Here is a 56,409-nt window from a genome sequence, read left to right on the forward strand (position 1 = left end):
AACTTTGCTATCTCCGCCGCAGTTAATTTCGTAGATTTCCGCGAGGCAGGTGCTTCGTAAGAGACGGCTTCGCAAGGAGTAACGCACTGTATACCCCCCATTACATGAAAAGTATTGTGGCCATCAATTGTATTAACATTGAAATCGGAATTATCGAAGACAAACTGGGAAAAACCATATACCCCGATTTTTGGAGAATGATTCTGGATACAGCATGATTCAAATAATAACACTTCATTGTAGGAAGAGCAAAATCCAAAAGCTGACAGTATGTCGATGAGATGTTTTGACGCAAATTTCCTGTACAGAAATGTTGCAACTCCCAATTGCAGGGGAGAATGAAATCGGCGAGGTCGAACTGCAGTCATGATGGCATGTGCGATGGTAGTGCAGATAGTTTCCCACTTATTGGTCGTTGAACACTTGTATTTCATTATTAAAGTGCGAAGAAAAACTTTGAGCGATTGTGGAATTGTCGACTCAATATTTTTCATGAAATCGTCGATCGGAGGAAATTCGTCTTGCAGCAAAAGGCCTCGAATATCTTCTAGTATTATTCCTGCTGCTTCTTCGACAACACGTGATCTCTCTTCTGCTGGATTTCCTTTTTTCGCCTTATAAAACGAATCGCTCAAAATTTTCGCACCTGCATTCGTTAAGCAAATAAATGTGCCAAGACGTGGTCGTTCGAATATCACGATATTATCGCGGTACTTGTTTATTAAGTACTTTTTTATGGTACGGAAGTCTACTTCTTCAGCACCCTCGATTTGGTGGGTTATGTCGGAAAGTTTAAATTGACAATCATCATCATTCGATAGCATGTAATTGTATATTGCGTCGACAATGTCTTCGATATTTTCACAACTGCGTCTTCTTTTTACTCCCCTTTTCGGTTTAACTTTTAAATCGAGCCAGCATTTGTGATGGTATCTTGCGCCAGCACCAACATCATCAGAAACTTCTCGTATACGCGCACTCACCGACTGTGACACTTGATCATTTCGGCCCTCCAATATCGACAATATGGATTTTTTCACCGCTGAAAATGATTTTACCGAACTTATACGAATTCGTTGTTTGAGGCGAACGCGTTGGTTCGTTTCTTGAACGTTTTCCGGAATCTTTTCGGTGCAAATAAAGCACGAGTTTTTGAAATCGAATTCCTCTTCATGTGGCACGGGTAAAGGTGTCGGTGTCCGCGATGACGACGAAGAGTCTGACGACAGACTTCGCCGTACAACAGCCGCCGCAGCTCTCTCGTCTCCATAATGTCTTTGACACGAAGAATGCACCCTAATAAATAATTAATACCAGGAGTAAATACTGGAAAATTTTGTGATGATGAAAAGTAATTTTTATAACGGTCAAAAAATAATGAATATTACCTTATACTCGATAGAGAGGTTAACATGCGCTCATGTTCCTTATTTCCCCTTATCACGCTGGCTTTTATAAGTGTTTGTATCCGTTTTTTTTGCACCGTTATAACTTCTCCTTCACTCAACGTTTTGCTGCATATAAAGCAATGTTCCATTTTTATTTTTTACAGCAGCACAACATTCTAAAACCGAAAATACACGATTTTTGATCCTCACTGCGTAGAAGCCAAGAAAACACTGAACAACTGAACGGTTATGCTCACTTCCACTCCCCTTTACCCCGACCCTTTCTTAGGCTAAAAATAGATTTCATGGGACGAGGGTTACCCCAGGTATAAAAATCGAGGACAGATGTTCCTTACTTGCACTAATACACGCAACAGTGTGTCTGTGGATACACGTTGCGACAATGGCGCGGAATTCGCTCGGTAAAATGATATATAACTACGAAAGTATTGGCACTACAGAAAAAAGTTTAAGAACAAAATTGTTCATAATTAAAAGATCTTTACGTTGATGATCGGTAAAATTCAATAAAATCCAATGGTTGGGGAGAAAACGACGAAAAATAGGAAAAAAAATGAAATTTTTGCCTTGCGGGAGTCATAAGTTGAAAAATATTAATGTTAGAAAAAAAAGTTTTAAATAAAAAAGTTGGTAAATTTAATTTGGAAAAGAAAAGGTCTCTATAATTTTTTGGCTAACAGTGATCATTCTCGAGATATCGAATTAAACGCGTTTCGGTCGAAATGACCTTGAGCTGACCTCACTACAGCCCCTCAAATTGGAATTTAAGCTCAGGGTGCACCCCCCTTTCAATCCTCAAAATGCCCAAACTGTGTTCGCTCATGTTTATTTAACCCGTTTTTAGCCGTAATTTGACTGGACTATTTATCGTCTAAAGTTTGTCGTGCTTGGGCAATTAACGCTATGAGACCATGAGAAGTGGTTAAGGGCTAACATAATAGCGACACTTAACACGGGGTATTCTCACACCCCAAGTTAAGCTATTGCAACTCTCGGCGAGCTATGGAGGTAAAAATATTTAAGATCAAATGTAATAAATAATACAGATTTTTATCGTAAAGTTTCGCTTAGAATAGCTTAGAATGTTTTTTCTGCTTTTGATTAGATAGGGGTTGATCCTTGAGACACCTCTGTAACTGCTAAGGTGCTTTTTATTTTTACTTAATTTTAATCAAGCGGAGCACGACTTACATTTATAATTACCCCTGTGGTTGTTGTATGTGTACCAACTTTTGACTTTAGAAAGTAAAAAAAATCTAAACAAAATTTTCATTTTGACTTTTTTTTCATGATGCTTTTCTTAGTCGTTAATAAAAAGCAAACATAAAAACGTATAATTTAATGTACTTAGTTAAAGATTTTCTTCCAGAAAATTAAAATGCTTGGATTTGAAATAATATTGTCCAATAATTTTTTAGGTAGCTTTAGTTTCCACTATTTTTGCAGTAATCGTTGTACTTATTAATTATTATAATTATATTATAAGCTACTCTTTGTAATGTCGAATATTTTACACTTACAATTTTTCACAAAAAAAAATACACATAGTACAATTATATTATTATAATTAAACAGTATTAAACAGATTCAAAATATGCCAAAAGGTGCCATAAATAAAATTATCAACAATTCGATTTATCATATACTTAATACGTAATAATAAAGGTCTGTTTTGACAGTTAATTTTATTAATTGAATGTATTCTGAAGTCATGTCATTACTTAACTATTTGTAGGATGTTGAAGTTATATTAAAATACTTTTGATGATGAAGATGGAATTGAGACTGAAAAACATTTTTTTTTAATTTAATCGTTTCATATTTGCAAAATATATTTTGTCAAGCAATGTATTAAGAAAAATACTAGTAAAAGACTATAAAGCTTATTGAAGAATATTTATGTGTGGTGCTCATAAAATAAAAACACATATCGCATTCCAACCGTCCAATGTTTCATATTAGATTGTATAAGATTATTTTAAAGTATTTATCGTGATATTGTACTTAGTCTTAAGATTTCAATTGAAACTGATTTACACGCCAATATTATATGTTAGACGTTTTTAATAATAATAATTAACGAAATTACGTGCTCACTATACTGTAGAAAATGAAAATAATTAAATTGATGACCTAAAATGTATTGAAATTTAATCTCGATTATATCTATGTTTAAAAAAATGGATTATTGTTTTATTTTAATGTGACAATAGCGAATACATTTAGAAATAGTTTAAGGAATAATATATTGTAATAGTCTTAATAAATATTAAGATAATGATATGTTGTCGTTGATTGTGCTCGACATCATGTATTTTATTTCTGTTTACGTTCTAATAGATTAAACATGTTAAGATATATTTATCTTCATCTATAGATATTTTACTGTGACACTATAATCTTTTAAGTTAAGATACGCCTTTTCTCTTTTATATTACAGCTAGAGAAATATATATTTGACAAAATACGAAAATTTGTTTTATTCAATACACTATTACAGAGATTATTCTCTGTGCTGTTCGATAACCAGCTAAGAAAACTTATTGTTCGTACTGATTTACGGGAAAGATCAAAGATTCGCTATGTTCTTTAAAAGGCTTAGACATATATTATATATTATTGATTTGTAGCTATGGAATGGAAGAGAAAAACAATGTTCTATGTTTTTAATAACATAATCTACAATAATATTTAACGACTCGTTAGTTTGTATCTCGATATTGTTACACTGTACGACGATTTAAATAGTTAACAAGATAAGTATTAATAAAACGCAAGGGCGTAAAGTACGTACGAATATAATAACGTATGTGAAAATTATACTTACTCTTTTATAGGTGACGTTTTCTATTTCAATAATTATAAAAAATAAACATGTCATGATTGTTGTCAAACAAAATTTGATCCTTGAATTTATTGTCGTGTTAAAAGTAAAAACTTGTAAATAGTCCACGGAAAAAATGTCCTCCGAGAAATCGTTATCTAATATACTGCAACTATTCTCATATAAACGATATTTTATTAATAATTTGGACTCATATCATGGGGAATATTTTTTAAAAGAAATATCTAAAGTATTAGAGCAAAATGCGACCGCTTCGAATAAACAATCTTCTCAACTTATTCTTGGTGAGGATGTCGAGTCGATAAGCCAAGCTCCTCCTGAAGATCCATACGAAATCATAGGTTAAACTATATACCATTATAGACAACATCAACATCACATACATTACTCTGATCCCAATGTAAGTAGCTAAAGCACTTGTGTTATGGAAAATCAGAAGTAACGACGGCACCACAAACACCCAGACCCAAGACAACATAGAAAACTAATGATAATCTACATTGACTCGGCCGGGAATCGAACCCGGGACCTCGGAGTGGCGTACCCATGAAAACCGGTGTACACACCACTCGACCAAGGAGGTCGTCGAATTTGAATGCAATTTCATCTACCATTTTACTCAATATCATAAAGACTAATTATGATTTTAATACTTATATATTTTCATTTTATTTAAATTAAAAAGCAGTTTGAAACAGCAACTAGAATTTTAATAGCCGTTGAACTTATCAAAATGTGATCCCAATTTATGGTAATGTTGCATATAACCGGCTTTTTCTCAGGAACCGTTACAGACCCCAAGGTCAAGTCTTTGGATAATGTCGCCCGTATAGTTTCTAAAGCCGAATGTCTGTCCCAAATGCTCGCTTGTGGAACGGTTATCTTTGATATAAGCTATGATAGAGATGAACTGAAATTAGCCATGGATTACGTTAAATGTTAGTATATTAAAAAAATCTTTAAAATGTTTAGGTAATGGAAACGGAAAGCCCTAACTGCCAGACAATAAATTTTTATCCGTTTTCCTTTAGATACTTACCCATTTGTGTTTCTTGTAAACAGTAACGATTTTTTCGGTACTATTCCTTTATATCCACCATAACTTAATAAAGTCTTAAGTGAAAAAATAATACCATACCCACAAGAAGAAACAATAAAGTCATTAGCGTTATAGTAATATTTGAGAAGATAGAACAATAATTTTTATACAATAATGTTACAGTATTAAAAGATCTGTTAGATAAGCAAGCCCCACTTCGTTCGCCTGATTTAGACGATGACGAACCTCAAACCGCGTACAAAAAGCGTTACCTGATTCTGGTATCAACAGTAATGACATGGGCCGTTACTAAACCATTAGACCCGGTAAGTATTTTTTACTGGCGATTACAAATTTTACATTGTATATTTCGTTTTGTGTAAAATGTTTTGTTAGAAAAATACTACAGATAAATATCATATCTATCATTTATGCATCATGGCATCCTACTTAACTAGATTAAAGAGCTATCCTGAAAAATAGATAACACATTAATATTTATTTTAAATAGGTTTTTTAATTTGAATAAAAATCGGTATTTTTTTTCCATGGCTAGTAATAAATTTACATTCAAATTAGGTAAATTCCAATGTCCATCTAATGTAAGAAAAAAGTACCATGTTCACCTTTAGTCATCTAGGATTGTAAAATAAGTGAAATAATGATATGATCATTTCTAAGTGAAATAATGATATGATCATTTCTAAGTGAAATAATGATATGATAGATTTTATTTTTGAAATATTAAAAAAAAAAATAACGCGAAATTTTCGAATGTAGGTAATAACGCGAGTAACAGGATGTGTAAACATATATTTTTTTCTTGTACAATAATGTTCGATATCTTTTAAAGGACACGCCAGATATGCCATTTATAGAGTCTGATTTTCGTAAAAGAAAACCACATCCAAATTACAAAATGCATTACGATTTGGAGAATGAGGTTATTGGCATTGCAAGAAAATATAAATCACAAATCGGGTTAGTGATATTAATTTCATCGCTTTCTTAGTATAAAATACTTACTGTTGCATCCGGTTTATTTTTATAATTAATATTTAATATATGCTAAAAGGTTTTTATATTCTCCCAACGTAATTTATGAAAATTCACAAATAAATCAAATGTTTAAATATTGCATATAGGTACATGCATGGGCATTTTGTTTCGATTTTGTCTTTTTAACTTTTAAATTCAGTATATAAATCAGTTAACCTAGTTTATTTTTGTATTTATAATTTCAAAAATCTAATCGCGCCTAGTTGAGCAAGTAGACCAAGCCAGCAAAGCTATAACGCTATACAATACTAAACGAGTAATGTTTAAAAATGATTAACTTCTGTTAGAGCTATGGTCATCGCAACAGGAGTGACATACGGTGGCCGAGAAGATGTATTGTTTTACTGGTTTCAAAAAGCTTGGGAATGCGAGCGTCTACTGCCGATACTGGGCCGCGGTGGAAACGTTATTCCTCTTATAAATGTGAAGGATTTAGCGCAGTTAGTATAAATGAAATGAAATATCACACGAATTATTTACGAAACAATACTAAGTATAACTTATTTTTCAGGATTATTTACAATTTAATATCTGATTTTCCGAAGAAACTTTATATTCTTGCTGTTGAGCAAAACGTTACTAAACAAAGAGAGGTTGTAACGAAAATCTTTATTTAAAATCTCATATTCATACCTTGTTAAAGAAATATAATGGAAAAATTTGAATATTTACAGATAATAAAGCCTTTGGGTAAAATTGTAGGCTCGGGAATGTTTAAAAGTATTCCTCCTGAAGATGGTTTCCTTATACCTGAAATTGACGTTAGTTATAAACTTTAAATGCATTAATTGTAAATGCATACTTACACGTGTACACACTTTAAATACATTTTTAATTTTTATTCAAACTGCTTACATCCTCCAAAACTTGAGTACGTTAATTTGCCAAAGATGTGTATTATTTGTATTCCAAATTAATATTTACTTTTTTACAGCAAAGAATTTTTGATTCTATGACTTTAAATCTCAATATGGAGCCTACATTTATAGTTGAAACAATGGGATTGCAATGGACGTCAGAATTGTCTTTTGAAGAGAACGTTCCCACTCTTATGAAACAATTTAAAAGAGAAAGGGGGTTAAAAAGTTTCAAGGTCATAATTGAAATTATTGATATTTTAAATTTAGTCGTTTACGTGGCTTACGCTGACTAAAAAATATTCTTTGATAAAATAAATGTATTATATTTCCTATAATGTATTCAAATTGCATGTTATATTCACAAAAGATGAAATTGATCCAATATTCTATTTTGTTTATATAATAATTTTGCAGGTGATAGTTCATGGGCCACCCATTGTAGGTAAAACTACCTTATCTAAGCTAATTTGTGAGGCTTATGGGCTTCTTTACGTGTCGCCAGACACCATCGCTGAAGATATATTAGATGATTTGGTGAGCCGTCACTATGTAACTATATTTATTTTGAATAATTTTGAAAGTAGAAGTGAAATTCATAAAAAAATATTAGTCATGGCGCATCAAACACTGGGAAGTCGGTGAGACGGCTGCTCTTGCCCAACTTAATACGGAAGAAGTTGAGGTTGGTGCGGGTGATGATGCTGACGAAGAGGGTGATGATACAGCTCAAGAAGTAGCCAAACAAACATATGCTATGTTGAGCGTAGGACGATCTTTGAGCGATGAGGAGATATTGACGTTAGTCAGATTCTTTTGTATGTTGTTTAAAACTAATTTGAGGCATTTGATAAATTATTGTTTTAAGATTGTATAGTTCCTAATTATATACGTATGAATTCATGAATATCTCATTCTAATGTCAAATAAGATAATAATTGTTTTTCATAGAAATATATAACATTAACTTTGTGCGGTGCTTATATTCCAAGTTGTCATACGATGTGAAAACTTTTCCAACGCGTTTACAACATAGACAAGAGTACTTATTTCGAACGGCAGAATCGTGCCAATCAAGAGTGCTCTCATAGCATGGAAACGGCTGAGTCACTGAATTACTTGAATAACTCTGCGGGCTGAATGGGAGTCTGAGAATGACTACATTTCCATTTAATACGTTTATTTCTTGTGAATTGATACCTTACCTTACCTCGTGCATTCAAATAGGACATTTATATATATATATATATACATTATTTTTTTATAGATATCTACGTCAAAGACTTATAAGTCACGAGGGCTTGAACAAAGGATGGGTGCTCGATGGTTTTCCAACCAATCTAACACAATGTTCCTTATGTAAGCCAAAGTAATGTTTATTTAGGTAAAACTTTGGATTGTTAGTTAAAAGAAAAGGTACCTGCTATAATTATATAGGACAATGAGGTATTACCTTTTCTTCATATATTATTAGTTAAATGTGAAATATAATACATGGCTTAGATTAGTTATTTAGTAACAATAAAAGTTACATACGTATGTATGACAAAATACTTATAAACACCAATTTAAACTGTAACATATTCGTTTAGTATTCGAAAAGGGGGATGAGCAAGATTCTGATGGAGATGAAGACAATGTGGAGGATCCATTTGATGAAGACGTTGATTTGTATAGCAATGTCCTAAAAAAAATGTTACCAGGTTCGTTACTTACTACATTAATTGGTCAAAACTTAAGTGTCGTAGTTTACATTGTAAAATTTAATATAAAACCATTCGCAAAGTCCAAGCTTATAAGTTCAACATAATTTCAGATGTTGTTGTATCTTTAGAAGCAACTGATGATTTTATATGTGAAAAAGCAATGCGTCAACCAGAAGATGATTCTCGGTTAGATGAAGAAGCTGTTCTAAAACATCTCAGTGAATTTAGAGCTGGTGACGCTCGTGATATAACTGTACTCAACTTTTTTGATGAGCTCGATATTCATCCTTTAGTAATACACGTGAAAGATCATGCTGATTATGGAATGAAGAATACTTATACTGCAGTTGCGCTACGTATGGGCCGTCCGTGTCGTTACGGAAAACTTATGGGTAAAAGATATATGATATTATACATCGAAAAAAGCTAAAACCAATGTTAAAGTAACAATTTTACAAACGTTTTATAGCACAAATCGAAGCGGCCGAGAAAAAAGAAAAGCGTGAAATGGAGACCCTTCGTGCTAAAGAAGAAAAAGCAATGAAAGACTTAGAAAAGAAAATGAAGGAAGATCTCGAGGAAAAAATGGAATATTGGGTATCATAATTTATTTACTTTTTTACTCTGTGAAACATTAAAAATAAGATTAATAATATTATAATATGCATTAATAATATTGTGTGATATACTGGTTACCTTTTAGATTATGAATAAATAATTATTTTAATCTGTATTTTTGCCATTAGTCTGAATTGTATTCAATAATGCGAGAAGAAGAGGAGGCAGCTTTAGCGGCGGCGGGCGAACCCATGAGAAACTATCTCGTAAACAATATATTTCCGACACTTACGAGTGCGCTACTAGAAGTTGCAAAGTTACGTCCAGATAATCCTATTGATTTTCTTGTACGTTTACTTATTTATTATTTCAAATTTTCAATAAATTAATGATTATATTATTAACGAAAAAAAAACGGTATTTCTCGCACAGGCCGAATATTTGTTCAAGATGAATCCAACGGGTAAAATGCTAGAGCCAGGTTTCAATCTTCAGGCTGAAAAAATACTGGGGAAAATAAAAATACTTGATGATGCATTGAAAGACTTGGACATAAAAATAGAACCGTTATTAACACCTGACGTAGATTTTGAATTTAACTCAAAGAAAAATATTAATATTATGAGTGCCTTGTAGTTTACTAATAAAGTTAATTCTCATTGATTTTATTTAGATGTATTACAATATTTTCCTCGTCTTTGTTTATTATTCTTCCACTAAATAATTTTATTTTCTTATATTATCTAGTCGTAAGCGTTATGCCTTAAATTTTAAACATGTAATTCATAGGTTTTTTAAAAAAAAGTACCATGTATAATACGACTATACATTGAAACCAACAACAACAATAGCCTGCAAATTATTCCATTGCTGGGTTAAGGCCTCCTCTTCCTTTCTGGAGAAGGTTTGGAACATATTACACCACGTTGTCCCAATGCGAATTGGTGGAATACACATGTGGCATTTCTAAGAAAAAGATACACGCATGTTTTCACCGCCGTGCACGAGATGAATTATAAACATAAATTAAGCACATGAATATTCAGTGGTGCTTACCTGGGTTTGAACCCGAATCATCGTTTAAGATGCACCCGTTCTAATAACTGGGCCATCTCGGCACTTACACTGAAACCATTAAAAATATTAAGGGATCAATAATTTCGATGCTATCTCAGCTTGCGTGATTTAGTATGGAAGGTCGTCAATCGATCATTTATATTCAAACGTTACACATACTATGTTGGCTAAGAACAAAGACATGAAGATTTATCCTCAAAATATAGCTAAAAACGACCCTCGGGACCTGAGAAATCGTAAGAATTGGTTACCAAAATCAATTCCCAAGTCCAAATCATCAGACGATGGACCTTTGTCTCTACTAGCAGACAGTTTGCGTCATCAAACTACTGAATTCTTTAACAATTCTACTTTACATGGTGTAAGATATATTGCGGAAAAAGAACGTCCATTTTGTGAAAAGTTAGTGATGTTTAATACGTTTAAATTTAATTTAATTTTAGTATTTGTAATTTTTGGCTATATAATGTATTTTTAATGACAGGTTCATGTGGTTTAGCTTTACTTCTATAGGAGCAGTCGCTACTTGTATCATTATCGTAAGTTTGTGGGAGAAGTTCCAAACAAATCCAACAATTACAGGTAAGTCCATTAAGTTTTTACTGACATATTTTTCTAACACAACCCTGCAACTAAAACAAAACGTTTCATTAGGATTAGATACAGATTTTCACAATTGGGATGTACCTTTCCCAGCAGTCACCATTTGCGATCTAAATCCAGTAGATGAACAATTAATGCAAGATTACATAGAGAAGTAAGTAATTAGTAAAGTTTGAACAAATTGCAATGTATAATAAGCAACAATTCTATTTAACTTAATTTTATATAGCATTTGGGGTTCTGATCCTCCGGCTGGCGCTGAAAACATGCTGCGATGGTTGGCAACTTTAAATTATCGATCTATAGCTGAAAGAACATCTGAATTCGTAACTTATCCAGAACTCGTTGGAAGGGGACCAAACGATGGTCCCGAGCCAGCTTTAAAACCAAAAGATGCTGTTTTCAATGTAGGTACTAACTTTATACATTTATTATAATATGTATATATTTTAAGTAATTGTTTAATGCACTTTCATTAATAAAAAAATATGTTATTGAGCAGTTTTTTAATATATAATTTTTTTTTCAAGATTGTTAGACGCTGTGAATCTTTATTCTATGATTGCGAATGGAAAGGAGATTCTGAGGAATGTTGTGACTTGTTAGTGCCCGTGTTTACAGAGATGGGCTTTTGTTATGCGTATAACTCACGACATGCAGAGAAGTCTTGGCCCTGGTAATCATACATATATACATCATATTTATAAATAAGTAACTTTAAGGTACGATTTCATTGATGCTTTATTTCAGGCAAAGTCAGACGGAGCAATTTGCAGAGGCTTTCATTCATGAAACCGATGCAAAATGGTCATTTATGTTCAATTCATTTCGTAACGACACGACAATAGATGTACGTTTTTAAATCATATTTTTGGGTAAACTAGAATAAATTTATTACGTGTTCTCTATTTTGGTATAAGAAAAAATCAAAACAAATTACAAAATTATAGATTTACATACACTCAACCGAAGAAATGGCTGGTTTGGAACAAATCGCTCAGCATTCTTGGGATCGTCGTGTTGAGAAAGTTTCTTTTTCTGTAAAACATACATACACCACAGAGGATGCGAGGCAATTATCTATCCGCCAAAGACGCTGTATATTCGCTGATGAACAAATTTTAGAAACATCTAATATTTATACATACTCGGCATGCATGCGACAATGTCGTATGCAGCAATGTCGATCCTTATGCAAATGTGTCCCACATTTTTATCCTCGCATCAGTAAGTACTCATCCGGGTTTAATCATTAACTATTTCTGCAAAAACCTTATCTACATTATTTAATCATATTCAAAATCTTAACATACATGCCTTAGGCACAATAAGCGCCCTAGAGCTATCAAGCAATGTTCGGGAGATCACGAAATATATTTTTTAAGAGACCTCATTCTCAAACTCTATCTATCTTTTAGTCACAATAATATGATTGTTGTATATAAAGACGTCTTGTATACGTATGCGGTCTGTATGCTAGAAAAATGTAAAATAATAATTAAAAGATAGTAATATTTTCTATCTTTATCTTTGATGTAGTTGTTCCTGATCATGAAATGTTAACTTTTCGTTTGAGTTATAACTTTAAAATATTTCCATAGTTATATTAGGGAAAAGAAACTAATATATACTTGATAAAATTGACAGAAGGCTACAGACATTGCACAGTTAAGGAACTGGAATGTATTGCCAAATATGTTGCCGTTATTACTGACGTGACTCGTTGCTCTTGTGAACTAGGATGTACTCATACAGTCTACGAAGTTGAAAAACTAACAGAAATTGAGTAAGATTCTTCTTTTCTAAAGCCTCTCATAAGGAAGTAGCTCAATTTAAGTTGAGTTTTGATATAATATAAATAAAATGTATTTTTATTTTTAGTACAAGCAAAGGTCCAGTCGCTACTAATTCCTTGGAAACTGAATTTGTGTCTTGGCCGATGGTGAGGTACAAGCGTGAAGTACTTTTTGGATGGGTGGATCTTTTAGGTATCTATACAAAAAAAAACTAACTTCTAAGAAATTATTAAAAATTAAAACAGTTACTTATTATTATTTTTTATTAATAATAAAAACAATCTTATCACTGTCGCCTGAGGTGTCAGATGATCTTTTCGCGTGTTATATACTTATACTAAATCATTTTACAGTATGTGTAACATTTTGTTTATTTATGTAAACCCTGTTCATCAATATTCTAGTATTCCCATCAGTATTGATTCGAGGGTAGGTAACTCGTCTGTAAAAAAGTATCCGAAACGACGATTCTCTTAACCGTTCAACCGTTGACATTAATATAGAAATATTTAAAAAATTTCCATACTAATATTATGGGAGAATAAGTATATTTGTCTGTCACTCTTTAACAGCCAAACCAAATTCTAAGTTGATGAAATGTGGTATTTAATTTGCTTTAACTCGAATAAGCTAACTGGATCGATTAATAATGTACATTCAAGCCGCTGTTTTGGATCCCTTAAAATTTGTTGAACTTATAGTTTCATAAATCAGCTATAGTAGGGTATTATGTATACCATTCATCAGTATTTGGCATTCAGGAATTCCAAATAGGTTGATAGTATATAAACATCTTGGATCTTGTCTTAAATCAATACAATAATTTCACGACATAATTTAGAATTATTTTACAGTGTCTTTCGGCGGAATAGCTGGTTTGTTTCTTGGCTTTTCTCTCCTGTCAGGGGTAGAGCTAATCTACTACTTCACTTTGCGCGCGTGTTGCGCTCTCGTGAGGGACAAGGACATGTTGAGACGCGAACGCGCTGAACGTCTCGCTAGACCCAAACCGCCATATGATTTGAGTTTGGTGCCGTGGTAATTATATTTATTTTGTCTCAGACATAGTCCATATTTTAATTTTAATATTACATGGCAACCTTATCACTAATAATAGTAAAAATAAAGAATAAAAAACAAACAGAAACAAACACAAAAACGCCATTCTTAGACAGCGTGTAGCCGTATCTAGTGGCGCAGTATTTCCGAGTCCTGCGGTCAGCCAGTGCACACAGAATGCCGTTCGAGCTACATCGTAACATCTGAAGCGCAGATGCACACCTCTTGCGAATAATAGCATAATCCGAACAGCACTCTGAATGCATTGTTGTACTGAACTCTCAGAGCGCTATAAGCGCGCTGCGTATTCTTAACCCAAGGGCTGCAGGTGTTAAAGGATTGGCAATATGCCTTGAACAAGGTTATCTTTACACGTTCAGTACACCGTGCAAACCTTCGGGCCAGCATGCTATAGCGCACGGCCAGCACCCTGCGCTCTCGCTCCAAGTCCTCGTCATCGCTAAGGTTGTCTGAAACCCTCAATGGGTTAGTTGGTTACTCAGATACTTTACCGTTACCTTAACCGTTCTACTCTTCTTAAAGCAGCGCCACCAAGATTTGAAGGTGGAACATTAGTATAAACTTTCTTACCGGCTTTAACTCACTGGAGTTTTTTCACGTTCTATCTCAGTCCATGGGCATCAGCATACCTCTCACATGTACTAAATAATTTTCGTAACGCGCCGATTGAGGGACTTAGCAATACCATATCGTCAGCGTAACTGATGTTATTTACGCAGACGCCCCCCACTTGACAACCGATACTGCTATTATCCAGCTCACCAAGCAGCCCATAATGTACAGGTTAAATAGACGAGGCGAGGTAAGGCCGCCTTGTCTCACACCGCACTCTAACCCATACATTTCCGAGTGCTCGCCTGCCCATTGCGTTGGTTGTGGTACCAATATTGCAAAAAAGGTGTAACTTCGAAGGACACATCCGTCTCCTTCCTGAATTTATTCCAAAGTACATCATAGTCTATAATATCAAAAGCCCTAGATAGATCCAAAAAACAGGCATATACAGGAGTTTTTCTAGCTGTATAGTACTGTACATTCTGCTGCTATATGTTTATAATTTAGATTAATAATGGGTAATTCACAATTCTCAATTTCATTAACTAATAAAATTCACATCTTTCGATGACAAACAAATCATATTTAAAATTATATAATGTTGGTTATGAAAAAAAAAAAACCGAATACCAAATCGTACAATTTGAAATTTCATTTCAGGTGGAAACAAGCGCCAATTCCTCCCGGGGAGAAACCTATCAAACTGCGGGTAAAAGAAATCCAGCCACCACAATATTCCCCACCGCCGATCTATACTGAATATTTGCCGTAATTTAATAACTTTGGTAAATTACGTATGAAATAAATTATAATTATATTAGCAATTTTCGTAAATATTAAATTAAGTATACTTACGTCATAATTCAGCAATTCTTAATGAAATAATAAAAGATTTTTTTCGAATCATTACTTTTATTTAATATTTTGGTCACATCCATCTAAGTTGTCTTATTTATAGTAAACATCGAATCGAACTACATTACCATGACAAAGTCAACAAGTTCAAATATTCGAGAAGTATAAACTGACACAATAACAAAAGTCGAATACAATCACAATAATGCAGTTCAATAAATTATAATTAACAAGTTGTAGAAGAACTATTCTCTGCATCTTCAACGAATTGAGTTAAGTATCGTTCATGCTTATGCCATAGAGGAAAATAAATGCTATTAAAAACTAAGTACTATTTTAAGGAATAATGCATAGCCTTTAAATAATTCTACAGCTAGTTAATTTCAAAAGTAGATTAGGTTTTAATTATAATAAAAAATAAATTATACTTTCGTTTTGCATAACAAAACAATCAATCTAATGAAGTTGTAGAACTGCAAGATTTTGGACGTTTTACATGATGATTGTCATGATTGAGATTTTGCTTACATTACTTAATTTGGCACAGCTAAATTTATTGCGAAAACAATAATTTAAATTAAGTACGCATTCTATTTGAATTTAGTAACAGCCCTAAAACTTTTGTTACATGAAATAGCTATTAAATAGTTGTCTAAATTAATCAATAAAATTATGAAAGGTTTATTGGATTAGAAAATATTAAGTACAATAACATATGTTTGAATCGCAAAATGTCAAAATGTGACTTTATTTTCCATTTTTTTTTTATTTAATACAATGAAACAAAATATAATTTAAGTCACAGGGTATGTGCTACAGGTGTTAACATGTAGACTTAAGTATCGTTGATCACTTACGGCCTATGTTACAAAATAATGTTCGTTTGGTTGTATTTATTTCAGATAGAATATTTATTGATAGATCTGCTATTGTTAAAAAATACATACAAAAAGGTGTGTTCAAAAAAATGCATTGATTTTTTTTTGTTAAAAGTAATATTAACATTTGTTAACATAGCTTCAGAATGTATTTGTTGATTCTATGTTACTTTTAAGACCTACTTTGCATAATCCAATTAATTGTGTTAAATATGTGTAATCAATTAAAAATAACTATAGCCATGTAGAATAGTTCAAATACAAGAAAAAAATCTTAGAATATATATATACACATTAATGACTTTGATTGAAGTTATGTTAAAAATAACATTGACAATGAAAAAGGTCGAAAAGCATACAAAAAAGGTCATTAATTGAATATTAAAAAGCAATAATGCGAAAAATATCCACATAACAAATAAATATTCAACAAAATTTAAAAAGGACTTCATACATAAAAGTAACAAATTAAATTTGCTAATAAAATACTAATTATAAGTAGTTATAAAAAAAAAAAAAAAAACAATACTAGATAGGGTAACATGGTTTTCATCAAAAAATTAAATTAAATATGTTGATTTATAAGGTAAGAACTTTGAAACTTATTTTAAATTTTACAAGTATATTTTGTTGACATATTAGAGGATGCTCTCTGAACCATTTCTAAATTAAACTTGCTATCTGTTTAAATATATATATAGTGATGATATCTTGAGCAGTTTCGGTTATGAAGGCCACTCCAGCAAATACTAGCTCAGAAAAACAGATAGCAATCTCAATTTATCGCTAGTGGCACAATCGGCTCTTCTTGCTTTCTGAGGTACATGTATGGAAACACTGACAAGTCCAAACTGCTACTGAAAATTTATTAATAAAAAAAAACCCCAAACATCATGTGTTGAACCAACTTGCGATTTCATCGCAGGACTTCGGGATCTGCAGCCTTATAAGCTACTACCAGACTGACGAGTCTGTTAAACCGCTCACATGAGAAAGAGATAGCAATGTTTTTCTTTTTTAATTTGATGGTTTTATATTTTAGTGTGGCACATCTTTGCGTGCGATAGATTTTTCACTATTATTATTAAGATTTATTTTGTGTAGTTTTAATCTTTATGTATATAAATGTATGGTTTATTGGATACAATAGTGTTTCCAACTGATTTTTTTTTATTTAATTTTTGTTTGTACTTAAATAGATAGAAATATAAGATGATGAGTGAGAAGAGAAACAACACAGCCTTAGATCATCTCACTCCAATTAAATTTAATTTCTATAAGATCACATAAATAAAATTATACTGATTACTTGTATTCAAAGGACAGAATTGTTTATCAGACAAATTTGTCTTTTAATATTTTTGGTATAATTTGAATAATTTATTTGAATAAATTACACCTAAGTTGTTATGCTAAAACTATAATAGTAATTACTATTTTATCTAAGTTTACGATTTATTTCTAAAGATTAACCTTAAAAACTTTATATTATCCAATGTAAATACCTCAAAAACTTTTATGCTATTGACATTAAAAGAAAGCTTCAATGTTGATTACAAGAATAAGTTTTTAAAAAATTAATCTTTAAAATTTCTAGTCATTTCAATGGTAAGAGTGGAGGTAAATTAACAACTTTGATTATAAATTGACAAGATATCATTGGTCGAAATCTGCAACAATCTTCATTATAAATAAACGGGAGCTTTGATTGTCCGTAAAGTTGCTAACTGATTATAAAAATTTAAGTGGATATAAGTAGTAAAGTGAAATAGTTTTGTATTATAATTTAAGGTATATTAATCAATAACTGTTTGTAGGGTACAATATAGCCATTCTATTAGCAAATCACATTGAATATGTTAATCTAAGGTTTTTTATCTTTCCTTCTTTCTACTAATGAAATATAGTGTCGTTTTCCTTAATGTACTGCAGTGTTAACAATTAATATTGTTTTTTTCGCATGTAAAACTAACATAGATGTTTTAAGGAACTATGTTTGACATTTTTCTATTTAATAGATATTTTAAACAAATTAAAACTAGGTTAGAATATGGTTTGCCGAACATAATATGTAATATTAAAAACACTCAAAATCAACTAAAGATCAAAACAAGTAAATACACAAAGTTATAAATCTCAATCTTAAGTAGGAGTTTATTTTACTTCCAACATCATGTTTTATGGAAATTGAAGTGTTACTTTTTGTATAACTTAAAGTACAAAAGTAGATGAAACTACACATAATTTTACATTATCATATAATTAATTACAGTACATAGATTTCATAAATATTTATATTTGGGTAAGATATGATCAGTGGTAAGTATGAAAAGGATACACTCAGCTAAAACAACTCCAAATACTATTCGCAGATATGCAGCATAACCTATCTGTATATTATTAATTAAACATATGGAATTTTGAATCTATTCTATGATTATAAAACTGTACAGTTCGTATGTATGAATAAGTCTGTGGATTCGATTTAAAAAACATAACGGCTATAACATAACATAGGATCGGAACAGTAACCGTAAACGTCAACCAATCCGACAAAACGTGCTAGTATTTTGTTAATGAGATGCACTTCGTTACTTACACATTTGCTGAGCTGAGATGGCCCAGTGGTTAGAACGCTTGCATCTTAACCGATGATTGCGGGTTCAAACCCAGGCAAGCACCACTATATATATGTGCTTAATTGTGTTTATAATTCATCTCGTGCTCGGCGGTGAAGGAAAACATCGTGAGGAAACCTGCATGTGTCTAATTTCATCGAAATTCTGCCACATGTGCATTCCACCAACCCGCATTGGAACAGCGTGGTGGAATATGTTCCAAACCCTCTCCTTAATGGAAGAGCCTTATCTCAGCAGTGGGAAATGTACAGGCTGTTACTTTACTTTACTTACACATTGAGTGCACGAAACAGACGTGTATAATCTATATTGAACGCGAGTGCGATCGCGGTCACATGCGAGTCTATACGTCCGGTGGCGCGATAGCGTGGGGGCGTCGCCTCCCGCGCGCCGCGTCAGCACGCGAGTGCGGGCGAGGCGGGCGCCCACAGCGGACACGCCGCGTCACCCGCTGCTTCGTCCTTGTCGGAGCACCGGCGACGCAGCACGCGCAACAGGGCCGAGAATCGATCTTGATCTGACAGAGTCGCCTGTAAATGTCAAAATTACGAGCGTGACGTCACAGAGAAAAATAAATTTAAGCGTAAGTGCTTTGACATCAATTTTCATTAGGAAGAATGTGTATAGAAAGTAATAAATTTGCTAACAATTAAAAAGGAATAGTATGTTAATAGGCAAAATTCGTAAAACCGATCACATCCGAATTGAGTATGCTATCCCAAATTATCATTATTTATTTCTCCTGTGAATATGACCTTTACCCAAACGTAATAACTTGTAATATCATACGACTTAATATATGCGTCAATTTGACACGTCAACTGACATTCAGTTGCTTTCTCGGGTCGAACTGACGCGAGAATCTTTAGCGACAAATAGCGTCGAATTGCGCGATAGAGAGCTATTTCTATTGTTTGTGTAAATCGGCAGTAATCGGTTTTATTTTCATTCCATTTCATTTTCCGATGCTACATCTAATTTGTGTCGTACTATAATAAAATTAATATGCTACAAAAGCAGATGAATATAAAAGTAAGGTAGAGTTGCAATACATTTCAACATGGTGGGCAATAAATGTCTTTGTCCTAATATCTACATAGCTCTGATGATACTTGTAAGTTTTTATTGTGTAAGATTTTGCTTTGCAAAAAAATTCTAGAATACCAACCTCAGTGGCTATTGCTAGCAGAAGATGCAGAACTGGTACAATCAGCAAATAAACTCTAAACCTATAAGTTTCAGGATCTGACATGTTCACAGCCTCAACTTCCATGTAATCTGTCAATGCTTTCCATGGACACAACAGTAGCACCGTCACAAACACAGCCTGAGTCACTAATGTAATCACCAAGTAATCTGAAATAAGTGTTTATAATTACAAACAAATAAATCAATTTTAGATGTGTTTTAATAATTTTGTTTGATATTGTTTAAATATGAGTGAAAATTATACTCACAATTGGTGCAAAATGGTTGACGGAAAGGCCACCCTTTAGCATAAACACAGGCCATAATTAAGTACTGGAATGATGTAATAATAAATATAACTGTATTTTCCCAACACACCACTTGTTCAACATTTGCTCCACCTTCTACGGGTTTAAACCTTGAAATAAAATATAAAAGCATTGTAGTCATTCAATACTATTATAGATGTGTAATTAGGTATAGTACGACACAAATTAGATGTAGCATCGGAAAATGCACTGGAATGAAATTAAAACCGATTACTGCCGATTTACACAACCAATAGAAATAGCTCCCTATCGCGCCATACGACGCTATTCGTCGCTATAGATTCACGCGTCAGAGAAAGCAAGTGCATGTAAATCCACCCGTCAAATTGACGAATATATTAGGTCATGTGATATTACAATTTATTATGTTTATGCAAAGATAATATTCGCATGAGAAATAAATATTGATAATTTGGTATAGCGTACTCAATTCGGATGTGATCGGTTTTACGAATTTTGCCGATGCGACATCTAAGTTGTGTCGTACTATATGTTTGTGATCAATCAAACTCAGGACTAGACAAATTGTAGTACATTTTAGCATAGAAGTAATATAATACAATTAATATTAAATGATGTGGTGCAATTATAGTTGTACAAAAAAATGAAATACGCCCAGGAAGGCAGTAGTAGGGTGTCAGTTAGTTTTGTATCATACAATCTACATGTTAGCATTAGATAAGTATTCCAAAGGCCATTGGATATTCCACATAGAAACTGACAACCGTCATTTCAGTCTATCAATTTCGCAAGTCATATGGGCAATATCGATTCTTCTCTGGATAATCTAATTACTAGTAGTCTTTCTCAGTATGTCATGGCCGGTAAAACGCAGCAGTTGAAATATTTCCGTTTCATTACGTTATAAGCAAATTATTGTCTTGTAAAAAGATTTTTATTCATAGACATTTCATTCATCTTTAATTTTCTAATTTTAGTTGTACTAATAGATGCAAGAAAAAGATCTTGTAGTACAAAAAATTACAAGCATAAAATAAATTCAAATCATCGAAAACTTACCATTCCTGAGACTCCAAAAGGTAAATAGCAGATAGTTGCATGATCAAAACAAGTAAAACTTGCATTATCAACGGCAATATGCTTGTGATGGCCACAAGGGAAACTGGCGGTGATTGCTTTGTAAGTACAGGGCCGGGCGCCGCTCGTCCCAACGAGAGTGCCAGTAGAGTAGTCAGAACAAGGTCAATATACAGGAACTGATTGTTACCGAGAATAGAGTAGAACTAAAAATAAAATGTTTTAAATTTAATTAACTGCTTGTTGAAAACAAAATCATTTTATACATATGTAAAATCACCAAAGCAAAATTTCATAGGAACCGATGATGTTCTAGTAAACAGATATGTTATTAACGCGCAAAAAGTGAAGACTAGAAAACGTCCTAATTGGGACCTTTTGTTTTGTTTTGTTTTGTTTGCCTTTAGTTGTTTTCATCATAATTATGCTAGTAATATGTTATAATACATCATAATTATGTAGTAATACGTTTTGCGTAATTAATAGTTATCCCTTTTAGTTATTGTTTTTATCAAGCTATCCTTTTTACTTAACGAAACGGCGCGGCACACTTTTTTCTGTTGTTTAGTATGGGTATAACATATCTGTTTATTGGAATATCATTGATAGGAACACTGTTGTAATTATTGATAATAACTATTGTAACAAAAATAAGTAATAATTGGTTTCAAATGTTGAACTTACATTGTAGAGGATGAGTATGGAGAAGAACTGAATAAGTGAATAGAGAGCCATGTACTTGAAGATGGCAAAGGACGTGCTGAGCGCGCATCGTCCCTCCAAAGCTAGCAATTTTACGCATCTTATATTTTGTTCTTGAGATGTAAATGGCGCAGCCACTAAAAATAAACATTTTTAAATCATTTATTCAATTTGAAGGAATTAATTAATAGAATAGGCTGTTTGACTGGTTTTTAAAATCAATTTTATATTAGTAGAAGTTAAGGAACCCAGTAAAAGTTGTGTTTTTTATTTCTAGTACATTTTTGCCGAAAAATATGATATTAAAAATTCCATATTCAAATAGTGCTCAAAAACGCTACTTGGACAATATGGCGCTGCAATGGGGTCGGTGACGTCACTTTCCTGTATTTGAATCTGTGGTACATATAGTCGAAAAGCAAAGTTTACAAGAAAGTGACTGCATCATAAGCCCGGCCAATCAGGAGCGTTTTGTGTCACGTGACAAACGTTTGAAAAAGTGCATTTTTATTTATAGATTTTTTGAATAAATTAAGTATTATTTTCAATTTTCGTTATTAAATAAACATTTTTAAACTTATAATATACACTGATTACAATAATTCACAATTTATTTTTCGCATTGTCAAATAACCTATTATGCTCAACCAGAGTTCACTCCAGAGAGCGTTCTTATATTTTATATAATGAAATGTGAATTTGAAATGCTCTCAGTGCTGTAAGACAAAGTTTATCAATAGTATTACCTGAGATGAGATGGCCCAGTGAGCTGAGATGGCCCAGTGGTTAGAACGCGTGCATCTTAACCGATGATTGCGGGTTCAAACCCAGGTAAGCACCACTATATATATGTGCTTAATTTGTGTTTATAATTCATCTCGCGCTCGGCGGTGAAGGAAAACATCGTGAGGAAACCTGCATGTGTCTCATTTCACCGAAATTCTGCCACATGTGCATTCCACCAACCCGCATTGGAACAGCGTGGTGGAATATGTTCCAAACCCTCTCCATAATGGAAGAGGCCTTATCCCAGCAGTGGGAAATTTACAGGCTGTTACTTTACTTTACTTTACTTTAGTATTACCTGAGGCGTCGGCCTCCGAAAGCGAGATCCCGACATGCGCGGCCTTAAGCGCTCCGCAGTCGTTGGCGCCGTCGCCGCACATGCCCACAACCAGCCCCGCGCCCTGCAGCGCCGTCACCAGTTGCGTCTTCTGGTCCGGCCCGAAGCGGCCGAATATCATGCCTGGAAAAAAAAAACTTCTAAGTAAGTTCAATCAAGTTTATCAGCACGCAGCATGGCATAGAAGCTCACAATTTATTTTATAATTATTTTTCATATACATAATACATTTTTTTAAGCCGCATCAATGTGTTTAGATTTTAACAAATAAGTACAACATATAGTACGACACAGCTTAGATGTCGCATCGGGTAAAATTCGTAAAACCGATCACATCCGAATTAAGTACGCTATCCCAAATTATCAATATTTATTTCTCACGCGAATATGATCTTTGCACAAACGTAATAACTTGTAACATCATATGACCTAATATATCCGTCAATTTGACGCTTCGATTTACATGCATTTGCTTTCTCTGACGCGTGAATCTATAGCGACGAATAGCGTCGAATGGCGCGATAGGGAGCTATTTCTATTGGTCGTGTAAATCGGCAGTAATCGGTTTTATTTTCTTTCCATTGCATTTTCCGATGCTACATCTAATTTGTGTCTTACTATAATACTATTATGATATAATTTGTACTTCATATGTATATAATTGAATAATCAATCTAAATGACAAGCTCTCAAAAAGTGAATTTTTTGGTCCATATCCGATTTTTGAACTACTATATGAATGAAACATATCTGTCCATTTTTTGTGCATTAGAATTTTGCAAACGCTTATATTAAAACAAAATTTAGATATGTATATGTTCTACCTTTATTAACAATGGTAGGAATCATCTCTGGGTAATATGTACGCATGACAGCCCAAGTTTTGCCCTCCATTGCTATGACATATGCGTCCATTGCTAATTTAGGTGGACCACCCTCGCCTACCACCTGCAATTATAAAATATTCTTAACCTTTCCTTCAAACTTTAATACTATTATAATAAAAATTACAATTGTTTTCTGTCAATAAATATGTAAAAAAATAATATTATTTATATATAAATACTAACTTCCATAATAAGAGCTGGTCTCTCATCACTATTCAGTTGTTGGGATGCAGTTATGAGCACCACTTTTTGATGAGGCTGAACCATTGAACAGCCTCGAGCTACCGACATGGCAGTCATTATGTTATCCCCTAAAATATAAGACCTTTTTTAATAATATAAGAATAATTTCCACTTTCAAAGGCATGCCTTTTCAATTTAAAGAAAAAGTTAATATATATATAGTGGATTTACGAACAAATGATTTGAATAACATAGAGAAGTGTTTTTTTTTAATTAATCAGTTTCAATTTATCTGAGTATATAATCGTTCAGTTACTTACCAGTGACCATGACCTGTCTCATATTAGCATCGTGTAATTCTTTTATAACTTGCGTTGTCTCCGGTTTTAGGCTATTTTGCATGACTAGAAAGCCCAAAAACATCATATCGCATTCTATCGTCTCTCGCTTTAGTCTTTGTGCATCAACCCACTTCATCTTACGATCTAATTTCTTGTAAGCGAGACCAATCACTCGGAAACCATTTGATGTATACTCGTTCAGAACGGTGCTAAAGTTATCTGGTAGTGAATCTGGATCACACATGCCTGCAACCTTGGAGTTTTATTTAAAGTTTTTTTTAAATACCTAACATTAATTTGTGACTAAATTCATGTAGTATTTATTTTATTTTTATATCTCAATATATAAAAATGAAAAATTAATATTAACATAATATCATTCAAAAAGTCTGGCCAGCTTTATTATAAAGATTTCAGTTACCTTTTCAGGAGCTCCTTTCACATAGTAAACCATTTGGGGCTGACCAAGAACTCGAGCAATAACTCCCATAGATTGCTGAGATGACGAAAAATGAAATCTTCGGAGCAATCCTATCTGAAATATCGAAAAATATATCGGTTTACTTTAGTATATTTAAAAAATGTTTTATACAATTCCAACTAAATTTCCAACCTTTCAAGCTATTTATTAAATACATTTAAAAGAAGATACAAAGAAGCATTATTTGACGTAAATAATAGTGCATTAAAGCTACGAAACTTTAAAGAAACATACCTCATAAGGCATCTCCATTGTAAATGGGTCATAATTGTCCAAGTTCTGTAAGTCCTCATTGTGAACAGTAGCTGGCTTTACAATAGCTGGGGTCAAGTTATCATACCTGGTGTTTTCAGGACCTGGCTCTTCCAACACCTAAATTTTAAGATTAACATATGTGTTATAAATTTAACGAAAACAATATGTTTTATGATATAGTGTCGTTTGCCTAAGTATTTTGAATATATCTTATAATTTTAAATAAATATATTCACCCATTGCGTGAATTCAAACATCTTCAAGTCCAGTGGATCTCCTTTCAATTGCCCTTGAATGCTTGTAAGGGAATGGCAAGACGCTAGGGCTTGAACAAGAGGGCTTTTATTGGGTAGATCAACGATTTCATTGCAACGGCGACCGAATTTCTCATTAGGATTAAATGGTATCACTGAGTAAAAGTCTAGTCCATCCTCTGTTAGTGTTCCCGTCTGAAATGTTAAATTAAAATTATTAGAAAAATATTAATTTAAGATTACAAGCAGAATAAAAACAAATATAATTTACCTTGTCGAAGCACATCACTTGCAGTTTTCCGCACATGATTATACGCGGTGGTGACACACAAAATATTTTGTTGCGCTTGAGGCGCTGCTGGCTGTAAACGATGCCAGCCGTCATAGCGGCGGGCAGCGCTGGAGGCACCACAATGGTGATTATGTCCAGTGTGCGTAACACAATCGTACCCAAGAGGCTCTGAAATGTCCAGGAACAAGAATACAATGTAAGTTTTATGTGTAATTGATTTTGAAGTATAGATTTGCAACTAATATTTAGTTTTCTATTTTTTACTTCTAAGTCTAATTTATAACAGAATAGAATTTTGTTTCTACGGAAAAATTAATAGTTTAAAAAGGAGAACAACTAATTATTTTTATTTTTTAACATAAATAATTAATATTAATACTCTATTTGTATGAATGAATGGATTTGGCAGGAAATAGTAATGATCACTTACGCCTCTTCGTACGTAAAGCCAAATTGAGTATCCCATTCCGATAGCGGCAATGCAGAACATAAATATGACGAACTTAACGGCGTCTTTGTAAAATTGGAAATCAAATTTTTTTGGAAATAAAATACTTTTTATCAACTCTCCTTTGGCGGTGTAAAAGCCAGTGCGCACGACTTTCGCCAAGACCTGAAAAGAAGGTCACATATAATTAACCAAATAAACTAATAAGTTTATAGTATAGTTTTAATAATAAATAAGATTGACATAAAAATAAAAAATTTTAACGTTTTATACAATACCTGATTGTTTCCATAGAATCTTGTTTGAATAACGTGTGTGCCAGCAAACAGCGTATGTCTCTTATGCGTATCAGTTGAGTAAACTTCTTGAGAAATGCACGGGGGACCCTTCATGACAGGCACACTTTCACCTATAAATATTATATGACATTATTTTATCAGCTGACCTCAACTCAATATACTACCAATTCTATTTTATACTAGTGTCGAGAAGATTACTAGTTACAACATGTTTCCGTTTATTATTAATAGCTTATTTTGAAATTTGCTAGTCATTTAACTTAACAGAAGCAAGAATTTTCAAATAAGTCCCTTCAAGAAACCAGTGTAAAATATATATTATGGAAAACTGTATAAAAGAAGGATGTATTATATATAAAGAACATACGAACTTCACTTTTACTCGAGTAGTTCGTCTAAGAGGGACTAATTAATTTTCAGTATATAACGTCGTTAATTTTTAAAAGATTTTTTTTTCAAGCAAAGTACTTTTTTCAGTTAAATCATATTATTATGTAAGCAGCGAATTGCAGGTCAAATCTTACTAATTACTTGAACGCGACTATTTACATAAAAAGCTAAAATATAGTCTAAAATATAGTCGAGCTTAAATATAAAAATTTAATAGAACCCGTGCGACAACTGGACCGAAAGTTTATGATGCTTAACTCAACAATTAATTCCCCCAATAAACTTTACAAACGATTCATTGACGTATTTTATGAAAGACTTACACATCACAAGCCCTTAATTAATCTTAAATTCGTCCGCTATACGATCAATTGACAGACGCGGTGTCCTACATATACCGTAAGACATGAACGCTTTATATGATATACATACATATATCTAATAATTTGTGATTCTATTGATTTGAATCATCCTATTTAGAACAATAAATTCAAAAGTATAGTATTTACTTGTTTTTTTGTTACGTTACAATTATTCAACGAATCATCACTAAATTTCAATCTAATTTAAGATACTAATACTAGAATTCGAATGTCAGCAATCCCTATAATGTACTATTTTGAAACTTAATATGTTACTCAATAAAACGTTTTGTAACCTCCGAACATTCTAAATTAATCATTTTGAGTAATATAAAGTAAAGTAACAGCCTGTAAATTTCCCACTGCTGGGATAAGGCCTCTTCCATTATGGAGAGGGTTTGGAACATATACCACCACGCTGTTCCAATGTGGGTTGGTGGAATGCACATGTGGCAGAATTTCGGTGAAATGAGACACATGCAGGTTTCCTCACGATGTTTTCCTTCACCGCCGAGCGCGAGATGAATTATAAACACAAATTAAGCACATATATATAGTGGTGCTTGCCTGGGTTTGAACCCGCAATCATCGGTTAAGATGCACGCGTTCTAACCACTGGACCATCTCAGCTCTAATATGAGTAATATGTACGAGATGAACTACTCATACAATATCTACACTATTTGTTCGTCGTAAACTTCCGCTAGAGTGAGTCACTGCGCGTCTGACCGGTGAGCATGGACTCGTTGACGATGCAGGTGCCGGTGAGAAGCATGGCGTCGCACGGCATGACACAGCCGTCGGGCGGCAGCACCAGCACGTCGCCGGGCACGAGGCGGCTCGCGTTGACGACGCACTCCTCGCGGCCAGCGCGCGTCGGCCGCAGCACCGTCACCGTGAACGTGCTGGTCGAGCCCGCCATCTTGTGCAGGTTTATGCTCATCTGGAAACATTCGTCATTGATTCACTTCCACATATACCACTATGGTTTGTCTGATAAATACAAATTCAAAGGTTACGCACATGATTTTTTAGGATCACATGATTTTAATGTTGTCTTAAATTTTCGCGATTATTACACATTTAAATAAAACTGATTATAACGGATGAATCGCGTATATTAATTATTTTTAAACATTAAGTCTACCCGTGACCACGAACACTGCAAAGTGCTCGAAACGTCGGGATGTTTAAAAATAATTAATATACGCGGTTATAATTAGTCACATGATTTTAGTTGCGATGACCATACTATGCTTTATTTAGAGAAATAAAAGTTAATTTGCATTTGAAAATAATAATATAAATAAAAAAAGAAATAATACTAAACAAACATTGTTTTATTAAAACTTCTAACATAAGTAATCATTGTATATTGTAGTTCATCATCACTTAATGATAAAATCAACATACATTTTTTGTTTTGAATAATTTTAAGAATGTACCCTGAGACATGTTCATGCTATCGAGATAAATTAGCAACAAATTTTTCCTTTGATTGTTGTCTTGTTGGGTAAAACCAATGTAAAATTTTCCATTTAATTTACCTGTTTAGTTTGATAAAGTGCCATCATACACGACGCTGCAGAAAGGAGGAAAACACAAGTGGCATACTGGTAATATTCATCCAATGACCATAGGATTATAGAGAAAACTTGAAATAAATAAAATGGATTGAATACTTCATTCACAAATATCGTCCAGTAACATTTTACTTCGACTTCTACAGAATTGCCTCCATATAATTTAATCCTATAAACAAAAAAAAACATATTTGGAAAAACATTCATACAAAATAAAAAAATTGCATAGGAACTAGTACTTACGTCATTAAAAACATCAAACTCAAAAAATTTAATTGTGATTGAATCTACATGGAGTTATAGTAAACCCAATTCAAACAAATGAAACAAATTTGCTTCAATTAAACTAATGGGTATGTTATATTCGAGCATTCATAAATTAGCAGAAATTAACAGCTACTTACAATTAATAAAATAAAATCAAGTATAAGTTACTTACAGTTCATTTTGTTGCCTTTTATTGATGCCACACATATTTTCCATTAATAGGCTTATTGTTAATTTTTCATTGAGTGCCAATACATTGATGAAGGTTCCATTATCATTAAGCCATATGTAGCGGCTGTGTTGATAAATGAAATAGCGTAGCCTATTTCCTCTATGGCTGGAGAGGCTCAAATCTACTTCATTTACCTTTTCGATCTGGAAGGAATCTTCGCCATCCGTTACTAAAACAAAAAATTAATTATTGAATCTCTGTCCTATAAATAGTAATATAATTTTTTGGCTAAAAATAAAATAAAAATTCTTACCACATAATTCATCAGCCGTTTTCAAACTGCATTTTATATATTTGAATCGATTTAATGTTGGGTAATATGAAAATGCAAAATATGGTAAACCGCATAGTGACATACAAACTGTATGAAATATAACTGCACGTATTTTTGAGTACTTGTAGCCGTAGATTTTAATAACTTGCTCATCGGCGTTTGTTTCCAAGATCTGCCATTGGGCCTCCCCGATAACTTCATATTCATCTGTAACATAAAAGAACACGGTCTGTACACCTCACTGGGGATAACTGTTGGGTGTGGCAATAGCATACTTATGTTTGCCTATATTATATTTACCTCTCAAATATTCTACAAATCTTAAACAAACGTTTAAGTCAAATATTGTTTTTTTGCAAATATTTCTACATAAAAACTTAGCTCAGCTAAAGTTACTATAATTCGCAAGTTGCTTACATTTAAGTAAAATTCAACATAAATATTAATGACACATAATCAAATCTATATTTGCATAACATTTTTAAAGACAGCCTAACACTAATTTCTCCTAAGTTATTGTTTATTTTTAATTATTGAAATTTTGGTGAGACTGAGACTTATTTATTTTTATTCAGTCTACTTCTATTCTACTATAAATATGCAATGTAAGTTACTACATATCATCATACATATCATGAAAGGTAATCTAAATTTTTCAAAGACTTCTTCTGCCAAAGGTTGTTGATAGTCTATATGGATAGAATTATAATGATGTTGAGTTATTATAACTAAAAAAAAATGGTCTTTCATTTATTATATTCATAACTTAATATTTTACTAATATATCTACAAAAGTTTTTTCAAAGACAATAAACTTACACAATCAACCTGTTTTAAGTTATTATGATTTCATATTATAGTGAGGACTAATTAAGCAAATAGCAGGTAAAAATATATACTGAATGTTTATGGAAAATAATTACCTTTTGAGTGTATGAGAAAATAAGGTATGGGAGGGAGGATAACTATAAATTTAATGAAAATCAATATATGTATTCTACAGTGTTCACCAACATACCTTTTCCTGAAATTATTCAATTTATGCTCGAACTGAGAGGACCACTTTTTGTGAGATTAATAAGACAAAGGTGTTAGTAAAATAATTACACATTTTCAATATGGGTAACTAAAGGGTTTTAAATTTGCAGATAATTTGACAACACATGTTTGATTTGGTCATAATAATTCCTGCTTGGTGGTGAAGAAAACATTGTGAGTAAAAGCGCATGTGTCGAACATAATATATCCACAAACCCGCTCTACAGCAGCATAGTGGGATAAGCTCAAAAAATCTCTTCAAAAGAAGAGGCATTGGATTAAAAGCTCAGCAGTGGATTTATCGTCCATGACTTTCTCTATGCATAAATTGTTATTGATAAAATAATGAATATTTAAAAATATAATTTTAAAATATACATTTTTTCTAACTAGGTATATAAAAAAATGTACATAATATATTTTTATAAATTACATATACATTTTTAAGATCTTTTTTTATAACAATGAAACTGTTGATTAGAACTCATCAGACCTCTCAAGTATAATATTTCAAAATAGATATCTGAAGGAATAATTCAAATCTGATAACAATTTAATCTTATCAGTAGACCATCATGTTTCCTGAATGAATCAATATTACTGTGTATTCTATGATAATCATTTGTAATGTATTAAATGCATGTAAAATGCAATAGTTAAAATTAACAAAATGAACTCTTTGAATTTATTATAAAAAAAATAGTGACTGATTTCTAAATATATACCATTAAATTTCAAAATTATTTGTAACACTAGACAGTTAAGTTTGGCAGTTTTGGTAAACATTTTGAACTGTCGCAATGGAACAAGTTAAACTTTGAAACAGTGTAACTCATAATAATGGATACAAAAGATTTCACAATTCACTTTGTATCCTTAAAAATTTAATGATTTAAAATTCTAAGATAAAAAAGGTACCAGCCATAAAATAGAATTGTGAAAATGTTTTACTTACAATACATAAATAGCAAATTATTAATTATATTTTTTGTCAATAAGCTTTATATGCAAGAGATTTCATTGAACATGTAAACATATGCCAAATAGGATTATATGAAATGAATACTACAAAACAATTAAAAACACAAACAAAAGCTGTATATTTTAGAAGGCATGGTGATTATTTTGATTAATGGTTTTAAAGTGCAAACACAATATTATGCTATCATCACACAATAAAGACTAATACATATAACAGTGTTAAAAATGATTTTTATGTATTTGTCTTTATCCCAACAGTATCCCCAGCATAGTAAATAGTGAACTTATTTAGTTACTATAAACTAACACAAAATACATACAAACAATGTTTATAAATTAGTATAATATACTATATAATAGTATAATAACACACACATTTCAGAAAATAATACTGGAGACAAATATTTAAATGCATTAATTAATTATATAAACATAATAAGAATATATAACTAGCATTAATATGATTGTAGAGATGCTATAGCCTTCCATTTTATATTATATATAACAGCAGATGACGCAAGCTATGCTATGTAAAAGAAACAAATAAAGTTTTCTTATATATAATATTACTATGAATATTTATGATGATAATATGTATATTAAAAATATGTAGTATCCACAGAAGTTAATTTTCTAAAGGCAAGACAAAAACTTTTGCATATATGTATTCCATTGACTTTATATTTCCCTCAATTTGAAACATTACATATACAAAATTACAATAAATTGTTAATTAATAAATTGAAATAAATGAATCAAAAAAATATTCATATTTTATTTTAAACATTTATTATAGATTAATATCAATATCAACTAATAGTTGATAGTTAAATATTAAGTGTAACACTTATAATATTTTACTAATCTATGTATAATTTTCTTAGTTTTCAATTCATCATGAAATATTCTTTGTTTAGTTTTTATTTTCATGTATTTTTCATAAAGAATAGCATATTCCATAGAAATTATATTATAATGTTTATAAACCTAAAAAACGAAGTTCACTTTAATTTTGCCTAAGCCTTGACTAAATCATTTTAACCCTTATGAACCGTAAAATTAAAAATAATCGACATGAATTTAAGGCACTTACGTGGAAAGGTTGGTGAATGTACAAATTATATTTGGTTTTAAAAAAGATATTTATTGGTTTCTAATAGAAATTAGGAGAAAAGATTGAGAAATAAAGTAAATTATTGCAGTAAATAGTATTTTAAGAGAATTTGATCCATACTTACCATTTGCAACTAAAGTATTATTCATGTTCAGCATTCCCAATTATTCTATTTCAACACGAAAAATTAAGGCATAATATTGAGATGTTAGTAACTTTATTATTCTCGGATGCTACCTCATTTCAAGTAACATTTTATTTTATGGGATTCCATAAAATAAAATCGCGCCCTCACATCACACCATTTATGATTGAGAAGAAGCAAGTGCTGCCTTGCGCCTTGCTTGCTGGTAAACAGTATTGCTAGCTAGAAAAATTGACAAACCATATAAATTAAGATGATATTAATTAGGCATTCGAAATAAATATTATTCATTTAAAAAGTGCCACTAATTAAAAAAAGTTAATTTGCTTACTTATTACTGATGATACTTGTTCAGTAAATAATTTGAAGTGATATTTTAATTTGATTTCAGTTTAAGTTATACAACGGACATATGTATTTGTGTTTATATACAGTTTTTAAGATTCCACAACCAATAAATTATAAAGTTAAGGATTGTTATTGATACCAAAATATGCTGGTTAATTTTTAATATTGCAGGAAAATATTTCCGAACGTGTCAAGAACAAAACACCAACCAAACAGGTGAAAATCGGGAAAGCGGAAATTGCGCAACGCATTGGCTATACAGCAACCTTTCTACACATTCTATGGTGGCATTGTTTCATGTAAAATATCGATTTTGGCGCCAATCTTATAAACCAAATAAGTATTAAAAAATTATTAATTAAAGTGTGCTTTTAGTGAAAATAGTATTATTATTCGATATTAAACATTATATAGTTGTTTGAAATGCCTCAAGGCAGCTTATCGGCGGCAAAAAGTGAATATTTAGAAATAGGCGAATACAATTTTTCGTGGCCAGGAGAAAATGGAACATTTCACGACTTTGGTTCAATAAATTATACAATGCCGTCAGGTAAACCATACATTAACTATAAAGAATATATATAACTAACTGTCTATAATATCTTGATTACATTTTGTTAAGATCAAATTGTAATTCTCTTTAGGACCGTGGTATTGGCCTTGGTGTCCTTTATGGAGAGTCCCTCAGCATCCACTATTTCAGGTGATTTCAGTTGAAGTAGATTTAAATTTAAATGATAAGTTTGATAAGTAAACCGGGTTACATTTTAATGCAGTTGTCGAATATGCTGTTTGTTGCTGCTTATTGCGCCCCGAGCACCAAAAAAGGGCAACTTTGGATGCATACTATCTTGATTTTTGGTAAGCTTCAGGATTTTATCATTATGATAACGATTGCTTGATAAAATTTATTTTGTACACATCGTTTTTTTTTCTTTGTTTTTAACGATTTTTTACGTACATCTCATTGCTGAAAAAATATATACTGTTATTTATTTATCATAATCTAACAATACAGTTTTATGTTGAGGATTTTTTTTTTATATTTAAAAAACAATTGTATAAAAATCTTTTTACTTTCCGTCTATAGCATTGTCTTAGCCTCAGTCATTAACTCAAGTCTTCAATAGATTTTAGTCTTAATCTAGGGTACTAGGATACAAATATTGTGTTGTTTTAAACCCATATCAAGGAAAATAGTATAGAGTTCTTAAAGCGTAATTAAATTACATGGTGAATAACTACCTAACTATATAAGCCTAGGCTGGTTCTTTTAGCTAGAATTCTGAACAGTAGAATAGTAGAACAGTAGAAAACACTACAATAGAATTATAATTCAAATAAAACTAGTTATAACGGATTTGAATCGCGTATATTAATTATTTTGGACATCCCGACGTTTCGAGCACTTAACAGCGTTCGTGGTCACGGGTAGACTAGTTTTATTTCAATATGTAATACTCGCGAAAATTTAAGACAACATTAGAATTATAATTTTTGGTTTTATTTAGAATAACAATAAAAACGAATTGAAACCCATTGAAGGGCAATATGATAAGACTTAATCTTGAATTGACATTATTGTGAACTTTTGATTTATTTTTCATTGAACATACATTGCTTACGTCACGTATCTGTGTAACCCTGCTAATAAAAAAGCCGTATTTTGATTTAGGAGTCAGGATGCTATTGTTTTTTTTAAACTGCCCCAATAACGCAATAAAATGCTTTCCCTTATAACCTTTCATTATTACAGCCAAAATAAAATTAGTGATTAGTTTTCGTTCCAACATCACAAAATGATGAGTGATTAAGGAACACGCATTAGTTAATTGCAGCAATTTTTAAGGCTTTAAGAAATGCTACCAACATAACGAAACAACTGGAACTAAGAGGTTTTAAAAATAAATGACCTTTATATTATAACACTGATCTTAAAAAATGTCTATTTTTGTTCGGAACAGCGAAATATTAATTTAATATGAATGCTGGTTCCTAAATATAGCTTTCCACTTTTTTATTTGTCATATGAAGAACATCCGTACATTCGTCCTATTTTGAATCCTCTTAGGTAATATATTTTATAAAACAATGCTATAAATATATTTTACTTTAGAAAGAAGTATAAATATCAATTTGCTTGTTTACGAAAGTCTAAAATGACGTACTTCCGTACATTATTACTAAACAAACTTTCCTCCATACAAGATTAATTTTGAATAATCCTTTCTTAGTGCATAAAAATCTGTTAGACCCATCGGTTTACGATGTACGAAATGTAAGAAAATTATATTAAATGGATAAGAGTATTATTTTTAGTATGGGTCATTTTAGTTGTCACGGTTCGCGAAGTATTTAACAAAACATCGGTCTATGGGTGGTGGTAAGCACCACCAGGCCTAATTCTTTGTCTATCGTTCTATTATAGGTTAGAAATATGTCTAATAAATTAATACAAATAGTAATTTTCTTATCAGAAACTATGAGTAGGATCTCATTGCCATTATTAGTGAATAAGAATGCTTTTTATCCATTAATTATTTCTTAGCTATTCAAAGGTGTGGTTCTAGTTAAACATGACCTAGGTCGCCCGTAGCGCCAGCAGCTAGCACATACATATACAGGCAGATATTTACAGCACACAATAAAGTGATGTATTGTGTTTGCGGCAGGCTTCATGCTATACTCTATATGGGCCTGGCACGTCATCTGTTCACCGGACGCCTTCTCCTGGAACTTTGGCTTCGTATTCTTAAACCTAGCTCAAGTCGTTTACTTAGTATACGAAATGAGACCCGTCAAGTTTGATCCAGAACTCGAAGAAGTCTACCACACCCTTTTCGAACCTTTTAAGGTAAGATTATTTTGAACCCATATAACAGTAATTCATCGTTAGAATACAAAATAGAGCATAATTCATTGCTGTATGTTTACATGTAATTTAATATAATGTAATACGTTTATTTCTGTTTTTAAATTTGAAAAACTAAAGTAAATACCTACATTAATTGTTCGTGCCATTAGAATCACAAAGTTTAGGCAAATCATTAAGGCCAATACTATTACGAAGCTGGCTCTAATCTTCTCGCAAATCAGCTTTAGTCAATACTCTACATATTGTAGCTCTGTTATATTGAAAGTGCACTTGCACGGCTTTAATGAACATAAAGCAACGACTCACTTAAGTGTTAAGGGCTTAAATGTTACGTACGGAAACTTCACTGTTTTTAACAAGTGCTCAATTTGAAGAAAATTAAACAATAACTTTGGCATGAATGTAAAGTCAAAAACCAAAAATAATATTTACCATCTGATTAAGATTTTTTAATTAACTACTAATTTTTTTTTAAAATACTATTTAGTATTGTTTGGTATTAAGCTAAAATCTATTAAGGATGATGGAATAAAAAGTTCGCGACTAAGTCTAAAGTAAAAAGTAAACTACGTTAAAATCATTTATCTCCTGCTTACCTGCTCTCCAAAGCTTTTAATCCAGTTTTAAAAATAGAGATTCTTCAAGATTTACACTGATCAACCTGATTTTTGTTTTTGACTTAAAGAAAAATTGCTATTCCTTGTCGTTGTTGAAAATTTTTTGTAGATTTTGAAAATTGGGTAAGATACAGACTGCAATTCGTAACCACAATTACGAAATTGAATCCTCAGTCGCGTAAATATAATTGATTTCCATGGAGAAACATCATAGTAACATTTTAAACTTCGCCGAGGTGACGCCACGATGACGTCCTAAAGATGTAAGAAAACTACTTAGTCTATTTCCTTGCCAGTAATGAATTGCCTTATTAAATCATGATATTCAGAGATTATGATATACCTATAATTTAAGTAGTAGTAAATATCATAACAGTAGTTTACGTTGTATGTTTATTTATTTTAACACTGCAACAAAGTCACCATTATGGTCTTTGTCGCTATATATTTATGGATTCATGGTATCATGGCTTCAGTATGTGTTTATATTTTTATAACACTGTAACGAAGGCATCATTATGGTCTTTGTCGAGTCCCCAATATATATTTATGTATACATGCTATCATGGATTCAGTATGTTTATATTTTAGGTAATTAAAACCACAAGAGCTTAGCACAGTCTTCATTCGCTTCGCCATAAGTACCAAAACATATACCGTAACAAAAAAAAATTGAGAAAATAATTTTACTAGAGACTGCGAACTTTTTACAACCCTCGTTATAAAATATATCCCTAGAGCTTATAACAGTCAATGTTTGTACAAACGTATACCGGCAGCGTACCCAGTGATGTTACACAGGTATCGCGCCTGCAGTTCAAGCGCATGGTGTCGCCCGACTTCGCGCACGTGATGTCCCTTCACGCCGGCGAGGCCTATGCGATGCAAAACCTTACCAAAACGGACCGACTCGGCCTGTTGCTGTCTGGCAAGGTTATATATACTTCATTTATTTTTTGTATGTAATGTTTATGTAGTAAATTAAAAGTACGAGACGAGAATTACATTGTAATTTACTCTGGAGAGAGGTATTGAAAATATTAATGAACTAATTATTCTTTATATATTTATTGTATTCTTCTGTAGTTGTGGTTGTTTACTTGCTGTGGGTTTTGTGAATGCTTGAATGGTATGCTCATAGGTTAGTGGCGTAGTTTTTAATGAGAAAATCTATGCCCATTTGCTAGTCCACTTACCTATTCGAAGTAAAACAGATAGTATCCTTTTACGTGATTGGATCAAAAAGTTGTGATGTTTGAGTTTGGACCAGTTAGGTTACTGGGTTTACCTATTTAAAAAAATAGCCTCATGAATGGGCAGCTACATAGTACATATAAAATTATATATATACATATAAATATAATTTTAAAGTTCTAGAAAACTTAAATATCATCTTATATCTTAAGAATACTATTAATACGAATTGTGTTCGGTAATTTGTGTAACATTCACGTTTAAAAGTCTAGACGTGTAATTGATTCAATTATTTAATTAAAAACGTTATTCATTGCAAAAAAATAGCGAACCGAGGCGAACCGAATATCGAGCGAGGCAGACGTCTAACGGGGCAGACATGACATATATTTAAAAACATGACCATTTTAAAACCTTTTAAAATTGTACGTTGTTTATGTGTGTAAACTAAAATTTATGCGATACTTTGAGTTTCTTTTTGTGTTAAGTTAGTTTTGCGGTATCTCATTTTAAAAATAATTTCATATGCATTATAGTTCGTAATTAATGTCTTTGAACGATCTCTTAATATAATAATAATATAAATTGGGATACACAATAAATATACACATTTAATAAAAGAAATGAGAAAAATTTTGGTAAAATTAACTAAAATATATTTGATAGATAGATCAAGCTAGGTATTAATTGTTCGTATTTTTTACGCATTGGTAGTCTTCCCACAGGCCAGTCTGGGTAGGTACCACCCACTACCACATGTCCTTTGGACAGATAGTAATACTTAGTAATATTGTGTTTCGGTTTGAGGGGTGAGTGAACCAGTGTTACAACAAGCATAATTGATGTAACATATTAGTTACCGAGGTTGGCGGCATGTTGGCGATGTCAATAATGGGTAACATCTCTTACACGTCAATGGTAACCTATATTAAAAAATGTCTTATAAGTGATAGCTTATTTTTAATGAGTGTGTTAAGTATCATTGTTAGTATCATGTCACACTATTAAAAAGTTGTAAATTGTATGATGTGTGTAATATTCGACAGTACGCCAGTATGACTAGGCTGCCGAAATTAATAGTTAGAAATTAGCTCTAGGATCCTCATTACTTTGTGGTGGTCACCACCACCATGATAATCCATGATTATAGACAGTATATTAATGTATCTGTCTATTGCACCTGGTCTGGTAAATACTACTACAAATGTGAATAGAACTATATTAAAGTCTATTCTATATGCGGATACTTAACTAAATACAGACAATTAATTATACAGATTGAACGTGGCAACTTTTCACTCTTACGATTTCCTTAAAAGGATGTAAGTTGATCGTATTTATTTCACTAGTAAGAAAAATTTGATGTTATATTAACGATTCGGTCTGGCGTACTTGTTGATTAAGTATTTACGAGTGGACTTACCTCCATTACCGTATTTCATAGCTTATCTTGGAAGAATCACTTAAGTGGAACCACTATCCTCGTTTACAAATTATGCAAATTGCAAGCCTGTTTCATGGATCGTTACACAGCGGAGAAATTTAAAACAATTTTTGTGGGTGCACGTGCCAATGTTTGCTTTGAATACCTATTGCTATACGAGTGAGCCTAACGGCGAGAACGTGCTTCTGACTACACAGCTAAAACTATATACATCAACTGTACTCTATGTACTTTCAGCTGAATTCGTTATGAGCACATGAAGTATTGCTATAGAATGTTGCTAATTAAGTAGTAATGTAGATACAGACTTATACATATAATAATGTTTTCGATTTTACGTTTGAAATATCGTTTTATAATGGTCAAAATATTACGGTCATACACAGTTGCTACACTTAACCCAATGAATTTGCTACACTTAATAAAAAAAAAAACGAAGGTAATAAAAGGAAAATTTCAATTTTAGCACTAATTTACTTATGAGACAATATATAAATGATCTATAGAATATGTAAAATTAAGTTAATACTGACTGACTGATACTGAAAAAGAAACTCAAAATAATTACAGAAGAAAAAAGTAAATTTGTATACAGCGATAATGATCAATATAGACTGTAATATTTTTTTACTCAGCCTCTCGATTTAAACCGCGTTAAACATTCCATCGCCGTTCGTATCGTAGATGGTCTACGCATCTTGATAATAAATATCCCATACACATCCTCAAGAGCTAGGGAATAAATCACTAAGGATTTAGTAATTTAGGTACTACAACATTAATATTTATCATTTTACTTTTAATAGCATTTAGAATTAGAGTCTATTTTTACTGCATGCTCTTTTGGATACTTCGATAGTAAAAATGAAGCAATGTTTAATATGTGTGTTATATAGGTTAACGTTATGAGCGGACATCAATTTCTTCATCCAATATTGCCGTGTGAGTTTCTCGATTCACCGGAATTCGAATCGAGTAGAGCTACGATTGACGAAAAATTTAAGGTGAGATTTTTTATTTGATTTTTTTTTGTAATAAAAATGTGTTTCTGACGTCTTTATAAAATATATTTTGTCATTTAATTCCAATGAGCCAGCAATTCTACTTATTCATCATGATTCCGACACGTTTTTGATTCTGAATCGTTGTGTAATTAGAATAGGGAAACAGAACAATAAAATTGTATTAGTAGAATTGCCTTCCGGGATGTTTCACTTCACCTAAAGATATAGGAATAATATTTTTTACTACTGCGAATAAAAAAATGTGTTATCGTGTTTTTCGTTATTGAAATATTAACATTTAAAGTTACATAAAATATACTCGTAAATAATAAAAGTACTCGCACGTCGAAAGGCTAAAGGCAAATATTAAGTTCGCAAAATGTCGATGACATCATTACACTGTTTATCCGTCAATACACTTTCGGTGTAGGTGTAGGCTGTGGGGTGAAATCAATCAATATCAACAATTTTACTGACGTAGACTTTATCATTTTCGTCTTTAATCTGCGGAAATGTAAGATGACGTCATTAGCGAGTCGTTAAATAATGTAGTTACGAACATAGAATTTTATGAATTAAGTATTCGTAAAAGCCTCTTTTATATCTCTCGAGCCCTTTCAGTGAAATGTTACGCGCGTCGCTGTATAAAGGTCGCGGTATCTATATAGATCAATAGCTAGTTATTTATATCAGGTTAGTAGTTAATTTGAAAATTAGCAATTTTAAGCTTTATTCGAATAATTAAATAAATGAAAAAAGTAGTATTGTTCAATGCCGTAGATTACTAATAATGCCGTAGAGTACTAATTTGATTAGCATTTGTATCTGTATTTTATAAATTAAAGTTTAATGAAGGGTATTTTTATTATAATTGTTATGACTTATAATACAATGATATGAATATGTACATAACATAGTATGTACAAGAGAATAATATAGTAGTATACATATACGTAGTAGATAAAAGTAGATATATAACTACAAGTTCGCCAAAGTCGAGTTTTATCTCTAGAGACCTAAAATTTATTATTTTACTCCACGTAGACGAAGTTTGTCCTCAATGTACAAAGTGATGGTTTGACACATAAAGTCTAGTATTTATAACTCACTTAGGATGATGTGAACATAAAACGAAACGAGATTGTATTTTACTATCCACATAAGGTACTAATAGTAAGTATAAATGATTCAGATAATGAAATAGCTTTCGAATAATAAAAACCTATTTTAATAGAACGTTTCTTCAAGCTATAAACATTTAAATAAAATACGTCATAATAGTATTTCTATTTTCGACAGTAAAACATGACTTTATAACTTTTAATCATATTATTTATTGTTATTAACTTTCTATGGAATAATTTATGCGATATGAGTTTTACGAACATGTTAACAAGTACTTGATAGTAATTTTCGCGTACTGTAGGTACTTTACTCCGGTGACCTAATTGTCGTTTGATACGACTATATAAAGGATAAAGTGGCTACATAAAGAAACTAGGTTAAATATCGATGAACTCTAAACACTTTCGACTATAGCGAATATCCGTGACGTTGTTTGTTTATCGCGAAATGCAAGTCCGAGCAATTTACCGAAAGCATTTATATAGCGATTATCGAATGCACAAAACATAACGTGAAACAAACATCAGCTTTCGTGTTACAAGTAATTTTACAGTCCAGCGGAAAATAATTTCATGTTTTCTAATTTAATAATTGCAAAAAAATAGTCGTATAAGATCTGGATGGTTTAATACGAAACGTGTATTTGTTAAGAAAAGTTTTTTTACACTGATAATGAGTTTCGTCTTTGTCACGTGCTAGTTGCATGCAGTCTATTATTTTGATTTGAATTCGTATCAATGCACGCGTCATTTCACAGGTTTCAATAGTGGCGGCGTCATCGTGCCGCTACGTATATTGGCAACGTAGCTCCTTAGAATATTTATTCGTGAAGGAGCCGTATCTCGCGTGCATTGTCACGACATTGATCGCTAGAGATATAACAACTAAACTCTATGCTATGAACAATAAGATAGTCACGGAAAGGGGATCGCATTTAGACATACGACTGCCGAGTATATCGCATGCGTTGGCACGAAGTCCGAGGAAACTGCGGTCAGCGAACAAGCCGCCGCCGCCCACTACGGTGCAGCCGGTACCGCCGGAGAAGAGGCCGAGTAAGTCACTAATTAAGTTAATGTTGTCTTAAATTTTCGCGATTATTACACATTTAAATAAAACTAATTATAACGGATGAATCGCGTATATTAATTATTTTTAAAACATCCCGACGTTTCGAGCACTTTGCAGTGTTCGTGGTCACGGGTAGAACACTGCAAAGTGCTCGAAACGTCGGGATGTTTTAAAAATAAACCATTTAAACCATTTATTTTTCTACACACATACATTACATAGATTATACAGGAAGAAAAAAAAATTCTATTTAAAGAACACAGTGTAGGTAGCAAGGGGTTCATCTCAGTATAAGCTGTGCTAAATGCACAGCACTGATTTTCAGATGTCCCCTGACTATTGGGTAAACATATACACATGCGCGCACACGAAAATAAATAAATGAAATGATAAGAACAAAAACTAAAAACTAAAAAGCCCTTATACTAAAAAAAAGAAACATATCACACAAAAAGAAAAACATCACAAGAAACTTAGGGATAAGATTGACAGACAGACAGACTTAGACATAAGACATTAAAATTGAATATGATTAATACTAAGTCTATGAGGTAGGTAGAAAATAATTAATATACGCTATTCATCCGTTATAATTACTAATTAAGTTATTTCTATTGGGAGTGTGCTACAATAGTCTAAGGCTTCAGGATTGAACCTGCAGAGTTGACATCAATACCGTTGAGCTATCAGCGGTACTTTGGCTAAGGAAATTACTGCGGTGCTATAAAGATATTTTACATCTCGTTTTATTTATTGGTACTTAAAATTCAACGACGCTGCACTATTAATACTTATGTATCGAGTATAACTTAATCCAATGAACAAATATTTGATATATGTTACTCTATGTATTTAACATTTTCTATAATTTTTGTCGTCATTTAAATATAAAAGAAATTCTTAGTCGATGCCAAAACAGAATGATTAAGTGTTAGTGTGATTGTAAAAAGCGTAACTTTGGCTGATAGCCACGACAAAAATTTGCGTAAGTGCGATCTAAATTACGTTCTGTTAGGGCTAAGTTTTGTGAAGCAAATCACTTAGCTAAGCTACTGCTAATAATTAGAAGATGTTTTAAAAATGGACATATGCCGTGACTGCAATCGGCATTATAGGTACTCTTATACCGACCGTCATGTCCCCTTCTCTCCACCGCTACTCCCGCCCTCATTACAAAGTATATATAATTATACACAGTAGATAGAAAGGTATTTATTGGCTTTCTTAAATTATTAGATATTGCATCTGTCGGCCATTCTGTGAGAGACGACTTTTCGTATTACATTAATTTTAATACTTTTATAATTTCATCCTTCTTAATAATAAAAATTGTTGTCCAATCGCTAATTCTTAGAAAAAGAATTAGCGAATTTTTTGGTATACTGACACTTTATAAGTGTTATAATGATAAGTATGACTATAGCGTGTCTGTTTTGTTTTCAAAATCGGTAGGTATATTTGATCGTGTTTCCAAATTTCAATGACGATAAGGAGTTTATCATACCACTTTGATTCGACACTCACACCTTAAGCCTTCTCAAGGATGAGAAAGCTAATGAAATGCTTTCACATAATATATTTTAGTTTACAGCTCTCACTTTTTATAAAAAAAAACTGATAATCACCGATGGTTGGTCGTCAGGCTTAAAAAAGCAGCCTATGTCCTTCTGTTAAAACTGGCTTCATACCAAAATTTTATTAAATTCGGTTGAGTTTGGCCCTGAAAGAGCAATAGACATACAGTGTTATTTTAACATTCATGATATCACAACAGAAATATAGAGTATAATGTAAAAAACAAAGTTACAACTTTAAAACTAAAAGCTACTTTCTTAAGTGGCTTGTCATGGGAAGAACACTTTTAGCAATAGTTTTATGATCAGAAACCGTTTGTTTACAGATTACTGGTCTAGAGACACGGAGAATACGGTGGCAAACCTCGCTAAACGCAACGGTGTGACTGCAACCTATCCTGAAGCAGACGAGGAACTAATCCCACTCGCGGCCCACGAAGCGCCAGCGGGATCTTCAGACGACCTCTCAATCGCCGACAGCTGTCCGGACACCTCCTCGAAGTACCACAGCTGCGAGGCTGTTGAGACCGATGATGATCTCAGACACTGACAAATGGAAAGAAACGGTGTAATAACGTCCCTTAAAGATTCTAGCACAAGAACGTCGTCCTGCGACAGCGTTTTTACGGTGGAAGATCGTTAGACATTAGCAAAATTATTCTGTGATAAATTTTGACACCAAATCCTCGATCTAAAATGTTCATAGAATGTTGTAAACTAATTATCGCACAACGCATACCGTTTCCTGATATATAGCGATCCAGTTCTGTGTCAAGATTAGAGTTTGTGCTTACAGAATGACTATATAGTGGCTTATAATATCAAAGACTGAAATAATGACTTACCTAAATACATATTGTGTTTATGTTATTAAATTATTTAAATCACATAATATTGTTGATATATTTATTTTAGCTTTAAGTTTATTAAAGAATATGTAGCAAATAAAGCATACGCGATTTTGTTGTAGTTTCATTACTATTAAATTCCTGCAATCAGATAGTCGTATTTAAAGCAATATTGCACATTCAAATTTTATTTTACTTGATTCAAATTTACATCTTTTTGAAGATTTTTTTAAAAAAAGTAGAAATTATCGTAACCTTGGTCTTGATATCGAGTGCGTCTTTAAAAATATACGGACCTTTTGCAATAACTTTATAATGACCTCTCCTTATCCGAGTTATATGTTTGCAACAAATATCACCAATATCATATCGCTGGCTTCTATTACAATAATTAAGGAGATAAGTAAAGGAAACTAGAAAAAAAATACTACAGGAATTAGTACGTAATTAAAGTAATTTGAAATTGATTATATCGTTGTATACATTATACGAGTACTGTATCGGATCTAACTGACATGTTACCGTAGAGGCGAAGGTTTACCGTGATCGTTTAATCTTAGTAAAAAAAGGATAGTCTGTTTCACGAAATAAATGGCGAGATTAGTCACGGGTATGTAGTTCTTTTATTTTTTTATTGTTATATTTGCCTCTCTAGAAACATGTGTGGCTTTTGTCTTCATCTATTAAATTTTAAATTTGTATTTCTTCATTTGCCTACATAATTTTATTATCAGACAGTATCAGAGAAATCTATAAGTAACAGGCTTGCTAAAAGTTGAATTTTAATAATAGTTACCCAATTTAAAAAGGTATAAAAACGTTTATTTTACGTTTATGTATACGTGGCTCACAAATTTATATGAATGGTTTATGTGCCGTCTATTGTAAAGAAAAATTACATAATGACCGGGCAGAGAGCCTATTCACTCAATTTCTATGCAAATTCCATGGCTATCCGTAAAGCCATTGTGAACGTGATTGAGAAACAAACAAACTTATAAAGTAGCTACATCTATATAACGTTAGTGTTGGTAGACGTGGCCTCGGGCGCTACGGCTAAGTTATTACGAGAACACTTGTTTAATATTTGCCTTATGTTTATAACAAACAATTTATTGAATATAAATCACGTATCTTCATATATTTTTTTACTTTAATATGTATATATTAGATAACTACTAACTAAGATACTTTTCAACATCATCAAGCTGTTGGCTACAGATAATGAATAATTTGCGATTTTTTTAATTGATCGGATTTATTATTAATATTAATATATATATATTAATGTTAATATAATATCATTAATAAAAATGATAATTATAAGTAAGTATTTAATTTATAAAACATTTGTAACAATTGTTAAATTTCATGTAGAATATAAATAAATAATTCGCGTAGTGGTCAGCGGTGCGATGGCGGGCCATGCAGCGCTTGGGCTCAGTTATGCGGAGCGGAGGGTGTCACGTGAGGGATGGCAGGGCAGATGTCGTTGGGGTCGTTTTGTAAGTTCCATTTTTTTTTCATGCATTAACATGAAAGAATACTACCATTAATTTTCTTTATTTTTTAAACCGAAGATTTGGACATGGTATGTTAAAACAGTACATATGTAACTTAATTAAAGACAAAACATAAGATATACAGACAAAACATATGTGAATATCATATATCACTATAATAACATTTTTAAAAAATGTCCTTATATTAATGTATTAGTTAGTAACAGAACCTTTTTAATTTTTTTGTTTTAATTATTATTTTTTAAACTGTATTTGAAAGTCACAATGTAATCGTTGTTAGACTTACTTGTTACCTACCACAAGCCACGTCTCAATTTACTTTAATTTTCATCAAAAGTTAAAAATTTTAAATTAGCTGTAAATAAATAAAATTCGTAAGGCTGCTTTTGAAAGTCGCTCTAATTGTTAAATATTTATTGTTCACACTTATTTAATAATAGCCTAAGAATTTTTTGTTGCATTGATTATGGGACAATATTACACTTAAAAATACAGTGTCATTTTAAAATGAGCAGAAAATTAAAAAGGATCCTTGATTGCAATTTGAAAAATAATTAATTTTAGGGAGAGACCACAACAGGTACTGGCCGTTCAGACAGTTTCGCTACGTTTGTAAAAAAAAAATGTAAAGAAAATGTAAAAAAGATATTAACAAACTTTAGTTCTATCTAGTCTACTGTTCACTATTTTAAAATCTTTTGAATAAACGCGATCTTTGGCGGGACGTCCACTGGTATTACTTAAGTAATAAGTTTGTTTTTTTTTCTTTTGGCAAAAATTTGAAAAGTGAAATGCAATTTTCTTTTTGTATTCGTTTCAATTATAGTTTCAGGACTGATATAGTCTGTATAGTATGTAAAATATATTTTTAGATCCTTTGGTGAATGCTTGAGTGAATAGATAATAGATTTAAATATATATGATGGATATGTACATATTTAGGAATAAATTACTTATGTTACTCGTAAAAATATTCAAAGTTCGATTTTTACTGTAACCAACAACAATTTGGACACTTACAGTCTTGTAGATAAGAGATCTACCAGTCTGTACGTGCCCAAATTGTTGTTGGTTACAGTAAAAATCGAACCATTTGGTGGTCAGTATAATGTTATAAATAAATTGAATATTATATGCCCATAAAATTCTCCGTGTATCTGAAAAAGAACACGTCGTGCGAAAATAAATTGTTTTGTGAGGGCAAAGTTATTAAGCTACACATAGTTAGTAGAGTACGCTGCGTCAGCTCTCGGAGTATGAAACTAATCAATCAACCGGAACCGATTCAGTTATCGGCTCTCTATTCTATTAAGTACATAATACACGAATAAGGTTGCAGAATATTATTTCCTAATTTCAAGATTATTCACAGTTATCTAAATAATTATTTAAAAAAAACTTTAATAACAAATAAGGTCATAAAAAACTTTATTTGGAATGTCTAATAGAAAAAAAATACTAACAATAGAGAAAAAAATCAAAAAACTTAGATTTTTAATAGAAGATGTAGCAATTATCAGAGAATCTTTAGTATTTAATATTACTATATAAGTAGTAGCGCTTCGCAGTTTCACAACTTGGTTTAAATTTAGACTATTGACACGATGGTGATCACCTTTATATTAGTATTGGTGTGAGTGAACATTTCATGTTCGTGTAATATTATCAAAATATCGATGTTGATAAGATGTTCAAATTAAAGAACATCGGTTTTTTATGTGTAAAGCTCACTCTCACTCACTCACTATATACATATATATACATAGGTACATACATATCAACATCGAAACACATATATATATATATATAAACATGTGCTTATATTCACAACATGTATACAAAGGCAGTATAACGGTGCTAATAAAACGATTTATTACGAGTGTATAACACACTTTATAACTGTACTGTATGTAAGTGTATTATTTGCAATTCATCATCTGTTTTTGTTTAACTGATTTTTCTAAATTTATTTCTATAAATTAACATAATTTTAATGAAAAAATCAATTCGAATTCCATACACACACACTCCTTCATTTATGCACACACATATATTTATATATAATTCCATTTCGATCTTTATTTATAAATAACCATCCTTATGTAAACGTTTTACTAATATTTTATACATACTAAAATAAAACAGAACATACACATCACATAGTATATTTATTTTACACTACACATTTTAAACATTAACACATTTTTAACTTAATACAATTAACATTACAATTAGTACAATGATCTTACCTTAAATTACTTTCGCCATCAAAACCCCAAACGAACTGAGAGTGAATCTATTCACCCAGTGCTTTTAAAAGCTATTACCCTTCTTACATTTACAATTTATTTGACTACCCGCCTTGCTCATATTTTCACATTTAAAAAAAATAGTCAAATCATAATCATATTTACGTAAAATACATATTATTTATATTTAAATAGCTTACAACTCGTCCATCCTGACAAACTTGTCACGTCCTCGTGAACAAAATTATCAAATAATATCTCTTAAACATATTTAATTCCTTTTATTTATCTTAATTAAAATTATATTGTGAACATAATTTGAAAATATGATATAATTATACAAAATCAATTAAGTACAATTAAAATATATAACATTGTTATTCATTTTACTTAAACGTTTAAGTTTATAGTATACAAACTAAATCTTATCTCATAAATTAATATATTTATGTTAAATTAATCTTGATATCACACAATTTTACATTAGATCATTTTAACATTTTCATATCACATATCATATCATGTCATATCCATGTCATATCCATATCATATCCATATCATATCCATATCATATCCATACCATATCCACATCATATCCATATCATATCCATATCATATCCATATCATATCCATATCATATCCCTATCAAATCTATTCATCATATTTTCGTATCCTTTCAAATTATATACTTATATTTCCTATACCGCGAATTATAATATTCATTTGGTGTGTATTATTCAGAGTACAAATACAAATAATCTAATGACTTTTCTCTTACTATTTTAACAACTATCACTATCACTACTACTTTCTTTATCATCATCGTTAGGACTTTTAAAACTTAGCCATGGATATATACGCTCTACTGGATATATTCCTTCATAAACTGCTCTACCCTTTCGTTTAGTAATTGGAGTATCCCCTATTAAATACCTATCATTCGGAAAAGCTTTTAATATTCTATAAGGACCAGAGCATTTTGATATTAATTTTTTACTTTTTCCGGGACAAGAAATTGATTTTTCTATTCTAACTAGTTCACCTATGTTAAATTTTCGTGGCTTAGATCTTGATTTGTCAAATAATTACTTTTGTTTTTCCTGATTGTTAGTTATTCGTTTGTCTACTTCCGACCTAATTTTTAACAAATTTCTATCATCTCTATTCTTATCATTATCCAACACCGACGTTAATTTACTATCTGACATCCCTGTTAATTTAACACCAAACAAAACTTCCGCTGGAGAATAACCAATACTTTTATTAACCGTGTTATTAAGACCCCACTGTACGTCTAAAATTTTACTATCCCATAATGTTTCATCAAGTCCATGATTCATAGCAGTTAAAGCGTCAAATACGGTACGATTATATCTTTCCACTTGCCCATTGGCACGTGGTGTAGATACTGCATTCATTATATGCTGAATGCCTAATTCTGTCAAAAATTGTTTTACCTTTCTTCCCGTGAAACTAGAATACCTATCAGTTATTAATCTTTGAGGAACACCAAACGTTCTAAAGAACTCTTTAAAGGCACTAATAGTGGTGTTTGCTTTTGTGTTTTTTACAGGTTTTAAAGATATATATTTACTATACGCGTCAATTATTAATAAAATGTATTTATTTTTATTTTTACTAACATTAAATGGACCTAAATGGTCTGCATGAACTGTGTGAAACGGCTTAGAAACTTTTGGTATTGGATGAAGATATCCCGATTTTTTTCCTGACGGTGCTTTACTATGTGCACATTGCAAACATGATTGTACATATTTCTTTGTAAATTTTCTCATTTTCGGAAACCAATAATTATTTTTTATTTTTGAAAAAGTTTTCTCATACGAAAAATGACCAATATCGTCATGATTTGATTTTAAAATTTGCCAGCGAACACTTTTAGGAACTAACCATTTAAGACCATCGTCAGTGATTTTAAATACACTATTATTTTTAAGACAATAATTCTTTTTAATATTTATTATATCGTTACTTTTTGAGTCAAGTAGTATACTTTTAATTCGTTCAATTTCGCTATCACATGATTGAACAGTCTTTAACCAATTGTCATCAATTTTATTAATAGAAGGTAAATCTATATTTATTTCACTATTTATGTTTGATATAGGGTTTCTGCTTAGTGCATCGACGTGACACATTTTTGTGCCAGATTTATAAACGAAAGTGCAATCAAATTCCTGAATAAGTGACCACCAACGGGCAACCCTTGAAATTATATCTCTTTTTAGAAAAGTAGCACGTAAAGAATTGCAATCTGTAACGATAGTAAAATGGATTCCCAAGAGATATGTCCGAAATCTAACTAGAGCAGACACAACTGCTAATGTCTCTAATTCGTAGGACGAGAAATGTTGTTCTTCTGGAGAAGTCTGACGACTAAAATATGCTACAGGCTTAAGTTCATTGGTTTTTTGCTTTTGGAGTAGGATCGCGCCTAATCCTCGCTTGCTAGCATCGGTGTGCAACTCTGTATCGAGAGACGGGTCGTACAAGGCAAGTATTGGTCGCGTTACTAAAATGTTTTTTAATTCGTCAAATGCTTGTTGTTGTTCTTTTTCCCAAATCCATATAGAATTCTTTTTAAGTAGACATGTAAGAGGTTTAGCTATGGACGCAAAATTTTTAACAAATTTTCTAAAAAAAACTTGCTAATCCTAAAAATTGCCTAACACAATGAACTGACTTTGGTATAGGAAACTTTAGAACGGCCTCAATTTTATTTTTCCCTGGCCTAATACCTTCAGATGTTATTTGAAATCCTAAATAATCAATAGAAGTAGTAAAGAACAAACATTTTGATAATTTTAATGTTAAATTTGCATCTCTAAATTTTTGAAATATAGTTTTTAATTTATCTAAGCCTTCATCGATAGTTACAGATGGTATTAAAATATCGTCCATGTATACTATAGCAGTATTGAACCTATGTGTTCCTAAGGCTTTATGAACAGTCCTTTGAAAAATGGCTGGTGCATTAGCTAAACCAAAAGGCATTCTATTAAATTCCCATTGGCCGTCTGGGGTTACGAATGCAGTTTTAGGTTTGGACTCTTCCGTTAATTCTATCTGGTAATAACCACTAGCTAAATCGAGAGTAGAATAGTATTGATATCCCGAAAGTCTATGCATCTGATCTTCCATTGGGGGTAAGGAGTAATGTTGCTTAATGGTTTTTCTATTTAACGCACGGTAATCGATACAGAGTCGCTTATCACCGGTTTTTTTTCGCACAATTATGATTGGACTGGCATACGGAGAATTTGATTCACGTATTATACCGTTTCTACTTAAGTCATCTATCATACTTTGTACTTCGTAACGTTCACTATGAGACAATCTATACGGTCTGTAAATAACTGGCTGATCATCTTTCAGATCAATGGACATCTTTTCAATCGATGTACAGCCTAATTCGCTCAAAGTATTTGCAAAACAATCGCGATAACAATTTATTAATTCCAAAAGTTTCAATTTATAATTATAAGAGATTTCTCCAACATTTATTTGATCCAAATTAAACGGCATTAATGTTAAATTCGTTTCAATTCTATTTACTTCAATTAACCCGAAAGACTCTAATACCATTTCAGCTCTGGCTATAAGTTCACCTTTTATAAATTGGATCGGCGTGGATACTAAGGGTATAACTAACACATAACCATAACCATTTTCAATTTTAAAAATACCTTCTTGAATTATATATTCATTATTTGGACGTCCCCGGTAACTGCTTTTTACATAAATTGATCCGTGTATATTTGGGTCACTCATGACTTCAACTATTTCTATTTGTTTAATTGTAACGTTAGAGGCAACTTTTAATTTTATTTTTATTTGGTTTTTGTCGTAATCATCATAATTGCTCATAATAATTAGTTTATCGTTTGTCTTTAAAATATTAACATGTGATTGTTCGGTATAAGTTTGACCAATAAGTAAGGGATACTTTAATAATGAATCCGATACCATATAACAACGTACCTTAGCATTTACGCCCTGGATACTAATATTAGCTATGCCTGATCCTAACGAGTGGATAATCGTGCCACCGAATCCTACCATAGGCCTTTTATCATTGCTATCCCATTGTTTGAAAATTTCTTTTGCATCTGATTCACGTATTAATGTTAAATCACTCCCTAAGTCAATAAATCCTACTTTTTTAATATTATTTATATATATATCTTGTACATATTTATCTAATTCATTATTTCGAAAATCTTTATTTATTAAAAGAATTTTTCTTTTTTGCTCATTTTTTTTATTACTAAAGCATTCACTATCCAGGTGTCCTAACATTGAACATTTTATACATTTTTTTAAGGGTTTTTGACATTTAAAGGCTGGGTGGCCTTCTTCTTTACAATTATAACACTTAATTGAAGTTTTATAGCTATAAGTATTAGTTTTAATATCTTTACTACCTTTCTTCACACTTTTATCAAAATTTCTAGTTGATACATTTCGTAAATAAGCTAACAATTTATCTGGATTATCAAATTGTGCCGCTTCTGCACCTAAACGAATCGACCTATCTTCTATCCCGTGCAACACACATTCTACGGCTCTTTTCCCTTTAATATCACAACGATTAATTAGCGCTACTTTATCGTAAAAGTAATCCTCTAAAGAGTCTCCAAATTTAGCTTTCTTTTCTAACATATCTGATAACATTTGACCATAATTTTCATCTGACGGAAATGCATTTAAGAGTTTCGTTTGCCACTCTGCCCAAGTGAATAAAACTGTAGATAACCCTTCATACCATTTTTTTGCTACCCCACTTAGCTTAGGTAACGCATAATGTATAATCTGTCTATCACTCCATCCATACAAAATAGCACATTCATTAACTTTAGTTATCCAATTACTTATTGTCTGATTTTTTTGAGACGGATCGAACTCTGGGACAACATTTGAATTCACAAAATGTTCCTTACTGTGACTGCCATTTATACTCTGAATAATATCAGTAAATTTTGAAATAAACTCACTGTGTATATCAGCCGGATCCGTGTACCTTCCACGCGTGCGGGATCGATTTCGTGTTGCTGGTCTCGATGAACGATGTCGCTCCCTGCTGACATGCTGTGTTCTGCGACCGCTGCAACTGCGACTCCGACTTCGACTTCGATGTTCGATTTCTCTCGCTTGTCGACTACGACGCGGCGGCGTGCAGACAACTCTGCCACAGGCCTCCCGGCTTCGATGTCGCTTGGCAATGCTTAACACTGGAGATCTTGACTGACGAATTTGTTCCATTGAGTTATTCATTGTTCTTGCTGAAACAAATTTAAAATATTCGGACATAATTTGTTACACAATAACACAAAAAAAAAAAATTAGTATCTATTTTGAGCGCGAAGAGTTATCCCGCTTCTGAATTTTTAAACGTTTTACTAATATTTTATACATACTAAAATAAAACAGAACATACACATCACATAGTATATTTATTTTACACAACACATTTTAAACATTAACACATTTTTAACTTAATACAATTAACATTACAATTAGTACAATGATCTTACCTTAAATTACTTTCGCCATCAAAACCCCAAACGAACTGAGAGTGAATCTATTCACCCAGTGCTTTTAAAAGCTATTACCCTTCTTACATTTACAATTTATTTGACTACCCGCCTTGCACATATTTTCACATTTAAAAAAAATAGTCAAATCATAATCATATTTACGTAAAATACATATTATTTATATTTAAATAGCTTACACTTATTTCCAGTTTCCAAATTAATTTTAGTCGTAACCCAAAGATTATATCGCTAACATAATTTTACTGTTTTTGAAATAACATAATTTATGTAAACGAAATGCGTAACTGAATATCTGTTTCATTTCACATTCGTGTGTTCGTAATTTAAATTCATATCAAACCTGAATATTGATTTTGGGAATGGAGTCTGAAATAAAAGAGCTGTATGCATTATAAATAAGTTGTGACATTTAATATGTTCCTATTAACAGTTGTAGCATATAATATAGCAATTTGTTAGTATTCGACTCATTATAAATATACTAACATATTAAAAGTATAAGTAATTCACTGTATTCACAATACATTTTACTTATAGTATCTAAGATGTAGTAACATTTCCATTGCCAGTGACTTCAGACTTCCTACAAGAAACTGAAACTAACCTGAGTACAACAAGCCTAAGCATGTCCGCACTAAGCTTTATTCCCAATGTACCTTATAATAATTAAAAACTGTTGTCTGCATGAGTACGGTTAATTTACGTAGGTTTTTATAAATAACGATATTGTTAATATTGATTATTAACACAGATTTTTTTTTAAATACATTCCAGATAAAAAGAAAAATTTGAACATAATTACAAATCTGTGAGTCTGAAATCTATTTAATTAAACAAGTTACGCGTGTGGTTTAAATTCGCCCATTTTATTTGGATTCTCTTATTTTTTTTCTGTGAAAGAGAATGCCTTTTGTTCCTCTTACAGTTTTTTAGGCTTCGTTCCACTCAGTTTGCAAATTCCTACGTTTTAAGCAATGCATCGCGACTTTTGTATATTTTCCTGTTTATGATCAGTCACTTATTTAAGTTTAGTTATATTTGACTCACAGCCCTGTTTAAAAGGTAATTTAACTTTCTTTTGTTTTCGAAGGTGATTTAAGTAAAGTAAACTTCATTAAAAGCGAGGCAAGAGAGTTTCTTTATAAAGATCGATTTAAGGTTTATAACCGAAGCGGCCTAGATCAAAGTTTGCCAATCATCAAAGTATTTTCGTTGCTGTTATGCAAAATTTCAGCTATTTTGTAATTAATGCTTCAATCAATTGCGATGCAATTTATTGTTATTTTCTTGAATAAATGAATACTAATTGCAATAATTGGATTGGTCATTGATTGACACGTCTGCATTTTGTGTCAATTGACGAATGTAAATTTTATTCAATAAGTATTTGCATTGATCTCAAAAGAGTATTATGTCTAATTTAAATAATAGAATAAACATTGTCATCCTCATTTGTTACATACAACACATATCCAATGAAACTTTTTCTATTATTCAGCTGAAAATTTAGGATCCGAATAGTAAACTATTACAAAAATAAACTTAATTAAACAATACAATAGAGGGAATAAGTATACAAAATTACCATTGTGTTGAAAATGTACGTTTTCATGGCAAATTATATAAGTAACTTAAAAATTCAAAGACTGACATTTCAAAGGGTCGTTGCAATAGCCTAAGATAAGGATCGGATCAACCGCAACCAGCCGAGGTGGTCAAGGTTAGTCCAGACCGCACCGACAGCAACGAAGCTTTCTTATCCACACTCGCCATTCTTAAGCATTATGCGATTTAAC

The 56,409-nt window shown here is 31.8% G+C and overlaps 4 protein-coding genes across 5 annotated transcripts; 3 read left to right on the top strand and 1 right to left on the bottom strand.

The window, feature by feature from the left end:
* Positions 1–4,037: 4,037 nt before the first annotated feature.
* LOC124530407 (adenylate kinase 7-like) lies at positions 4,038–10,162 on the top strand. Its single transcript, XM_047104572.1, has 16 exons — positions 4,038–4,595; positions 5,037–5,192; positions 5,477–5,619; positions 6,147–6,274; positions 6,640–6,792; positions 6,864–6,945; positions 7,027–7,113; positions 7,287–7,445; positions 7,627–7,746; positions 7,823–8,010; positions 8,477–8,568; positions 8,802–8,912; positions 9,026–9,307; positions 9,385–9,512; positions 9,662–9,820; positions 9,906–10,162. Exons 1-16 carry the CDS (start codon positions 4,370–4,372, stop codon positions 10,107–10,109), a joined length of 2,418 nt encoding a protein of 805 aa, XP_046960528.1. The 5' UTR covers positions 4,038–4,369; the 3' UTR covers positions 10,110–10,162.
* A 385-nt stretch (positions 10,163–10,547) lies between these two features.
* On the top strand, positions 10,548–15,453 carry LOC124530391 (sodium channel protein Nach-like). 2 transcript variants are annotated; one of them, XM_047104549.1, is made up of 11 exons: positions 10,548–10,952; positions 11,035–11,132; positions 11,205–11,307; positions 11,383–11,560; positions 11,684–11,829; positions 11,904–12,003; positions 12,104–12,380; positions 12,801–12,939; positions 13,035–13,141; positions 13,804–13,987; positions 15,245–15,453. In XM_047104549.1, exons 1-11 carry the CDS (start codon positions 10,711–10,713, stop codon positions 15,354–15,356), a joined length of 1,686 nt encoding a protein of 561 aa, XP_046960505.1. In that variant the 5' UTR covers positions 10,548–10,710; the 3' UTR covers positions 15,357–15,453. The 2 variants fall into 2 exon arrangements, with proteins under 2 accessions (XP_046960505.1, XP_046960504.1); XM_047104548.1 differs by having other exon boundaries at positions 11,035–11,307.
* A 22-nt stretch (positions 15,454–15,475) lies between these two features.
* LOC124530156 (polyamine-transporting ATPase 13A3-like) lies at positions 15,476–33,361 on the bottom strand. The gene is made up of 20 exons (XM_047104146.1): positions 33,142–33,361; positions 29,864–30,091; positions 29,551–29,779; positions 29,076–29,280; positions 28,258–28,471; positions 26,756–26,886; positions 26,460–26,642; positions 26,009–26,197; positions 25,720–25,932; positions 25,463–25,600; positions 25,169–25,282; positions 24,727–25,000; positions 24,407–24,534; positions 24,161–24,284; positions 23,298–23,459; positions 22,196–22,350; positions 21,494–21,717; positions 20,414–20,562; positions 20,125–20,312; positions 15,476–19,486 (listed from the first exon to the last, which is right to left on the bottom strand). Exons 1-20 carry the CDS (start codon positions 33,173–33,175, stop codon positions 19,352–19,354), a joined length of 3,417 nt encoding a protein of 1,138 aa, XP_046960102.1. The 5' UTR covers positions 33,176–33,361; the 3' UTR covers positions 15,476–19,351.
* A 410-nt stretch (positions 33,362–33,771) lies between these two features.
* On the top strand, positions 33,772–45,376 carry LOC124530454 (popeye domain-containing protein 3-like). The gene is made up of 8 exons (XM_047104627.1): positions 33,772–34,060; positions 34,155–34,213; positions 34,287–34,371; positions 36,183–36,364; positions 37,804–37,935; positions 40,537–40,644; positions 42,527–42,824; positions 44,741–45,376. The coding sequence occupies exons 1-8, from the start codon at positions 33,934–33,936 to the stop codon at positions 44,962–44,964; spliced, it is 1,215 nt and encodes a 404-aa protein (XP_046960583.1). The 5' UTR covers positions 33,772–33,933; the 3' UTR covers positions 44,965–45,376.
* Positions 45,377–56,409: the final 11,033 nt, after the last annotated feature.

This window comes from Vanessa cardui, chromosome 6 (assembly GCF_905220365.1).
Source record: "Vanessa cardui chromosome 6, ilVanCard2.1, whole genome shotgun sequence".
Lineage (NCBI taxonomy): Eukaryota > Metazoa > Arthropoda > Insecta > Lepidoptera > Nymphalidae > Vanessa > Vanessa cardui.

Excerpts from the sequence above, each read along its gene's own strand:
- LOC124530407 (XM_047104572.1), top strand. The coding sequence starts at position 4,370 with ATGTCCTCCGAGAAATCGTTATCTAATATACTGCAACTATTCTCATAT. Across the intron at positions 4,596-5,036 it reads AGATCCATACGAAATCATAG|GAACCGTTACAGACCCCAAG; the intron begins GTTAAACTATAT and ends GCTTTTTCTCAG. Across the intron at positions 6,275-6,639 it reads AAATATAAATCACAAATCGG|AGCTATGGTCATCGCAACAG; the intron begins GTTAGTGATATT and ends AACTTCTGTTAG.
- LOC124530391 (XM_047104548.1), top strand. The coding sequence starts at position 10,711 with ATGTTGGCTAAGAACAAAGACATGAAGATTTATCCTCAAAATATAGCT. Across the intron at positions 11,308-11,382 it reads ATGCAAGATTACATAGAGAA|CATTTGGGGTTCTGATCCTC; the intron begins GTAAGTAATTAG and ends AATTTTATATAG. Across the intron at positions 12,940-13,034 it reads GAAAAACTAACAGAAATTGA|TACAAGCAAAGGTCCAGTCG; the intron begins GTAAGATTCTTC and ends TTTTATTTTTAG.
- LOC124530156 (XM_047104146.1), bottom strand. The coding sequence starts at position 33,175 with ATGCTGAACATGAATAATACTTTAGTTGCAAATG. Across the intron at positions 28,472-29,075 it reads CACTTTATCAAACTAAACAG|ATGAGCATAAACCTGCACAA; the intron begins GTAAATTAAATG and ends GAATGTTTCCAG. Across the intron at positions 23,460-24,160 it reads TCCTACCATTGTTAATAAAG|GCATGATATTCGGCCGCTTC; the intron begins GTAGAACATATA and ends TTTTTTTTCCAG.
- LOC124530454 (XM_047104627.1), top strand. The coding sequence starts at position 33,934 with ATGCCTCAAGGCAGCTTATCGGCGGCAAAAAGTGAATATTTAGAAATA. Across the intron at positions 34,214-34,286 it reads CTCAGCATCCACTATTTCAG|TTGTCGAATATGCTGTTTGT; the intron begins GTGATTTCAGTT and ends ATTTTAATGCAG. Across the intron at positions 37,936-40,536 it reads GCCTGTTGCTGTCTGGCAAG|GTTAACGTTATGAGCGGACA; the intron begins GTTATATATACT and ends TGTGTTATATAG.